Source organism: Lepisma saccharinum, chromosome 19 (assembly GCF_977018435.1).
Source record: "Lepisma saccharinum chromosome 19, izLepSacc3.1, whole genome shotgun sequence".
Classification (NCBI taxonomy): Eukaryota; Metazoa; Arthropoda; class Insecta; order Zygentoma; family Lepismatidae; genus Lepisma; species Lepisma saccharinum.
This window is the reverse complement of record NC_139247.1, coordinates 27,519,201-27,591,289: the sequence shown is the minus strand read 5'-3', so window position 1 is coordinate 27,591,289 and position 72,089 is coordinate 27,519,201. Positions and strand designations below refer to the sequence as shown.

Sequence of the window (72,089 nt, the reverse complement as noted above, 5' to 3'; positions counted from 1 at the left end):
CATAGTGGTTCGGATCCCACTTGAAACTGTAGGTCCAGTCCCGATTAACCTTACTGTGCACAAAGTGGTCTTAAAACAACTCAATCAATCAATCTTATTTCTGGCTGTGAATTTAGGCAGGGACATAATTATAACAATAATAGGACGTTATAAAAACATTAATAATAATAATAATAATAATAATAATAATGACGCTTTTAACATTTAAATTATTGTCAAATTTAAATTCTAGCACATTTAGTAGTATTCCAGCGCAAACAGCACTTTAAATTATGCGATTGATTTGTAACTCTCCTCTAGACACTAACGTGTGCAGGTTTTTTTTTTCAGAGGGGAGGGGGAGAGACAGTATAACATATTTCATAATTAACCACTTTTAAGCTTCCTTTTGAAAGTTGTTCAAAGACAGAAATTTCGGGAGAGTTATAGCCGCATCAGCTCCCCCATGTGTACACCAGTGCCTCGAGATGTAGTAGGAAAAATAGATGCGTGCCACTTTTTTGCGGCAATTTCGAAAATTGTGCACCTCTTAACTTGCACCCTGCATTCTCGCAAAACGACGTTGATGGTTTGTGCAAGTAACATGCACAAAGACACTGAAGTAGGTGTTTTCACACTTTGTTTATTTCTGTCTTGAGTTCGTGTTATCAGTAGGGAGCGGGTTTATAATAGCCACAAAGCATGCTAAATAGACAGGTAAATTGGCGCTAAAAATGACAAAATTTGACAACTTCAAAAAGCACAAAAAATAGGTAGTAAATATCAACTTGTTATTACATTTCTTTTTCAGTTTCACAGCTATTTTTTTTTTATTCTACGTATATTATATATTTTTTAAATGTTGTGCCGATTTTCTGTTACTTTTAGTTAATCGCAATGTTGACGATCATGAATGGCAATTAATGAAGGAAAACTCACAAATCGCCCTCACAATTATGATATGTAATATGCAGAATATTATTGGCGACTCAAATGTTGTGTTTCTTGTTGTTGTTGTTTTTTAACATTCTCAAGAATAAATTCATGTTTTTGCTTTATATTGCATATTTATTATAACGTCACGTTTAGCACGGCGGACCTCCTCGGTGTGGTTTACCACGTTGCCTTGTAACCAAAGAGTGCCAGGTTCAAGTCCCGATGGAGACACATTGCACAATGGGTCGCAGTCAAATTTAAATTATAAATCCAGTTCCAATTAATCTATTTGAGCATAAAATGGACTTTAAACTATTTTTGATTGCGACGACAATGGGATCAGTTATTGTAATAGTGAAAGAAAATAATATCTCCTTCAGGATTCAAACCTCGGACTCAGTTTTACAGAAATTGTAATCTCTAGACCAGTGGTTCCCAAAGTGTGCGTCGCGGCGCCCTGGGGCGCCCTGGTAGGCGTACGGGCCGCCGCGAGATGTTCCAATGTTTACACTAGAATTCAGTCATTGATATGATTGTTCCAAATACATGTTCTTATTTAGAACATTTTACATAAAAAATGTTTCTAAATTTGAAATATATGTTTATTTTTTAACTTAAGGAAAGCAACCTATACACACTAACAGAGCGTTACAAGTGTTAGATAGGGCCTCCCCGGTGGCGTAGTGTTAGAGTTGCCACCCTGTAATAAAGGGGTCACGGGTTCGTTACCCGGTGCAGTGGTTCGGATCCCACTTTAAACTGTAGGTCCAGTTCCGATTAGCCTTATTGTGCATGAAATGGACTTAAAACATCAATTCAATCAATCAATCAATCAAAGCAAGTATTACATATGCCTACATTCTGATTTGGACGCCGTGGAAAAATCTTGAAACAGTAATGGCGCGGCGAAACGAAAAAGTTTGGAAATTCCTGCTCTAGACCATAGAGATTAGCTTTGTTCCTTCGTTCGTCACTGCTATATATATTTTTTAAAACAATGCAAATATAGGTAAATATTATTTCTCCGTTGTGTGAGGTATCGGTAGACCGTTAACATCTGCTGGCAATGCCAACAATGCATTAGTGTACATTGTTATTAGATAGTCTTCCACTCTCCCCGACATCCATTCTAAACAATGGCATTACTTATTTCATTTATTCCAGTGTTCGTGGCTGAGTGGTAAGCGTAAAGGGCTACGGAATCAGAGATCCCATGTTCAAACCTCCACCAGCCATTGGTGACTCATTCTGTTTGTCTATGCTCCCATCACCTTTCCATCCGTCCATCATTCATCCATCCACATCGACTTGTAAAAATTAACCTACGAGGTAGGAAAAAAGGTAAAATAGCAAAAATGAAAACCTATTGAATTCTAGCCGCCTCAGTGGCTGAGCACGTTAGCTACCGAATTACGATTTTGTCCCAAATTGATCTAAGTTCGAGTCCGTGAGTTTTTGTATTAAGTCCTCTTCATGCACAGATAGGCCAATCGGGACTGGACGTACAGTTTAAAGTTGGATTCAAACCACTATGTGCGTCCACTAGATATCGAACCCAGGCCAGGACCTCTTAATTATATGGTGACGACATTACCGCTACGCGATGTCCTCGCCTGGAGAGGCAGGCGCTTTTTTTGTTACTGCCCATGCATTAATTTCTTGTATCACCCTTGCATATCTTTGACATTAGCCAGAAGTGTCAGTAAAGTAATGTAAAATCAGGAAACGAAAATCAAAGTACATCCAGTGTTTAAATTGAAATTTTTAATTTAACTCCTGACCAGGTAAAGAATTTTCCTCTTAAATATTCTCGATCATATTTTGCTATTGCTAAGAATTTGACGTAATCATTTCTTTCAACTTCAAGTAAATATTACATTAATATCAGCATATAAATTGTCAGTTTCTGTACTGAATTTTACATTAAAATTAATACTGTTGTTGGTTTGCAAATTACAATATGTATTTGATGAGAAAATATATCCTGATTAATTTGCCTTCCTCTAAGAAAAATAATTCTGATATGAATTAAAAGTCCACTGAGACGAGATCAGTGATTACTGAACTCTTGTACATTAATTGGAAAATTTGTGTTATTTACTTTGAACCATCAGTCCGTATGTTTTAGGTACAAATCTCAAAATTTGAAAAGGGAAGCTGATATGACTTTTCTCCTCAGCATTTTTTCAATTTGAACACTCGATATACAGACATATACATACTATTTCATTATTTAAGTTAAACTACGAACACACAGACACACACACACACACATATAATTGTTTTACAAAACTGATTGGTACTCACTTTGTAATTCGCCCACAGTTCCATGCATTTTAGATGATAGGACGTTCCTCCGTTTTCCTTAATTTTTTCACGTGGTTTCTTCCAGTTGCGAATCCCTATTTTCCTGAAACTTGATTCTGCATATCCTAAATCTGTGCCAAATTTACGGCATGGAAAACAAAAGCATGCGTCAAGTTCCACACTATATTCTAGCCACGGCGCATATGCAAACCAGTATTTTTGAAATAATCGCTTTCGCTTTCCGAACGTAGTATTTGGATAGTTTTGTAAAAGTGGTTGCCTAGGATTATCTACCCCAAGATCAGTAATTATTTTCACATTAGTACATTCACTTGTTTTGCCTAACTTTGGAACGTCAGAACTTGGATCAACATCATCTTCATTGTCGTCATGTTCCACATGTTTTGAGATAGTTTTAAAATATCCAGTTTTGATAAATTTATCCATTCAAATTGGAAATGCACAACAACGCTCGAACTCTTCCCACACACGAATAAAAACACAGTGACCGCAGCAACCCGATAGCAGACCTTGCTCGCAAGCAAGAACACAAAGCTAATCTGTGGCTCTGAAGCTGAAGCAAGGAGCAATTTTAAATCTCAGAACAATGTCAGTACTGGAGAACTCTCTCCATATGTCGCTCGACCCCCTACTGTTGACCGCTCGGCCTCGGCGGAGTCTTTGATTCCATCTGCAACGGAAGGGTCATTTGCAACAAAAGGCAAAAGGTTTTCACAAACTTAGGGTAGGGCAAGGGTAATAACCTCAAAACATTTTATGCCTTTGGTTATGAACTGGTAAGCAACGAAAGGGTGGAATTTTGCTGTCCTACATTTGCTTCCGAAGATTTTCTTCGGAACAGAGTTTCCAACTCTGCTACAAATTTACCAGAAAATAATATGTAGTATTAATTTAGGATAATTTTTAATCGATCAAAATTTTGTTTGCGGGGGCCAGAGTTACAACTGCCGGGGCCAAAGCCCCCCCAGGCCCCCTCCTAACGACGTCCCTGATTGTGTGACTGGTAAAAATTAGTATCAGAATAAAAATCCCTGATATTTGGGGTTTGTACTCTTCTGCTCAAAAAGTGGTGACGATAAGCTGCTCAGAGACTTCGTGCCGCGGAAATGGGGTAAAGCGAAGGAAGCCCCTTATATCTTTCGGTTTCGTACCATAGTCATTAAGGAAGGTATTTTTCAAAATGTAAAGAGGATACAGCATTTCCCTAGATAAAACTTGATAAAACATGAAATATTAATGATGACAGTGTAATCCAAGAAGTCACTGATCAATCAAGGGATTCCTATTTGTTTGTCAGGTGTCAACACAATTTTTTGCAAAATGGTTAAAGTAGGCAAAGATTGTCTGAAGTGATGCAAGAGTCTTTCATTTGAAGCAAATAGAATCCATGGTGGAGTAAGGGACCCATTTTAATGTTTTAGCAAGTAGGTCTAAAAAAATGTAAATGTTTACACAATTCATCAAAGTGTAGATAATATGTAACCATTATTATTTAATTAATTCTATTTTTCTTGCCTAACACAACACAATGGTGTTCTTGGATTCTCGTTAGATTCCTTTGTGCGTAAAAATCTTGCATACTGGAAACTAGAGGAAAACATTATGAAGCACGATTTATAAACGTCTTCCTTAATCAGTTCTGCAGAGAAGCCCAAAGCTGTTGGTACATATTAATCGTCTATGAACATTATTGACCTGTAAATATAACGTAGATACAGTCCCGATTAGCCTATTTATGTTAAACTTTATCTTTGTATTCTTTGGTAGTCCGAAAAGGTCATTATCGAAATATTGTTATTTGATGTTGCTCGAACTTTTTTGTTCGTTGGAGTTTCATTCAAGATATCATCCCTTTCCTGTTACTTATCACTTTTGGAGGAGGGGGAGGGGGGGCATCTTCCAATGCAACACAATATATTAAAAATTTGCCCCCTCTAGGATTGACTTCGCCCCCCTACTAAAAATTCCTGGCTACGGGCCTGCGTCACAGAGAAACTGGCTCTGGCGGGATTGTAAACACGAGAGTTGGGGGAAGAAAATGCCTGTAGGACCTTCAAAAGCGGGCCAAACCTGAATCAGATCCGCGAGCAGTTTGGGCATCGGGGTAATGGTTGCGGTCGTAAACTTGGGAACATTACGACAGTGAGTGAGTCCTAACTCAAGGTTACCCCCCGCCCTCCTCCTCGAAGCCAATGCGTCGCTATTTTTCCACAGAAGATTTGAATCTAAAACCTGCGAAGATTGACATAACAGCTATAAAAATACTGAAGGGAGCCACGAAAGCTCAATTGATCATGATAATTAGAGACAGTGGCGTAGTGGCCGCCCGGCAATACAGGGTGTGGCGAGGTGTAGAACCATCCCCGCAATATTCTTTCTCTCTCTCTGCTTGTGAAATTTTATATAGCTTAGAAATTCAACAGGAAGTGTCGCTTATGAAATAATTTAATTTACAAGACAGAAATCCGGTTTCCAGTAACATATGATACGACATCTTCGATAATAAGCAGGGGCGTTCTGGTTCGGCCAGAGGGGCCCGGCTAACTTAACATATGTGTCCCCTCCGAAATGCAGAATTAACTTCCTTGCTCGCAGGTGGACATCTATAGGAAAAATCCCATATCTCATAACTAGACCTCGGATTTTTAGATTCTAAAAATCCTGAAATAGGTCCTAAAAATCTTAAGTTAGGCTCGAAAAATCCTAAAATAGGTTCGAAAAACCCTAAAATAGGTTCTAAAAATCCTGAAATAGGTCCTAAAAATCTTAAGTTAGACTCGAAAAATCCTGAAGTAGGTTAAAAAAAACTTAAAATAGTTCAAAATTTCTGAATACTGCTGATTAGGTATAGTCACTGGCAATGAAAATGGGACACATATATCCTGAAATATGAACTATCTTGCATAACGTTATGTGTGTTGCCTAACCCTACGGCGATGGCAGAACTCAACATTGGAAATTTGCTATTAAAATCCACTCATCGCCGTATAGTTAGACACCAATCTGTTTTCATGTTAACCACAGTAAAACTCCGCAATTTTGTCTGTGAGGATCATCTTATATTCTGAAAATCTTACAACAAAAATATAGTGAGTGCTGCAAACTTCAATGCTGAAATGTTAGTTTGCAAGGCGTGAATGCCACAAAGCATGGAAGTGACGCCAAAGTGAGCAAGACCACACAGATCAGACCACTTTGTATTGCAAAGGTAACAGTGGAACCTAAAATAGGTTCTAACAAGCAAAATAGGTTTTTTTTTGTTGCGTTTTTTAACGAAACGCTGACATAACTTATTATTTCTTGCATGAATCCAGTATAGAAAGATCCAGTTACTCAACCAGTGCTCGAAGTGGATACTCCTATAGCTGGTATGCTTGGTCGAGGAGGATTGGATTGATTTGGTGTTTTAAGTCCACTTTATGCAGAGTAAGGCTAATCGGGACTGGACCTACAGTTTAAAGTGGGATCCGAACCACTTGTGACTCCACCGGGTATCGAACCCGGGACCCCTTGATTACAAGGCGACGACGCTACCATTGCGCCATCCGGGAGGCCTCTTGGTCGAGGAGGGTCTTTGTGTAGATCAGCATGGAGACAATGAAGAAGTGGGGGATGCTTATGCAAATTATCCTAACAGGAGGGGATGGTTAATGGAAATGTACATAACTGGGGGAAAAGCACCCCTCTGCACTCCTTCTCCACACCCACAACTCCAGCACTGACGATCTATTATTAATATAAAAAGGTCTTGTTTCATGAAATATATCGAAAAGAAATGCTATTGTTGAAATTATTATTAATAATGTCCACTATTATTAAAATTGAAATCCTTTTCGGAATTCAGTCTTTCCGATCGACTTTCATTGAGTGACGAATTTTCAGTGAATGAAGTCCCATCACCGCCCTATTACCCGTCTTTCAAGGCTGGAGTCCACCATATTTCCTACTACTAGATTTCAATTGAACTTGTGATGCTGGGTTAACACTGGAAATCTAGAGGTCCAGTTCAACCCCCAAAACAGAAATGAGCACATTGTTGAATACATTAGTTACTATTAGTATTAGAAGGCTAATGTGAGGGGATTACTTTATATCATACATTTTAGTCCGATGAGAAGGTCCGGAAAAATGCAGATAGATACCTCAAAAATTTTTAGATCCAATTTGTGCAATTGAAAACAATATTGATTTATTAGTGCGCAATTAATTTCCCTGGACGCCATGGCATTCTCTTTTTACAACTTTTTTTAGATCATTCGTGCCCAATGGCTGGCTCCCGCCGCCCCTCTGAACTTGATGAAAACAAGAATAGCAGATAATGCGAGCGAAACAAGCAAGAAAATTTTACAAAATGAATTTTTATTTGCATAAAATTTGAAATGAAGGGGTAATTGCTCGCATTAGCCCCTGTCCCTCCTGTAGTTGAGTCACTGTATAATGCAGACATATTTAAGCAATATATGTTTACTTTGGATACTTTAGGCTCACTGTCATTGTTAGTCAACCTTATTCTGCACAGTTGCTCGACTAACTTTGTGTTAATGCGAATACCACGCACCCTTCCCCCTTCCATCCAAACGGATTCTAAAGGCATAAGAGATAATGTTTTATTTCAACCCTATCGCCGCGATCACCCACAGGTAGGTAGAAAACCTATACATAATAACCAAAACTAAAAATCAATAACAAGTCAATCAAACGATAGTTTAAAGTGGGATCCGAACCACTATGTGCCTCCACCAGGTATCGAACCCGGGACTCTTTGATTGCAAGGCGAAAACGTATTCACGGCGCAATCAAGAAGGCAGTTATAAATATCTGATACATAAAAAATATCAAATAAATTCCCTTATATGTATTAAATACTAATGTATTTTTACATGTTTAGTAATTTACTTTTATATTTAATAACATTATAAATATTAATCATATAGGCTCTTTCTTCTCAGTTGCTTGGTAGAACATTTGAAAAGTTTCATGCACATACATAATATATATGTATAGTTTGTGTGTCTGTGTAGACCACAATCTTCTTGACCCTCCCCCCCAAAAAAAATCAATCTTCAATGATTTCGCGCCCTGGTAGGGTATGTAGCTGCCTGGCAAAGTCCTCATTCCGTAAATTCACGAACTGCATGAAATCAGAAAAATACATATATTCCCCCCTCGTTTTCAGAAAACCTGTTTCACAACCCACCCCTGTCCTTTCTGTGGTGAAGGACACTCCAGTGGGACAATGAATCTCCCCCCCCCCTATTTTCTGCGAGCAGCAAAAGAAGACGGCCGCGCCATCTACTGGCCACCGATGGAAATGCAATTTCAAAGCGCAGCGAGGTTTAAATGTAGCTTCCACTTCTATTACCTAACTTTTCTATGATAGAACCTATGCTCGGAAATCCAAAATGGCGACCGGAAGTGGGGTTATCTTGGAAACGGTAAAACTTAGGAGAAATCTGTTTGCGGATTCATCACGTACGCCTATACGTGAGAAAAAGTATGAATAGAACCTATGCTCGGAAATCCAAAATGGTACCGGAAGTGGGGTTATCTTGGAAACGGTAAGACTTAGGAGAAATCTGTTTGCGGATTCATCACGTACGCCTATATGTAAGTAAAATATGAATAGAACCTATGCTCGGAAATCCAAAATGGCGACCGGAAGTGGGGTTATCTTGGAAACGGTAAGACTTAGGAGAAATCTGTTTGCGGATTCATCACGTACACCTATACGTGATAAAAAGTATAAATAGAACCTATGTTCGGAAATCCAAAATGGCGACCGGAAGTGGGGTTATCTTGGAAACGGTAAGACTTAGGAAAAATCTGTTTGGGGATTCATCACGTACACCTATACGTGAGAAAAAGTATGAATAGAACCTATGCTCGGAAATCGAAAATGGCGACCGGAAGTGAGGTTATCTTGGAAACGGTAAGACTTAGGAGAAATCTGTTTGCGGATTCATCACGTACACCTATACGTGAGAAAAAGTATGAATAGAACCTATGTTCGGAAATCGAAAATGGCGACCGGAAGTGGGGTTATCTTGGAAACGGTAAGACTTAGGAAAAATCTGTTTGGGGGTCACCGAGCTATATTTCGGGCAATAAAGTACAACAACTCACCCTAAGACAAGTGCCTAAAACAACAGCATAGCCTTTCACAAGAGAAGAGGGGAAGAGAATATTACAACAACTCACCCCTAAGGCAAGTGCCTAAAACAAGAGCGTAGCTTTTTACGATGTAAATTTTTGAGGGGAAATCTGTTCGAACGATCGAACTAACATCAAGGTCGTGTGCGAGTTCCACGACGCGCTGCCCGATGATACCGTGTGCAGCGTCATCCTGATCGCAGAGAAGTCCTTCGCGTACGACGTGAAGAACGAGAGGGTCACAGAGCAGTTTTAAAATATTCGTGAAAAAAAAATTGCCACATACTAAAAAAAAAAAAATCTACTAAGTTTACTACCACAACTAATTATTATTCTATTATGTCATTTGCTTAGGTGAAAGGGAAAAGAATGGTCCAAAAAGGGAAATTTTGCCCCTTGGGAAGGCCCTCATAGTGTGGCAACACTGCGTCTACATCGCCGGTGGCGACATCTAGTAGCAAACACTAGAACTATTTCCTCAGGTATCGTCTTCATGTTCTCGACTGAAATATTAAAACAAACAGAGTCCCTTGTAGGTTAGTTCGGTGCGTAAATTAAAAAAATGATAGGTTAAGTTATATCACTTAGGATCGTAAAAAAATTAAAAAATCGTAAGAAAAAAAGATAGGTTAAGTTATATCACGTAAGATCGTGGCATTCGTACCAAGTACGAGGTGAGAAAAAAGGGAAATTTCACTAAAACATCGCTAAACGCTAAAACATCGACAAAAAATTGTCAAAATATGTCAAAAACTGATATTCAATTGATAAAAAAAGAGGGAAAAAAGGGCTCGTACCAAGTACGGCGTAGAAACGGCTAATATACACTACTTATTTTGGATATTTACTGTCTCTTTTCTTCATCTTTAAACTAATCGCGGCGATGCTGATAATGATGATTGCATGAAACGACAAGGGGAACCCCACAAGACTTTCTTAGTGTCATCGACATGAGTGTAAGGCAACTTTCAAACCAATGGGACAAGCGACACGGGATGTTCACACTGTCACACTAGTGACACACAATTCCAGACTGTAAAATAGCATTCATAGCACATGATGGACCAAAAAGCAAACGACACGTTCATATGACGTATTCGCGTGCTACTTGTTACTTCGGTCGGAAAGCTCCTTAAAGGAATGGTGCTGAGACTGAAGCGAAGTGCTACAGGGGGAGTTTCCAACTAAGTGACAAGCGACATGGTGCCTTCAAGCGTTGCTTGCGAACAACAGATAGGCGACACGATAAACCGCACATTACAACAACAGATCTAGGCGACACGATAAGCCACACGTGTCGCTTTGTCGCTCAAACTGGGCCATTTCCTCAATAGCTTGCAACATGTTGCCGTGGTTTGTTGTTCGCGCATACGCGATGCAATGAGTGTCTTGCTTTAGTGAGATTGCACACCAAAGCGACAAGCGGCACGCGACAATTATCGCTTGAGGATTTCACCAACCGAACGCTGGCCTGTGCTTCCCGTCATGCCGCTACGATGTGAATTGTTGCTCTTGATTGGCTCCTTTCCAAGCAACATGTGTCGTTTCGGTATGAAAGTTGCCTTGGACCGAAGAACCTGTGTCGCTTTGGTGTGAAATCCTCGTATCGTTTGTCGCGTGTCGCTTTGGTCTAAAATCGCCTTGAGGAAGCTGTGCAGTCAGAGCTTGTGTCCCTACGGTTCGAAAGGCTGCATTGATTACCGACTACTCGCTTTCAAGCGACACTTGTGGTTTGTCGCCTCGGTATGAAACATCTCTCAGGATACTATATATATTCTAATAACATAGAAAAATAAACTCTAATACACAGTCCAAACCTGACGTCCGCAATCACATTGCGATGTTTCTTCTTGTGTTGCGCACGAATGCTATTTATTTATTAATTTTATTTTACTTTTCTTTCCAAATTAATGCCATTTCGTGACTGCAAATCACTCCACAAATATAACTGTTTCCATCAATTCACGTACCGCCTTTGAAGACAAACAAATCTACACAATATTTTCCAAAAACTAACAAAGCCGCATTACTTTCATAAGAAAATTAGCACCGATTCTGATCGCACTGCCATCTATGTTTCTCATCCGTCTGGGAAACCAGTTTCTTGGGTCGTTTTCCACACTACGTTATTCAAGGCGCTGTACTTGAAACATAGAATAGTTAGTATATTCTATGCTTGAAATGCAGAAAACGTCGAGAATTAAGGACAAAGTCGGGAAGTCATTTCCCGGAGTCGTGATCGGGACAGGAAATTTTTTTTTTTTCTTATCCCGGTCCCGATTTTTCGTGACCCCGCACACCCTTAGTGCACGGCTCGGAACTTTTGCTGATAAAGTGTGAGAAAAAAAATCAGCACCGTTGGCCAAAATCAACGCCAAGTTGATAGAAGCAAAAACAAGAAGAATGAGGGGTCTACCATGCACGTATTCTGTGACGTTGTTTGGGTAATGTTATTCGTGATAATAGTACTACTACAGCGCTGTAGTACTCTACTACTGTTTTAAGTAAATTATATGTAAATGAGCGATGCCGGAAAGTAGCTAAATTAATGTTGCAGTAGTCACGTGGAATCATGGGTTATTCGAAATGCTTTTTCTGTTCTGAACGAACTAGTTCTAACGAAAGTATAAGTATTCTGAAAGCAGAAGAAAATGGAATGGATATTGTAAGGAAAATTAAGAATTGCCTCGGCGTTTGGGTAAGTACCAATCATGTACAAATTGAGGTACCAGTTAGATATAGTGAAAACATATTTAACTCGTTTATATCCGAATTATTTACATTTGTACTTACCTTATATGCATAGAGGAACATTTTCCCGTTTTTTTTCACCGAAAAAAAAGTATTTTTTCACACAAGTATTTATTGGTCGTTGCTAATTCGCTTTCGTTACACACAATATGGGGGGGGGGGGGCAAATCTTGACTCACGTTGTCTATCGTCAGCTGATATGCAGTGTTTCCAAACTTATGAACCGAAAAATGCCGCACAAAGTATTCACAAAAGGTTTTTAAGCGAAAATTGATCCGCTATATTGCCCAACCTAAAGCAACCTAACCTTACCTTATCATGAATGGTTTTTGGTGCTATTCGTGGATGGTTATACGATCCAGAATGAATTTTGGGGCTATGCGGGAATGGTTTTGGGGTATTTTTTTCACTGTATTGCCCAAACTAAAGCAACCTAACCTAACCTTACCATGATGGTGTGTGGGGCTATTCGTGGATGTTTATACGATCCAGAATGGTTTTTGGGACTATTCGTGGATGGTCATATGATCCCGAATGGTTTTTGGGGCTATGCCGGAATTTTTCGGTTAAGAAGGTTGAAACTCAACATATCGACAACGCTAGTCAAGATTTGCCTGCCATTTTGCATGTTCAGGAAGCGATAAAAGAACGAACAATAATTACTCAATATGTCGACAATAGATACTAAAAAAAGCGAAACCCCATCTTCAACAATCTTTCGCAATGCAGAATAGGTAAGTACGAATGTTAAAAATAACAGAATAAACGAGTTTGAGGTGTTTCCCGGCTTCTAAAATTTTACCGAAACTACTTACGGAAATAAGTTCCTGTAGCATTGTCTAACATCTGGAAGGTGTTTTCTGTCATGTGGGAATGTATCATAGCGGTAATTCATTATTTTTGTTGAAAATTAATTCTCCGTTGCACAATAGCCTTTGGTGCGTACACCTTCGTAGATTATCGCATGTTGTGCTTGTGTTTTGTCGACCATGCCATTGTTTTCTGAAAAGATGACGTGTCGTGGATGTGTGGTGAAATTCATACCGGGTATGAGAGATCAAGTGGATTTTGTAATTGGGAACTTGAAAAATGGGTAGCCCCACAAACCATTGACGGATAGCCCCAAAAACCATTCACGCATAGCCCCATGAATCATTTCCAGTTAGTTTAGGTTAGGCAAGCATAGTTAAAATTTTCGTAAAATAATGCGAAGAAGCTTAAAAAAAAAATTCCACTTCATGAGTATTTTTCGGGTTACGAAGGTTGGAAACACTGCATCGACAAAACACAAGCACGACATGCGATGATCTACAAAGGTGTATGCGCCGTACTGTGTGTTACGCAAACGAAACAACGCAAATAAAGAAGTACTCGTAATGTGAAAAATTGAAATTACTTTCATCAAAAAAGCATTAATGCACCTTCAAGAATGTTCCACGAAGCAGATAGGTAAGTACGAATGTTAAAAGTGACGAAACGAAGAAGTTACATGTGTTTGTGGAATATTAATTTTTTACCATTTTTTTTAAAGATCATTTTTAAAACTACAGTTTTCTCTGCCGAGTTAACATTGAAAATAAGATTCTTTGTTGCCTTGTGCCGAAACAAGTGTCCATCTTGTGAGTTACAAGAGCAGAGCAGCCTGAATTTTATAGCTGGTCTGGTCATTGTTGTGGATATCACAGTGGAAAATAAAGATTTCACCATTATGCACAAATACGAGTACCAGATGATCCAATCTGATATATTTTTTCAATGTACCCACGAATAAAAGAAAAAAACACTAATTATTTGTGTGTGATTTATGTGGCGAGTCCACATGAATGATAAGCTACAAGAACAATGCAATTGGTGTGTGAAAGCTATGTCAAAGTACAAGTTACTAAAATACTATTCTATTTGATTACATTGTAGTGCATTACTATGGGTGTAGCCAGAAATTTTTGTACGGAGGAGGGGTTTCAGGCTCTGATAAAAGTTAAAACATTAAAAATAATAATAATGGTTAAGATTGTTATTGCACAACAATAACTATTATAAACTAATAAAATAAAAGTTTTTATTTCTATAATAATTTTATTACATCCTTCCTTGTGCAGGCTGTTCTATTCGGTCCACCAGATGAGCGAATATGCATCGCAACTTTTTTCTTCTTTTTTTTTTTTTACATTTCAAATACTGTTAGTGTACTGAAATGCAAAGTACTATATTTTGTTATTTACATTCACATGCCTTGTTCAAGAAAAAAAATAAGTTAGGAGTAAATTTTGGTCATTATAGTGCGACCTCTCACATAAGAAATTAATTTTTGGAATTTTGTAAACTTGAAGCACCTATTCCTTGGATTAAATAATAAAAAATTAAAGGAAAATATAGGAACCATGTTCTACCATTTAATCCAAGAAATGAATGTTACCACAGTTGTCAATATTTAAAAGAAATATAGTTTATGGGAGCGGTTACAACATAAACCTTATAAGTATAAGGTACTAGATATTCACTCATCTGTTTATATTTATTAATAGGTCTAGGAATTAATTTGTGCGGTTGTTACGCACACATTGAAGCTGTAGTTCAAACACAAAATACATAAATACCTTAAGAAAAATATTGTCCACCACTTTCGCCCATCCGTCAGGCAAGTTACGGATTCCGTGGCGAAAGAAGTCCTCATCCTTTGAAGCAATCCAGTCAGAGACCCATTTTTCGATATCTTCTGAAGAAGTGAACCGCTGTCCAATCAAATCGTTATTCATGCAATTGAACAAGTAGTAGTCCGAAGGAGCAACGTCTGGTGAATACGGTGGGTGGGGTAAAACTTCCCATCCGACATTTTCTAAATAGGTTTTGACCGGTTTTGCGACATGTGGGCAAGCTTTATCATGTTGAAAAATAAGTTTATCATGTCTGTTCTCCCGTTCTGGTCGTTTCCTGGCCAGAGCTTGCTTCAAACGCATTAATTGTCGTCGATAACGTTCTCCATAAATAGTTTCACCCGGTTGCAGCAGCTCATAGTAGACCACACCTTTCATATCCCACCATATGCACAGCATAACCTTTGCACAGTGAATATCTCGTTTCGGTTGTGATGGACCTGGTTCACCTGGCTTCACCCAGGCCTTTTTTCGTTTCGGGTTCTCGTAATGGATCCACTTCTCATCGCCAGTAACAATGCGATGCAAAAACCCCTTTCTTTTCTGTCTTTGAAGCAGCAATTCGCAAATGGTTTTTCGTCTTTCAATTCATGTGGAACCCAATGTGACATCTTTTGAATCATTCACATGGCTTTGAGGTGTTTGGAAACTGTTGTTTGATCAACGCCTAATGCTTCTGCAAGTTCTTCCTGCGTTTGACACGAATCCTGATCGAGCAATGCTCTCAATTCTCCGTCTTCAAATTTTTTTGGCTGTCCAGGTCGCTCTTGGTCTTCCAGGCCGAAATCACCACTTCTAAACCGTGCAAACCACTTCTGACATGTTCGCTCAGCTAGCGCATGGTCACCATACACTTCCACCAAAATACGATGACTTTCGGTAGCACCTTTCTGCATGTTAAAGTAATGAAGCAGAACACCCTGCAAAAACACTTTATCTGGCACAAACTGCGCCATGTTCAGTTGACTACAAAATGGTGTTGTTGACGCGTCAATCAACTGCCCTATACTACGAACGATGCACGCTGACAGGAGTTTTCAATGCATGTGTGGCTACATGGAACTGTGGGACGATACGCTCGTTACGCCATCTCTTGTCCAGGCGCACAAATTAATTCCTAGACCAAATAGTATATAGTATTTATCATTGTAAAATAAAAATTTTATTATTATTTATTGTTATTATTTCTACTATTCAAGTTTTATCATTTCGCGAGCTCCAGCAAAAAATTCTGGCAACGCCCATGGTTGGAGTAATATCTAACTGAAATTTATTTCTGTTATTATTATTTACAATAAAAATAATATACTTTCTGATTTTTGTAACTTTAAATGAACGATGCCAACTTCTAGGAGCTGGTCAACGGACCGGTTTGAACCCCCGCTATTCCCGGCACTCATTTGCATTACATACATTTATTTTAAGCTACGCAAGAAAAAGAAAAACACGCTGGTTTATACCGTTGTGCAAAAAGACACTGACATTTTTCTCCAGGTAAACTTATTGCACTGCAGTAATACCAGCACTACTAATAATAACTGAAAATTAGGAATGATTGCTACTGAGAAAAATCTTTCAACAGAATAACATTAAATAATCTTGAATAAGCTGTCGATGCTGTAACACCATGTCAAATTTCCCTTGCAAAACTTTACTCGCTGCTTTCGCTCCTCTTATCTCTGCTCCATCCTAGTTTTGCAAAATATGGAGCTACTGTGAATGCATCTGCACATGTTAGATTGCCAGAATTGGCTTTCGCACATCTCTCGCTTGTCATAATTGAAACTTTAATTTTGAAAATCAGAGAATTCTCTTCAATATTCAGCTTTACAAACATGAGGACAAATGACCGAGTTCTCACTGCCGAACGAGAACATCATAACTGGAATATCCAATCAGATTCTGTTCGGTTTTCTTGACGTATAGCATCAATTTGGCACAACTTCTAAGGCCAATTTTTTTGCAAACTATTTTGCACAATGTTAACATAAAATGATTGACATGCAGTGATACAGATAAAATCATATTTGAGGTTAGAGTGGAAATGTCCATTGGAGCTATCTGTGAATGGTTTGTGGGGCTACGCATGCATGGTACGTGGGGATTTTTCGGTTTGTGGGGCTATCCGTGCATGGTTCGAGGGGCTATTCATGAATTGGGGCTATGCGTGGGGATTTTTCGGTTGAGAATGTTGGAAACACTGCATACCCACTGATGATCTACCACGCTAGTCAAGCTGTCTCGACGTATTGTGTCTTAGGGAAGCGAAAAAAAGAAGAACAATAATTACTCCTCCTGTCACATATTGAAATTATTTTCATGAAAAAAGCAAAATAACACCTTGAAGAATATTTTGCAATGCAGAATACGTAAGTACGAATGTTAAAAATGATGAAATAAACTAGTGAGAGGGGTTGGGACAATATCGAAGTAGTAATAATAAAAAAAGCAACTGATGGAGTTTTAGAGTGCCTATAATAACCTATTTTAGATTTATGCATCTAAATTAAACTTTTTTCATGTTTATGTATTTTTATTAAAATTCCAATCTCCGGGAAACATCTTTAACTCGTTCATTTCATAATTTTTAGAAAATAATATCTATTTTCGACATATCGAGTAATTATTGTTCGTTGTTTTTCGCTTCCGTAAGATGCGAAATGGTGACCACAGGTTTACTAGCGTTGTCGATCATCAGTGGGTATGCAGTGTTACCAATCTTCTGAACCGAAAAATACCTAGTACCACGAACCATGCACGGATAGCCCCAAAAACCATTCAATAGCCCCACGAACCATGCACGACAAGGTTAGGTAAGGCAAACATAGTTAAAATTGTTATTCAACATCAGAAAAATTCTACATATTTCATGTCAGGATAACATATATTCTGGTTTTTGCCATGCAACTTTACGATGCATCCTGCACACGTCATCTTTTCAAAGTTTGTGCTGAAAAAAGATGCACATTTACGTATGTTCTGCAATGTTTACAGAGTTACAAAACTGCGTGGTTGGAAACACTCACCGGATGTTACATCATCAAACACACGGAACATCTTATTCACATAGTGGAAGGTAATGGAGGCAAGAGCTTTTGTGCATTGGAGAGACATTAATGTCGAAAAATACATGATTTAAGGCTGAATAAATTGAACGAAGGGAGAAAACACTTCCACGATCTTTCAAAAGTCTACAGAAACTCAGTTCCGTAAGTACTTTCTCCTGTAAAATTGAAGAAATAAGTTTGCCAGAGATCAAAATTTTACTGGTAAGGTAAATTTTAAGTTGTTTCTTTCAGCATATATAATTTTTTTCAAAATCCAAACGTGCTCATTACTTTAAGGAAGGTTAAAATTTCGTGTGACAATGATTGTCAAAATTCTACGATATAATTAGTCTTCCTGCTAGGAGAATTTGAAAAAAAAAATCATAAAGCAACAGAACCTTTACAGGTATTGAAGTGAGACCACTCTTATTGTATGCAACAGGCAATCAAGCATTGACCCTACTCTAAAAATGAAACCATATGTACTTGCCTGTAGGTCATTCCATAACAAATCATCAAATCGTGATTGCATGACCATTTTAGAAAAATATGAGTTTTAGTCCATAGGGTTGCACATGTTTCTAGATATGAAAACCAATGTTAAAATTAAAGATTCCTGTCCTTACTTATCCCGGCGTGTTATTTTTCCAACATGGCTCATATCTTTTTTTCTAATCTCCAAAACCATTAGAGCTGGAGACCTGAAAGAAAATTAGTTTTGTAGCTAATGAAGTAAACCTTCTGTGATATTTTAGTATGTTTTCTCAAAATTGCGTCCTAAGTAAGAAAATGATGGTTGAAATTTAGGTATCAATAAAAAAGAGAATTTTTGACCTGATTTTTTAATTGGAGTTGATTTTAAAGAAATCTACCTGCAAGGTCGTAGAAATTTCAGCAAAAACGTAGGCTCGACCAGGACATGAACCTGGATCTATGGCATACCATGCCATTGTTCTACCACTGAGCAACCAAACCAAGGCTTTGCCTGATTTTTCGCAGCTGCTGTTTTACGTATATGTTGTCGAACCTGCATTTTTCACTGAAATTTCTGCAATGTACACCTCCTGTGTGTGCCTAATCTTTATGTACCTGCAGGGTGTCTGCAAATAACATAGCAACAGTGATTAGAAATGCAACCCTTTTTTTTTCAGCAAGGGCTAAAACATGGAATTCCGTTTCTGGAATTTTGACAGTTTTCGGGGTTAAATATCTCAGTTAACCTAAGTCACAATAAAAATCTTGACTTTTAGACACAACTTGTTTCATCAGTATGAGGTAGGATTTCTGACATTATGGAGTAAAATTAACCTACATGCATACCTAAGCTGCGCATCAAGCTAACTTTGCAGCAGCAGCAGGTTTTATGTATCAATCTGCGTGAGAACTGAGCTCAGAATCTTCTGAGGCAAAACTGGCACAAGCAAAGAAAAGCGTGATTTGTTATTGGTTATACATACAATCAGATGCATTGTCTGCTGCTATTACTCTGGTTTCAATTTATGAATCACTTCACTAAATCAGAATTCAAATCTTGGTCTGTCCATTTCTTGCTGATAATCACCCTTTCCTATCTTGGCACGGAACAGTAAATATGCACCTTCAACAAAGACTTCATTGCTGCCAGTGGGTGAAACAATAAGCCTCGCCCTTCCCCTCTCCCTTTCTCGTCGGTTTCTTCAGCCCTGGCAGTAGTTTTACATGGTGGTATTCTTCAATGTTTGATTCAATGTACGCCCCCCCTCTCCCCCCATCTAGTTAAAGCAAGTCTCGTCCAAATAATAAAGTTGTTTCTTCTCATGGTGATATCTTTTAATACCGCTGAGATTCTTTTGTCGTCAAACAACAAACAATCGTTTCCTCTTCCTAAACTTAAACTGCAAATCATTCAACACCCATGATACAGTTTGTGTGCACATTGATGGCAAATCACCTTACTTCCTGTTTTACTTTGATCATGTTAAAATAGTGGAATGTGCAACACTGGTATTACGGATTCCACGTGCTCTGCAATGTATTCAGTTTTACTTGACTCGCTCTTGGGCTTCAGTGATTCTTTAGTGCAATGGAGATCCCAGTTCGTGTGCACAGTGATTGCAACCGATCCAGTACATACTGCTAATGAATGTATTATTTTGTCTGTATTTTACAAATTAAATAACTGTTTTCTTGCAAGTACACAGTTGTGTCAGAATAGAACCCATCTTAGTGGAACTATATTCACGCTTGGCTTAGACTAATGAAGCCTTTTCTTTTACTTTTTTCAAGTTGGGTTAAAAAAGCCTCAGAAAATCTCATAGTAACACAGGATATTAATACTTGAATTGTCAGAAATTGAAATTACAAGATATGATAATTGAAGATCTGCGAAATCTCATTGCAAACGTTGGTACCTACATCTAGTTGATGTTCTCAGCTCATTTCATACTCATTCTCTTTGTCAAATCAGACAGAATTCCTAGCTCTTTCACTAAGTTCCTACTCTCTAAATGATCAGAAAACCCCTGGAGACACAATTGGGGGCGTTAAAACCTTAGCCGTACCGGATCCACCCTCTGTATTTGAAGGTAGCACCCGTTAACCAACGGGTGACGAGTCAGAGGTAAAGCAAGTAATTAATATAACACAAATTTAGTAGCTATTTGACTGAGTTTTATTTAGCACTTCAATAGAATAATAAAAGGAAGAAATTAGGGGTGTAACTGCACCATAAAGGGGCAGTTACTTATATCGGGATTGCCTGGATGCTGGAACAGTCAGCTGGTCACTGGTCCCACTAGCTGGCCTGAGATGTCTAGCCTATTGGACCCCATGGCTTTTGGGCGGCCCTATAGTCTATCCTCCGCATCCGACACTGTTGCATTCTCATGACCCGATCTCGGTCATTGGTGTTCTCGTTGGTTTCTCCTCCTGAGGCAGATTACCCCTTTTATAGTGCTCTCTGAAGTTGGGAAATGCTGAGGATAGGTTTTCCGGGTATGTCCGGTAACGTGCCACCCCTCAACGAAAATTTTTTCTGAGAAAATTTTTACAGTTTGTTGTTAGTCATGTTGTAGGGCCCTGTAGGCCATATTTATCTTGGAGATGTCAAGAAGAAGTCTAGAATTTCTATCAGTGGACACCCTATATGATGTTCTTCACTTCCTGTGTTAAGGTGGTCTTCATGATTTGGGAAGGATGAGAATGGAAATAGAACTTATAGAAGGAGTGTTATTGTAAGTTAAATGCATTTAGATGTTGTGGTTTTATTAATAACATGTTATTTTTTATCATTGTTATTTCAAGAGTGCCCCTCCGAACATGTCTTTCACTGAAGAATATCTGTTTAGAGGGTTTCTGTCGTATTTCCAGCCACCTCAGCTTGCCGGAGAATTGCTTTGTATTCCCAATGCAGGCACATTCGGTTGGTCGTGTTTGTTTATTGATAGTTACAGATAACTGGATTTACTAATAGTGGCTTAACAAGCGGTTGGTTCTGCTGTGTGAAGTGATTCCTTTTTTCCCTGACAGTGTGTTACTGGCACATGTCGGGTATGGTGATGTAATGTTAGAGTCAACATTTAATTTAAATTTTTTTAAGCTTGCAGTTGCTTCTCTCACGAAGTAGACTTTTTTTTTTCATGCTGAGTGAGTGAAGGTACTTGGAATTGTAGACTTTCATTTATTTATTTTTTTGTGTATGTTAAAAATATTATGAGCCAAATTTACTAAAGCATAATGTTCCTGTTTGTTTCTAGTTAACTGTTAGTTACTAAACTGTTCAGGAGAATAAAATGTTAAAAGGCTGTTGTAACATTCTGTCTCCTTTTCATTGTTTGTAACAAACTAAATTGTCATGTTGGTGTTAGGATTTTCTTGTAGATAGTTTCTTACAGATTTAATTTGAACAGTTGAAGCGTAGTTGCTCTCATAGTGAAATTCATGGGTGTCTAATGTTGGTAACGCTATAGATTTAACTTTGAGTTTGGAAGCCAATTATGATGTGCTCTTGTATCCTTCCTGTAGTTTATCTAGATCTTGTTCTTGTGGTATTGATAGGTGTATGATAACATTGAATGGTAGATCGAATGAAGAGAGGTGAACGGCTTCTATCAAAACTTGTTCGCCCACTTGGGAATTTAATCAAAATGTCCATCAGCTTTTCATTGATTTCAAAAAAGCATATGATTCGGTCAAAAGAGAGAAATTATATAATATATTAGTAGAGTTTGGAATACCTAAGAAGCTTGTTAGTATGATAAAAGTATGCACCAGTGAAACATAAAGTAAAATTCGTGTGGGTATTAATGTGTCTGACAAATTTACAATTCATGATGGGTTAAAACAAGGAGATGCATTATCTCCATTGCTCTTTAATTTTGCCTTAGAATATGCTGTAAGGAAGGTAAGAGAAACTAAAGAAGGAGTAAAATTAAATGGTGTGACTCAGTTGTTAGCATATGCAGATGATGTAGACTTACTGGGGGATGATGTGAATACAATTAAGAATAATGCTAAAATATTTTTCAAAACTGCTAAAGAGATAGGTTTGGAAGTTAACAAAGAGAAAACTAAATATATGCTTACAGGCCGAAACCAAGTGTTAGGTAATAATCAAAATGTAATTATTGATAACAACTCGTTTGAACCAGTTTCCAAATTCAAATACTTAGGAGTAATATTAACAAATGAAAATTATATTAAAGAGGAAATAAAAAGTAGGCTTAATTCAGGAAATGCATGTTACTTCTCTCTTCATAAACTTTTGTCTTCTCGTTTAATATCTAAGAAACTAAAAGTTAAAATATACAAAACAGAAATTTTGCCTGTAGTATATGGATGTGAAACTTGGTCCCTTACATTGAAAGAGGAACATAAATTGAGAGTATTTGAAAATAAGATCCTTAGGAAAATCTTTGGACCTAAAAGGGACGAGGAGACTGGTGAGTGGAGAAGGTTACATAATTTAGAACTACATAATTTGTATTCATGTCCAGATATTATTAGAATGATTAAATCAAGAAGACTTAGATGGGCAGGCCATGTGGCACTTATGGGAGAGGAAAGAGGAGTTTACAGGGTTCTTGTTGGGAAACCTGATGGTAAGAAACCTGTAGGAAGACCAAGACGAAGGTGGAGGGACAACGTTGAGATGGACCTGAAGGAAATCTGTAGGGATGGAAAAGAGTATATAGATCTTGCTCAAGATAGGGACAGATGGAAGTCCTGTGTTGCTGCAGCCATAAACCTTTGGGTTTAAGAAGGCTAGACAGTTGGTTAGTTAGTGTTCTCCCACTTTAAAATCTGGTTTTGAAAATTTTGGAACTTCCATCACTTTGTCTATTTGAAAGCAGTTCAAGAGTTTCCCAGTGGCCAATTTCCTTGCTACTTTGATTGCTGTTAGATGGATTGGATATTTCCAGATCTTTCATGTGCATCTCATTATCCACTTCTAGGGATGTGGTGTATCCATGAAGAAGTAGTTTGAAAGGGGAGACTTCCATTGATGAATGATCTGTTATGTTAATCGCTAAGAAGGAACTAGGCAGATACTTGTTCCAATTGTTTTGTTTGGAATTTACAAGAATTTACAAAGTGTTTTAGAATGGATTGTATGATTGTGTGGGATCATTCAACTTGTCCAATTTGGTTGTGCGCATATGTGTTTCCTAATTTAAGCTCGATTTTTAATTTCTTAGCCAATTGATTGAGCAATTTTGACTTGTGGCTTGGATGTCGATCAAACATTATACATCTTGGGAGACAATAGTGTTTTGGTAAAACTATTTAATTGTCTCTGCTGTTTGGTCTTGAATGGCGTCTGTGATGACGTAGCGGGTATACTGGTCCAACACTGTTGTGATGTATCTGTTGTAGCCCTGAGTCACGGTGTGAGGTCCGGATACGTCTAAAATTAAGCGTATCCATTGGTTGTGTGGTCATGTGTGTCAACAATTCTCCTGGCTTCGCGGTCGTTAGTTTCATATTTGCTAAACATTCCTTGCCTTTTGAAGAAAGCATTTCATGTCCAGTAAATAGTACTTATTAAGGGCGTATCTGTAGGTCTTCATAAAGCCCAGGTGGCTTAATGCTTTATCAGAACAGTGTAATTTCTGAAACCAATCCATTTTCATGCTTGATAGAATGCAAACAAGTTTCTTTGTTGCATTCGCTGCCTTTTTTTTCGTATTGGGGAATTGGGACATTTTTGTAAATTATTTTTTAATTTAATTAAAAAATAAATAAATGCTCGTTTGGCTACCCCCACCATCTACCTTCGTCCTAGCAGCCATCATAGACTAGATGCCCTTCAGCCAAGGAAATGATGAAGGATCAGACTCGAAGAAAGATCCAAACCTCCAACATCGAGAGTTGCTCACACTTCGGGACATTACTCCCGAACAGTCACCCCAGACCAGGAAGAGAAATAGTAATGAATTCTCCTATTTCTGCTGAATAATGTCGCAATACTAGGTTGCAATCATCAGGAAGATGTAGCGAGTAGCGACTGATGTAAGGCAATGTCGGCAACTTCCAGCACAAAATCAAGATCGATAAAACCCCAATTCAGGAGACGAACAACAGAGAACTGAGAGCATTTTCACCAATGCAGAAGGCTCTCATCTGGACTGACCTAAGTGCTGTTCGGCAGAGCCACAGAAGCCTGCAACCCAAAGAAGAGCACATCGGGACTCATCCGAGACTTTGGCCAGCCAGTTGGAGACCAGCTTGCTAGGCGCCTCCACAACATTATGAGCTAAAGTTCTGTCCCAGGGCTGGTTCCTACAGACACAAATGGGGGCGTTAAAACCTTAGCCGTACCGGATTTCACCCTCTGTATTTGAGGCTGGGAACAGTTGACCAACGGGTGATGAGTCAGAGGTAGAGCAAGTAATAACGTAACACAAATTTAATAGCTATTTGACTGAGTTTTATTTAGTAAGCTATAGCACTTCAATAAAATAATAAAAGGAAGAAATTAGGGGCAAAAGTATTAGCACCATAAAGAGGCATGTACTTATCTCGGGATCGCCTGGATGCTGGAACAGTAGGCTGGGTGCTTGTCCCATTGATGATTCTAACATTTTCAACATTAGATTTACGCCGAGTTCTGTGGTTAATTCAGGTATGTGGAAACTTTGTAGTGAAAAGTGCAACGATTAATGGAATTTTCTCTTTGTGACTTATGCGTTGTTGCAAGATTAACTTGTTTGATTAAACAATAACCTTTCGCACAAGATATACAAGTGTTATAAAACGCATTGCTCATGCGTAGACAAGTATATAATTATTAGTTTCCCATAAACTATATGTGCTATGTCCAGCGCCAAGTTAAAATCAGATTTTTAATTGAAATGAACATGCATTCCCATTAAGTACTTACAACTATTCGAACATATGCTCAAACGTTTAGCAATGTAAATGACAAACATTATTGCCAATAAAAGGTTGCGATTTCAATTGTTTCTTCTTGTGTTTTTGGCCAAGTTAAAATGGAGTGAAACCTCGACCTTGAATGATATGTGTAAAGTTGATTGAATTTTGTCAAAATCGTGGACAGCAACCGCGACGAAAGCAAAAAGCGACGTACTCAGTACTTCCCTTCTTGTAGTTCCCCTTGACCTAGTAGCATTAATAATATTTCACAAAAATAAGCATTAGAAAAGAATGTAACGAATTGATGTTAAAAATATCTCAAGATGTGCTTACATATTTTCTTTAATGCTGAGAATGGGGATGCATAAACCTGGTATTTAATACACAAGTTCTAGTCAAAATAATAACTTACTTAAGAATAGATATCATGTACTTTTATGGTGTGTTTGGATGCTGTATATAAATTTGTCATTCATTCTGAACAATGAACAGTATGTAAGGATAATATTACGAACGTTGTGCTCTTGTTAATGTGAAGTATAATATTGAAATCGTCAGTTGTTTGTTGGACGATGCTTGTATTTGTTATTAATGAGCCGTTGTACATTGCAAGGTACGCTTTAATAAAAGTGGTGTTAAATGATTAATTTCTTGTTGACATTTTTGAACTAAAACAAAAGGAAAATTCCTAGTATTTTGGTGATGGTTGTAGTTTGTTAGGATTAGTAGTTAAGTACTTACTACTCAGTGTCAATAATAAGAAAGGAAAGTACGCCCCTTTTTTGGCACATTTTGATAATCACCTCAGTTTATGACACTTGCGTCCCATCTGTATTTCTTGCTTTATGAGAGTGATTAACACTTGCCAATATTATCATAGTTGTTTGAACGTGCACAAACATCAATCACATATGTTCCGTAAGTCTTATGCAAAGGAGAAGAAAACATTAACTGCCTATTTGCGATTTTTGTGGTCTTTGCTAGAAGAGCTGAACAGTCTCCGAATATTCTGCATTAAGGTCATCTATAACGCAACAGGGAATATAGCATACATAAGTTTTGTGTATTCTCTGTTTGCGTGCAAAATTGTTATCCATTTATGCACTTGACTCGTATTGAGTTTGATGGGAATAAAGGAAAGAAGCATGATTTGTGACTGTCTGATTGGGTTTGGGTATCGATTAACATCTTTTGGTCCCTATGTTCGCTTCCTCTAATCTATCTCCCTGGGACATGATACTAAACTAAGTTGGACGTTACAAGTTCTCCTGTTAAATGTTCCACAGTACGTATTACAAATAACTACCTCTCAGCACATTAGGCAAAGGGAGAATGACAGCACAGGCTGTTCATGCACATATCAACTTTAGACATGCCTCAAATCCTATCAAAACATGTCTGAATCTTGTGTTGTGAATCATATCTAATTCTACAAATATCTTTCTTGGAAAAAAATAAGTGGAAAGTACAAGAAATATAAAAACATATCTTCTACCAGCTTTGACCCATCAAAATAAATAGTGTTCCTTTAAGCTGTATACACTGTTGCATGCAAAAAAAAATGCTGACACTTGGGTTCCATAATAATAAATAAAAAAAATGTTGAGTAAGCTCACAGTTTTGGGGCTGAGAACACCAACTGGATGTGGGTACCAAATGTTTGCAATGAAATTTTAATGGTCTTCAGTTGTCATATCATGTAACTTCACTTTCTGGTAAGTTAGCATTAAAATACTATGTTACTGTAGTTTCTGAGACTTTTTTAACCCAACTTGAAAAAATTAAAAGAAAGGGCTTCATTATTCTATGTACGCACATAGCTTAACTTTACTCCATAACATCAAAAATTAGTTCACATATGCTACCGCATACTGACCAAACAAGTTGAGTCTAAATATCAATATTTTTTCTGAGTTAGGTTCATGCAGGGTTTTCTTTGTACAAAATTTCAGAATTTTTTATGAGAACCCATCTGAGATATTTAACCCTGAAAACTGTCAGAATTCTATAACCCATGCTGAAAAGAAAAGAAGAGTTGCATTTCTAAGCAATTATATTTTATTTGCAGACATCATTCAGGTAGGTCTACACATTAAAAATATCAAGCCTTATACTCAGGCTGAATAAATATAATTTTTATTTTTTAAGAAATCATCTTTGATGATTTTGTTTGATTTAAATATTTTTTTTGTTTTAAATCATTTTTCTGATTAAAAAACAAACTTAAAATTGCTTGTAGCTATGGTTCTTGCCACCATATGTATGGATACATATTTCTAGTAAATGACCCTGTAAAATATTTGAACAGTTTGATTAAAGCAAATAAAAAAATATATCTAAATATACATTTTCTGTTTCTGGTAATGTATATACTAAGGATATATTTGTTCAGGGTGTTACTATAATACTCATAACTTATGGTTGTGCGAATTACTCACTATTAATGAATAATATGTATTCTTAAATAATATTTAAAAATACAAAAACTTGTTATACTTACGATTAGTGAGTATATATTATTTCCGAACAACGTTTCGGAAACCACTGTTTCCTTCATCAGGTTCTATTTTGACTATCGAAAACACTCCATAGCCACGTCAAGTCGATTCAAAAGCCAGGAAAAAGGTTATAGGTTTGACTCTGGTAAAGGAAGAATTTAAAAAAAACTTGCCAAAACCTGTTACAACTTCCATTGCCACACTGATGTTTAAAACCACAAAAGTTAAAAGAAGCATTTCAACTTAAAAAGGCGCATGCCATTTCACTTCCCTGTGGTGACTTCAGAATGCTTCCTCACCGAATTTATCTAGTTACTATAAAAATTTCAGTAGCTTTTACTCTGAATGTACTACATAGTTGTAACTTAAAATATGTTTCGTAGATGAATTTTGGCAATTTTTTAAGAGATTATTTGCACAATATCAGCTACCATAATTATTTACAGTTTAGTGAAAATGACACTATTTAAGGTCTAACATGATTGCTATTTTTGTGTATAAAAAATATTTAATTTGAAATGAAGGTATTTTTAAGTGTGTTTGCAGTTTACATGTTACCCCATCAGTACATATATTTTGTTTCTTTTTTCTTCTCTTTTTTCTTAGAGCCTAATAAACACCATTAACTGATTACAATATTAATGTACTTTTCACCAAAAGTGATTCTGATATCTACAAATCCATATGTACATTATTCTATAGAGCAATTCCAGAAAATTGTCAACCTGGAATGTGAAATTCAAATTGTAACCAAGTAGCATGTATTATACCTTGTTGGAATGAAAACTTCATGTTGATTAAGGGCATGCAATACAATTTCCACGGGAGTCTTCCCAAGCCCTTCCGTCCATGGCAGTGTGCCAACTTAGCTCTCTTGGAGCCAGATTTGGCTCTTTCGTGCACTCTAGCCGGACCCTGTGGCTGAGTGATTAGCACATCGTGCTGCGATGCCAAGGGTCCCGGGTTCGAATCCCGCTCGGGCTTGGTTCTTTAGCGAATGTCCATTCATCAATTTCATTACTCATTCCCATCTTCACAAGTTAGCCAAGAGGCACAAAACGCGAAGTAAAATAAACTAAATCAATCAATCAATCATTCGTGCACTCGTTCGGCTGTGAACTGAGACGCCCACCCCCCGTGCCCCACTATGATGCCATCTCTGGTTCCGACCCACATAGACCACCTTTCGTCATAATTATACATTTTGCACGTGACATGATATTGTTATATTGGCTGCGTCGCCCCAGTCTCTCTTATCTCCCCAGCTACTTCTTTATAGCGCAATGTTAGACGTGTCTATTGACATAATATTGTCGTCAGGGAATTCTTTACTTTCGATTTCATACCACCATCGGTGGATTATTGAGATGGGTGATGCCGCCGGATCTAGATGTTGAAAACTAAGAATAAATTGTCATCAATTTAGAGTTAACGATAATAGCAGTGCCCCACCCCTTTGACAACTAACATTACCCAAGAAGGCACTTTATCCAGCCATCGTAAATCTAGCTCCATGAGAGTCAGTTTTAACTCCATTTAAGGTTAAATTTAGTTCCTTTATGTCCATCAGGTTTGGCAACACTGCCAGGAGGCAAGGAAAAAAGCATTGATCATATGGGAGTATGATTTGATTCATTCTCTTGTGAATATAAAACTTCCGATGGAATAGAAAGAGATGTCAACGGGAAGAGGGCAGTTTGAAGATGAATTTCACCAGCGGAAAAGTCGAAACTTTCATTTGATTAACCGTAACTTGATGTTGAAGTTGATTCCCCATAAGGAATACATTGGATTCCGAAAATTATTATTCATCATATTTTTCAAACATCGTGTCCAGCTTAATAATCAGCATAACAAAATGTTTGCACTTGCAACATGGAGAGAAATTCATACTCTTGGATACACCCAGGGTTTGTTTTAGTAGCAGTGCCCATTCGGGCGATACTGAAATAAATGCACAATTGGTGCGTAATTGTATCTCCTCGCCTTAATGTAGTATAATTATCTCCTAATATAACTGATTTTTGCAGCTGCAGTATAATAAAATATGATGGTACTGCTAATCAGAGCTCGCATTGTATAAATAATGGTTTTATTTCAACACCTATAAAATAATTCAGAAACTATCTACCTGAAAGTTAATTATATTACTAGAATGTGCATAAAAATAACATTATTTTGCACAGAAACTCTATGCTAAAAATATCATGTATGAAGAAGTAATTCATGCTAAACTTCGTTAAGCTGTTGTGTCAGTCTGTTACTAAAATATTAGAAAAAGTTTTTTTTATAAGATAATCCAAAGTGACAATTTCACAAAACGTTATATCCTTTGTTAGGTTTACCCAGACTACTCAGACAAAAAAATTCACAGTTATATCTTAAGGCATTAGGGTATTATGGGTAGGTAACGGACTGACATTATAAGGAGATGTTATATAAAATATTAAAAAACTTTCATACAGCTATCTGTCAGTCCTGCTTTAACTTTTATTAATCAAAATGATTTTTATAAAGTTATAAAATAATGTTAGTTATATTATAAAAAAAAAATTATTGTAAAAATCATACTTAAATCGAGATGCCAAGATTAAGAAATGCTGAGAAGCAGCGGAATTATAGACAGTGTATGAAAAAAGGCTTGTTATGAAGAAGTAAAGAGAAAAAGACACTGAAAGACAGCAAATAAAAAGAAGTGCACTTAGTGAGAGAGGTAAACGGCAGCTTAAGAAGAAAAACCGTGAATACGAACGGAAGGAAAGACAGAGGAAAAGAGAAACTACTGGTGGTCAGAATAATGCTAGTGACACTGTTCCTCCTAACTCAATTTATTAACTATGTTATTTAATCTTGTATTGTTTTCTTTTTATTTTCAGTCTTATGTATCTGCAATTATCAATAAAATAGTAGTGCACAACGATAACGGGGGAACCGTAATTCGAGCAAAAGACGTCCCAGTTTATTTCAGAGGCACTGGGACAAGCGTATGCCCTCGAATGCATACGGGTGGAGGTTTGGTTGTATTCGGGGGTTCCCCCCTTATTGTTCCTCCTGAAACACCAACAACATCTGTCATTGAAACACCGACAAAAGTGTATTCATCACGTCAATCATTTGGGAATGCAAGAAAACTGGCATCATCTGTCTTACCTGCATCTCCCAGAAAGAGACGAGCACTTATAGTTGATTTTGCAAGGAATGAAGGTCTAAAGATTGGTAATACCTCTACAGCTCCCTCAAGTGCCCAAACAGAATCAGAAACTAGAAATGTTATAAAAGAATTTTACTCCACGGATGAAATCTCTTGGCAAGCTCCTGGAGCAAGATACTGTGTAACTGTGCGTGAAGGTGGAGTGAAAAGAAAATATCAGAAACGGTACTTACTTACAACCCTACAGGAAGCATATGCAATATTTTGCTTGAAGCATGCAGAGATAAAAATAAGTTTTTCCACTTTTGCTGATTGCAGACCCAAGTTTGTGTTTCTTTTACGAAATATACCTCAAAATGTTTGTGTTTGCATGGCACATGAAACATTAAACTGTGGCCTCGGTTGCAATAGCCATTTACTTACTTCAATTGGGGATTTGTTATTAGTTTTAGATGCATTGGAAGATGGTAACAGAACCAATCTTAGCAAATTGAACACATTAAACTCTCTCGTTCGTTACAAAAATTCACTACATCAATGTAGTGGATTATTTCCTACTAAAATTGTGTGTTAGTATTTCGAAATAATTAATGTTTTAGGTGTGCAGTGAAGAGCATACACAATACTTATCTTAAATTCCATTACTTGATTGATGATTTGGTTTAATTTACTTTGCCTTTGTGACAATATTGGTTAATCGCGAAGATGAGAATGGGAGATGGTATGATGAAATTTATGAAGGAACACTTAAAAAAAACACCCATGATTGACCAGAATTCGAACTCAGGATTAAATACCATTACCTACAGCATCCTGAATGCATATATATGATATGTAAATTAAGAGCACTATACTCACATACGTAAGTACAATTTTTAACTTTCCTTTTCTATAATATGTAAATTAGTCATGAGGTGTGTTAACTCAGCTTATGAAGAATAACTAAAATACAAAAAGTTTTAATCTTAAATCCTGTCAAGCAACTGAATAAGCATTAACCTTCTTAGGGAAAAAATGTGCAGAAGAGACATCCCTCGAAGTGTGTATCGGATATTTTTACAGTGTTGAAATATCAGCTGTCTCTGTTCAGCTGCTAAAAAAAAAAAAATAATAATAAAAAGGTGGGATTTGAACCTGCGACCTTTCAAGCATGTTGAAAAATAAGAATACCAGCATCTAACCAACTGCTCTACATTAACTTACTGACAACCATCACCTTAAAAACACGTTGACGTTTATGATAAAATCGACCTTCCTGTGTGCCAGCACGTTTTCTCCACAAGTCGTGAAAGAAATGATTTTTTGAGAACTGTTCGATATTGTGCAGGGTATTGTAAATAAAATGTCACATAAACTCCTCAGAAATTTGCCTGTTTCTACTCAAACTTGATGGCGATTTTCTCCATCAAACCTATCTAATTTCAAGTTGAGCACGCAAAATTGTTACAATTCCGCAAGGTTCTTATTCTTATTTCCTCTTTCTGTTTGATTGTGTATTATATTAGTGATTTATAGTTTATAAATTCATGGAATGTGCGAAATTGGAAACCTTTCACCACAGCGTTTTTCATCTAGTTGAAAGACCGACTGAAAGTTGGATACTCTCAGCTGGCACTGAAGTGCAATGTTGCTAAGTTTACGAATTCAGGACTTAGAATTATTTTGGGGCGGTCAATTAACATGTTGCGAAGAGTACAAACCTGTGAACTAATGGTTTTTTTTTTTCTAAAATTGTGATGTTTACAATTATTTTAAAATTGGTTGATTTGACATGGAATGACCCATATCTGACACACATATAATTTCATTTCACAGTTTATTGTGTGAATTTTTACAAGATCGATGCAGGAGCATGATAACTTCAATTGAAGGAGAATTTCTTTTTGAGAGAGCAACACTAGGGGCGAAGGGATATGTGTTCCTCCCTCCAAGGAAAAATACCTTGCTGGCCTCTCCCTGCAACAAATTCTCTGTTCATCCATGTATATCAATGACCATCATTTTTTTTTTTTTGAATGATTGGTTTATTTCACTTTTCTTTTCTTCCACTTTTGGCTAATTGCAATGACATGGACTAATAGTGATTACACAAAACCGATGAAACAACAATCAGAAATATAAGTTGACAAGACAACAAAATCTCTATGAAGGATTTTACTGGATATGGGCCAGGTGCCAGTCTCTCACGGATTTATTAATTTGATATATTTTTCTTTCTTTTAGGCAACAACTCCACTTGATTTATCAGATATTGTTTGCATCCAATGTGTGCAAGAGATAGATGACTTTAATGATTTCCTTCAAAAATGTGTTAATGCTGATATGATGATGAAAGATAAGGCATCCATAAAGATGGAGAAATTCACTCAGAAAGAGCCAGAACAGGTAATTAATTTTACTTTACAACAACCACATGAGAATGTTGTCAGTTTCTGTAAAAAAACAACAAAAAAACATAGAACTTTTCATACTTAACCTGTCACAGTGGTAGCTTGTCACCTTGTAATCACAGGGTCCCAGGTTCTATGCCCGGTGGAGGCACACAGTGGTTCGGATCCCACTTTAAACTGTAGGTCCAGTAATGTTTAGCCTTACTGTGCATAAAGTGAACATAAAACACCAAATCAATCAATCAGTCATACTTAACCTGCCCATGGTTACAGTTTTTCAAGTAGGCCCCAATGATGATTACCATGATATTACTTTTTTCACATTGTTGTCTTTGTTGTTAAGAATGTTATCTCAACACCTACTTGGCCAAATTGCACCAGATTTTTAAAAATGTTGAAAAATATTTATTTTCCATGCTCATATTAGGAATATACTTCCAGAAATGTAGATAAATAATAAAATATATTTAAAAAATAAATAACTTATGTTTCAAACAGCTTTTGTACAAAAAGTGATAGCATATGTGAAAATACTATTCATCTCTTTTTAAAATGTCATTAAGAGCATGCTAATGATATTTGGTTAGAAAATTTCAGAGGTTGTAGCATTTAATGAATGCAATGTCAGCTTGTAGGTTTGAAACAATGGCAACTAGCCTATGATTTTAGATTATTCCCTTCAAAAAATAGTGTAAAACTCAAAATTGGTAGAGAATTGGTTTAGATGTTCCTAAATAACAGTGAAAGTTTCCCCTGCTGTCTTACATATGGGTACATCATGTATTATTATGCCTAAGGGAATTGGAAGAAAAATATTCAGATAATATAACAATATCAAATATTTGATCTTTCTTTACAATTCTCATTGTTGACACATATACAGGGTTAGTCAAAAGTATCGGGACAGGCCAGTAATAACGAGACGCGTGGACGGAGGAATATCACTTGTTGCAAGCGGGTATTGGTGCAGAAACTGTATTGAATGGGGGTGTGGCCATCAAGGCAGCCATCTTGGATTCCGCCATATTGGATATCACATAATATTTTCAAATGGAAAGGGGTATGGATGACACATCAGTTTAGGCTAGAATCGTCCCACAAATGACAATCCGAACCCATTTTGGGCCTATCGCCATTTGTGGCAGAGATAGGGTGTGCTACGTTTGACTGCAAAAAATGAGATTTGTCTGAAAGAGACGCGTACACGGAGGACAATCACATGTTGCAAATGGGTGTTGGTACGGAAACTGCAATGAATGGGGGTGTGGTCATCATGGCAGCCATCTTGGATTCCTCCATATTGGTTATCACACAATATTTTCAAATGGAAAGGGGTATGTATGACACATCAATTTAGGCTAGAATCGTCCCACAAATGACAATCCAAACTCATTTTGGACCTATCGGCATTTTTGGAAGAGATAGGGTGTGCTACGTTTGACTGCGAAAAATGAGATTTGTCTGAAATAATTTTTACTGTATTCCTGTGGGTAACTGTACACTGCAAATTACAGAGAGCATGAACAAGAAAACCTGACATTAACTTACAGAATGCCTCAAAGCAAGTGCTCAAACTGCTTCCCGTCGACTGTCTGACAATATGCCAACCGATCTTAAAACTGCAAAGTGCACGTTGTAGCATATCCTGAGAACGTCCACTTGTTTCCTCCACAATACTATTCCGTAGATCATTCAAGGAGTGTGGTTTGGTGCGATACACTTTGTCCTTCATGTGCCCCCATAGAAAATAATCCAGGGATGTTAGATCGGGCAATTTTTCAGTCCATTCGATCATACCTCGACTTCCAATCCATCGTTGTGGAAAGGTTTCATGTAAGTATTGTCGAACATCCCGTCCATAGTGTGGCGGCGCTCCATCCTGTTGGAACCAAACACGATTAAAGTTATGTGTGGACACTTGGATGGCAGGGACAATCTCTTCATGAAGCATTGTCAAATACTTCTCACCTGTCAGATTACCGTCAATGAAGAAAGGGCCAAGGATGATGCCTCCCATCATTCCTACCCAAACATTCAGTTTCTGTGGATATTGGGTATGATATTCCATCATCCAATGCAGGTTTTCATCGCTCTTATAGTGACATTTATGTCGGTTCACCTGCCCGTTTAACATACTGTAAATGTAGCTTCATCAGAGAACACAATGTCATTATCGATATCGATATTTCACATTATTACTTCACAAAGTTCAATACGGCGATCAAATTCATCTTCCGTCAGTTCGTGCACTAACTTCACTTTGAGGGGTTTAAACTTACTGCGCACTAAAATTCGTTGCACTGAACTCTGGGAAATGTCCAGCGTGTTGGCAACGCTGGTTGTCCATGTATGCGGATTTTCCACAGAAGATTGTAACACATCCAAAGAAACTGCTTCGTTGCTACACGGTTTCGACCTTCCTGATCGCACATGGTCTTTAACACTTCCACTTGCTGCAAAACGTTGAATGGTTCTTTTGACGGTTGACTTCGATATTGGGTTACGTTCAGGGAATGTAGCATTAAATAACTGTCACACCTCGGTATACGATCGCTTGCGATCTCCATAGACACGCATCATTAATAACTTAATACGTTCTCGTTCACTGAGCTCCATTTTGACCACTGACACGGACACAAATCTTCTTCCTTTGGCACAACACTCACCAACATGAGCGACATGCCGAACTTACGTAAGGAGGATAACAAATGCAACTGACCTTCGAGGAATTTGACTACAATCTACAAGAGATGTGTGCAGGTAGAGTCCATATACAGAGAAACTTTGTTATTGCTGTCCGTGGAAGGAAAAGTAAAATAAATACATACATGATGCTCTTAATTCATCGAATAGGATTGTTAGCTACAAAACAGTATGTTACTCTGTTGTAAGGAAGGATTGTTTAGACTGGCATTCTTTATTTTGGTAATTTGTGATATTATATTGTTTTCAACATACTATCAAAACAACCCGGGGAAGGGACTAGAGGCAGGAAGGGAAGAAACGAAGAGAAGTAGAAGTCAGGGCCTCGAATTAAGGTACCATTCCGTATTTCGCCTAGGGGTACTGAGGAAAACCGATCTCCCGATCTATCACCACAGGATTACTTTATGGGGCACATGAAAGACACCTTGTTCCTAACACTCCAGCAATTATTTCTATGTGTATTTTGACAATGTCCTGTACTTTTTTGTGTGTTTGGGGGGGGGGGGGGCGTAAACCCCATTTTTTTTAAAAAAAACTTGAATTTTCTGGTTCCTTCCCTCCCTTCATATAATTTATATGCCGAATGTGCATGAATTTTATATAGTTCGAATCTATGGTTCATTCCACGTATAACAATATATCATTTGTCTGCCTACGGCAATTAGGCTCCGATCTACAGTAATTTTTATAAAACTGTATTTTGCTCAAAATTGTTCCGTGCACCCGGGTCTTACCTGGTGAAATGGGCTTTGGTTTCAAAAGGTTAAGATACAGTAATCCACACTATCACTTTTTGAAAATTACATTCTTGAGATGGAGTCATTCTTGTAATCTGCCATTGAGGTCCCTCATTGATCGCTGCAACATGTCAGGTGGGATGGCATGAATTTAGCCTTTAATTCGTTACTTCAATTCAACCCTTGTTCTTGGCTGAGACGTGTACACCTGACTGACTCTTAAGGTGACCCCACAAGAAAAAAATCACATACGGACAAATCTGGGTATCTTGGGTGGCCAGGGAATGCCACCAAATCGAGAGATAACACAATTACCAAACAATTCTCACACAGTTGTAATGGACTGTCTTGCAGTGTGCTTTCTTGCACCATTCTGTTGAAACCAGCGTTCGTGAAGCTGTGGAAACCTGTTAAATGCAGCTGCTTGCTTCCGAAATGAACGCCGTGGGCTCTGTGAGACTGCATCATGCACAGCCTCGGTATTCTGTGTAGTCCTGTTGGTTTCTTTTTCATAGTTTTTTATCCGCGTTTTTATCGCATGATTCGAGGGAACACTACCATGATGCCGTACACTGAAAAAAAGTCTGAACTCCCTCTGCATAACTTGCAAACTATCATTGTTTTTTGTAAAAAATTTGTTTGGCGAAAGCACGATGTTGACTGTTTTACTGATCCATGATTACTAAATGGCAAGGTTGTCCGTTTCTCAAGATATCGTTAATGCAGTTCTGCCAACTACACAGTGTTGCCAGCTACGCTTTTCAAAAGATCCCATTTTTCTGTGTCACCTTGTATCGTATGTGTGCTAGTTCCCTATACATGCTTTGTTCTGATGTTCCATCCAGCTTGTGGGTGATGAATATCCAGTAAAAAACGGAAAGTATGATATTTGTGTGCTGGACTTTCCTGCATTAGTAAGGAGACTTCCTTTACCATGCACCCAGTTGATAAATTATAGTCCATAGCAATTTTCTTTGGAGCTGTAGTAAATGCATCATGCTGGCAATTCTACATGAAGTAGTTTTCTATGGCAGGTTAGAGCGTAGATCCTATTGCTACTCCATTGTTTGTTCAAAGTATCCTCTTCCTGTAGCATGAGTAGGTGGATGTTGGTGTGTTTGAAAGTCTGATGATGTCAGTGACCAAATGATGTTTTAATATATTCTATGAATATTGAAGTGAAACCTGAAAGAAGTCTGCCCATAAGAGATCTCCCAGTCACAACTATCAAAGACCACACCAAGAAACTCTCAAGAGCACCATTCCTCTAAAACACACAACAGCAGCAGAAAAAGCTTCACTTCAGCAACTGTGAAAACACCAGGACATTTTCATCCTTCCAGCAGATGAAGGAAATGCTTCTGTTATAGTTTGTCCACAGCTTATTACAGGGCTTCCTCAATGGTGTATAGTCACATATTGACCTTGTAATCAAGGAGTCCCAGGTTTATATACAATTGTGTCAGATTGTTGTTGGGATCCAACGTTAAACTGCAGTTCCAATCCCAAGCCTCATTGTGTATAATGTGGACTTGAAAGTAAAAATTCAGACAATGATGTAATCTAGCTGACAACATGTCCCAAGCACTTCTGTCAGTCCCTGTTGCTGCAACAGAGAGAAAGATGTTGCTAGAAGAAACCTTAGGACAGATTAACATAGAATGGTACAGTACCGCTGTGACTGTACAGATTTCCCAAAATACACAAAACTGCCGAAACATGAGCACAATTCCATGTCCAATGTACAAATTTGCAACTTCACAGCCACAATCTCTATTGGACAACTGCGATCACCATATCAAAAACTCTGCAGAATTCACATTGTGCATCAAAACATCTCCCTGTACCCTTCTGGTCGGTGAACTTTTCATACAGAACTTACAACATAAAGTGCTTTTTAGCTTTACAGAAACCGGCTTCTTTTTATAGATATGTGGATATACTTTTTTCATCTGCTTGCTAGGTGAAACTTGCCAAATAACATTTGTGGACCATTTGAACAACCAGTATACATTGTTGCCTTGTAATCAAGGGTCCTTATTCGATACCTGGTAGAGGCACATAGTGGTTCTGATCTCACTTTAAACTGTAGGTCCCATCCCAGTTAGCTTTTCTGTGCATAACATCGACTTTCTCCATTGGTGATACAGAGTATCTTCCATGTGAAATCATTTTCCTGTGCACAGCTTTTAGGCAGAATGAAAACTCAGTTGGTTGACATCATCACCATAACACAAGAGATGAGATCCATAACATAAACAACAAACAAACATTCCTAGACACTCAAGAACCAAGATACAGCAAGCAAACCCAGGAAACCTAAATGCCTCAAGCAACACACACACACACCAGACAAAATGATGGGCGACATAAATGCATGACACCACATATCACTAAAGAGTTTATTTCTTTAGCAAATTTAAATACAATACTTTATCCATAGATCATTTCACAATTTGTCTTTCATTTTATAAAAATGCGTAGGCTCAAAAATTTATTTTTTACATTTAATTTATTTGTTTTGGCATCTTATGATAGATAACCATAGCTGAAAGCACAGGAAATTAGCAAACCTAAAATAATAATGTTCTTTAATTATTGTTCTTGTATTTCTCTCCATCCATTTGATTGTGTACTGTAACATCTCCAGTAACATCGTTGCCTTGTAATCAAGGGTTTGATAACTGGTGGAAGTATATAGTGGTTCGGATCTCGCTTTAAATTGTAGGTTGAGTTCCTATTATTAACCTCTGTGTGCATAAAATGGACTTAAGACAACAATCCATTCAGATCATTTCAGTTAAATTTCTTAAACAATTTAATAAGTGTTATATAGCTGCAATTTCTAATTCCAATGTCAGTTGTAATTTATTTATGTATAATGTTATTAATTTACTTTATTTCTCAGGTCAATTTAGTGAGTGAAACTTTGAACAGTGACGGTGATCCCGATCAGCCTCTAACAAATGTCTCTAAACTTGTTGATTCTAACCTCAGCATTGGAAATACCTTAGAGTCCCAAGAAGAGACATCAAGGTATGTAAGAGATTCCAGATAGCATGTTATGAGTAGGGCAGGGAGTTTGAAGTACTAAAGCATGTGGTTCCTGGTTCCACATATTGGAATCATTAAAAAGGGAAAATTAACTTCCTTTAGCAAATATTTAATAATTAAAGATAATTGTAAACATTATAGTAGAATTCACTTAGGTGTTCACTTGGTCATTGCATGTCAATCATCCAGTGAAGTACCCAAATGTTACCCACTGACATGGATTTCAAAAAAAAATTGAACACTTATATATTTGACCTAGATATGAAAAGTATAATTTTTTCTTCTCTGGACCCTATACATTTGGACGAGCCAAATTTATTCAGGATTTGCTAATATATGTCACTTGTGGCTCTTCATTGCAGGAGTGTAGTACATTAATAAAATAATTGTATTCTGGCATGCAATCTTCGTAGCTCCATGATTTTTTCCTGTAAGCTAATCAAGGTATGAACATTCTGATAATTAGAAGTTCAGGCATTTATTTTCGTTAAAATAGGCAGGCAAAAAGGCATTTATAATGTGGAAAATAGGCACTAAAAATGAAAGAAAAGGCAAAATAAACCGAAAAAAGGCACATTTGGAAGTCGCTTACTTTTATCTATAATTTCTGGCAACATGTTAAAATCTACATTGGGAAGAGCATTTCTCCATCATGATTGCACATAACTACAAGGTGTTTTTTAAAGTTCTCAACATTCATTGATAGTAGTCTGTCAGAGAGAATGTTTTTCATAATAGAAAATGATCTTTCTACTTCGACAGAAGTTATTGGAGCATACGTAAAACAAGCTAATGTAGCTGGACTCATTTTGGTAACAGCATTTTCACCTTTTAGAATATCACAAATTGTTTAAATTGTTTCAAGTCCTCATTTGCACTCACTACCCGTTTGCACTTTTCCACAACAGCTGACCCCTTTTCTCCTAGCACTTCCATCATCTGCTGCATAGCTTCCTCGTAGATTTTCATGGACGCTATAATTGTAATTGTCTCTGGCAATGCACCATAATGTGCAAAAATAAACTTGAATAGCACAGGAGTTTTTTCACTTCACGAATTGAAGCCGCTTCATTTTCTGGAAGAGCATCTGTCACTCACTGATTTTTTCAAGGTTGTTAGCATAATATATAGCTGCTGATATCCAGGCTCCCCATCTGGTCTAGACTGGTTGTGGAGGTAAACTAAGCTCAGATGCAACTTCCTTAAATTTTCGGGTTCGAGAGGGAGATTTCAGAAATATCTTCTTTGTGTTCGAAATCAACCTGTCCACTTCAGCAGTCAATCATGCACAATGAAATGTTAACCGAAAGGCAATATCCTAACTGAGCATGAAATACTTTTTTCTCACACTTTTCTCCTTCAGCAATGTTGAAACATGCATGAGTTCAATAATAAGGCGAAAATTATTCACATAATAAACGGAAGAAAAATAAATGCCAACAACGTTTTTTGGGAGAAAAATAATTTATATAGGCTACACATTTTTTTTAAAACAAATGGTCAAATTTCGTTGAAAAAGGCAAAAAATGGCATTATAATTAAAAATAGGCAGTGGGGTCCCAAATAGGCAAAATAGGCAAATTGAAAAGGCTTCTAAAACATTCGAAACAACATAAAAAACGTATATCCGGAAAAATTTTTATCAATATATCCAGTAGATAAAAAGAGGCATTTTGCCAAACTTCCGGGCTCTACTGATAATAAATGCCTGAAAACTTACATGTTTTTCTCATTGTTACAAAAAAATATTTTGCATAAACAAAACATGTTTCTTACTGTAAAAAACAGCAAATACCATTAATTAATATTTTGGTCAAAGGCTGTTTTTGTGTTTCACTAATTCTCTCTGTATGATCTAACATATTTTTTAAAAAAAAGTTTGTAATTGAATGTATTTTTCAATCTTATATTTGTTTGTTGAGAGTGTGACAAATTTTTTTGGTACAATATTTTTAACACAATTGAAATGCAGAAACTGCGCTTCCTTGTTCCACAATGCCAGAAACACTCGCAGGTCATTTTTAGACTTCTTGTTTATTAACACAATTAGTTCTTCATCTGAGGAAGACCCTGACAGAGAGTAGAAACGTTACATGTAAAGTGTTTTTAATATTTAATAAACTTCCTTGGTTAGCAACTTTAGTTGATTCTTCATTACTGTTTCTATATCATTCATCAGTGTTTGTGAGATGTAAACCACTGTGTATCCAAACAGAGGTCACACTCGATGTGTTGAAATCAATTTTAAAAGAGAATCAAATAATTACCCCCCTCCAAAAGAAAATATCTGCAAGCTGCTACATATTTTGGATTTAATTTATAAATTTCAATGGGTGCAGCATCATCATCCTTTGCTGTTTCCTGCCTCTGTCTGGGTTGGCCTAGAAGTCAAGCCTCTCCATTTTTTCCTGGTTTTCCACTACTCCTCTCTTTCCATGGTGTTCCAATCTTACCCTCTTCTCCTAACACACTCCATTATCTGATCTCTCCACCGACATCTTGGTCACCCCTTTGGCCTTACTCCCACTCCATTTTCATTGTAAGCCCTTACTGGTAGTCTTTCCTCATCCTAGTTTTACTGTGCATAAAGTGGACTTAAAACACCAAATCAATCAATCAATCAATCTGTCCTCATCCATCCTCTTCTTGTTTCCGAACCATTTCATCTGTGCCCTGATCTATCCTATCACCACACCCACTGTCTGTCGGATCTCCTCATTCCTTATTCTGTCCCTTCTTGTCTTCCCCAATATACTCAATTAAAAATTCATCTCCACTGCCTTCATCCTTTTGTCTCTCTCTCTGTCATTGTCCAAGTCTCTGCTCCATACGTAATTATTGGCACATAGTATGTGTTATATATTACATTCTTACATTTCATAGGTACATCCCTGTTCCATATTAATCTTCGAACGTTTTGATATAGTTCACCACCTATTTGTCCTCTTCTATTTATCTCCTCATCTATTCTTCCACTTCTCTCAATTACGCTTCCTAGATGTTTGAAACTCTCTATTACCCTTAACTCTTCTGTGTTCACCTTTATTGTTGCTTCATTTCTGGCTCTGTTGCTTGTTGTTATTAGAAACTCGCTCTTTTTTCTGCACTGAATTTCATTCCTGCTCTTCTGATTTTTTATTGAATTATGGTTTTAAGTCCACTTTATGCACAGAAAGGTTAATGGGGAGTGGACCTACAGTTTAAAGTGGAATCCGAACCACTGTGCCATGTGCCTCCACCGGGTAAGATATCTGATTGATAACTAAAGTAATTTGACAATATGATCATAATTATTGGGTAGGTTGTTTAAGTTGAGGTTATAGTGTATTATTTTATAAATCTTAGTCTTGTTGGTATTTCCTATAGAATTTCTATATGCAACGAAAATTTATGTGAATGCTGTGCACTTAAATGTAAGCAAAAAACAGCATTTTCTACGACACTATAAATCTGCTAGAAAATGAAAAATTGTGTATGGTTTATGAAGATTATGTTATTTATCAACTTTTTCTGTTGTGTTTATATTGTGGAGATCCGTTATGGTGAAATAATGTACCTCTGTTACCTTAGCTTGAAAGTTAGATGCATGTGATTGTGGAACCCAGTACATTTGATGCCGGTTGTAATTTTACATTTTATTCTTGGAATTTTCATGTGTTTTTGTGCAAGTGAATATTCATAATAATGAACGTATATATTTAATTGAAAAACGTAAGGTTCAAAAGCAAAAATCATGATGATAAACATGTCTGGAAAAAAATAATTTTGGACTGGAAAACCTGGAAAAGTAAGAGAATTTCATAATCGAAAAGTTGTAGCTACCTTGATTAACCATTTACCTACTTCAGAACCTACATGCTGGAAAGTACATTTAGAACATTTGGAAGTTTCATATTTTATCCTAACTTAGTGCTGCAGGAGGGGAGGGTGCAGATCAGGAACCACTAGCATTGATGAACACCATATTTGTAAGAGAATATCACACTACACATTGTCCCCATGCATTAGCTCAACCTTAACAAAGTCGTCTTTTAAAATATGATTGTGTTAACAATTTGATGCTTCAGGATTATCTGTCGAGACCTAAGCCTCGCGTCAGGTTAAGTTTGCAGCAGGTTTTATGTATTCATCCGCACAAGAACGAAGCTCAGAATCATCCGTGACGTCTTGTCTGAACCTCCGAGCTCTTCGTATCGCAGACCATGAGAGAATCGGCAATATTGCCAACACCTTAACACATTAAAACCCGTACATGCATGTCGAGCAGAATGAATTTTTGCTTCTTTTTGTCTCCTGAACCATACAATTTTTAAAGTACTTTCTGCGCATAGAATATGCAATAAATGTGTCCTTACTTAATATAAATCACTAAATACCTTCGAAACATAAGGGCATGGGTGTATACGAGTATGTCGAGCATGCAGAAAAGAAACAAAAAAGAAAACAATGGTAAAAGTAAACGACAGACCCCTCTTGAGTTTAATAACGAGTTATTGTTTCTCGTTTAGAAAGAAATAAATTTATGAAAATTTGGTTGCTTCATTCGCAATACATACGTTACTATAAGATACATGCCTTTCAAGTTTATACTACCAAAAAAGCATGATTTGTTATTGGTGATATGTACAATGTAGTGAATAGTCTGTTACTATTACACTGTTTGGTTTCAATTTATGAATCACTGCACTAAACCAGGAGCCAAATGTTGGTCTCTCTATATGTTGGTGATAATCACCCTTTCTTTGCATGGAACAGTAAATATGCATCTCCAACAAAGCCTTCATTGCCGCCAGTGGGTGAAACAATAAACCTCCCCCTCCCCTCTCGGTTGCTTCAGTCTTGGCGATGGTTTTGCACAGTCCCACGCTTGAATCAATCATAAGTTGACGCATGCCTCGTCAAAGTATTTAACATGTTTCTGTTCATGGCGATATATTTTAATACCGCTGAGATTCTTTTGTCGTCAAACAACAAACAATAGTTTCCTACTCCTAAACTCAACTGCAAATCATTCAACACCTGAGACACAGTCCGTGCACACATTGTCGGCAAATCACCTCAAGCCCTGTTTTATTTTGGTCTTGTTGCCCTAAGGAGGAAAATGTATGTATTTAAAAAAGAACTTGTTTGACTTTGAAGAGCTTTTTCCTTCTGGCAAAGCTGGGCACTGAACAGGGGACCTCAATTCAGACATTCTTGCTGCTGTATAGAACAATTAGCAATGAATCACTATAAAAATAGGGTTAAAATAGTGGGATGTGTAACACTGGTACCACTGATTCCACGTGCTTTGCAACGTATTCAGTCTCACTCAACTCACTCTTGAGCTTCAGTGTTTCTTCAGCGCAACCGTTTGCCCAGTTGTCAAATCTGCGGATCCAAGTTCGTCTACACGGTGATTGCAACCTATCAAGTCCATACCTGCTAATGAATGTATCATTTTGTCGGTATATTATAAAATAAATAACTGTTTTCTTCAAAGTGTGCAGTTGTGTCGGAATGGAACCCGTCTCAACGGAACTATATTCTGCATGCACGTTTGGATCTACGTATGCAAAAACCTGCTGCAAACTAACCTGACGCGAGGCTTATTTTCACAAACACATACAATCATAAAAGAAGAAGAAAACAGTGTTCTAGAGCATTGTTTTGTATGCATAATGGTACATTGTGATCATGTTTTTCTTCTTCTTTCTCTACCCCTTATGCCATTACAGCATCAGGATGCCTCAACCCACTGTTTCCATTCTTCTCTCTTCTTCCCTCTTTTCGTTCCTAATTTTTCCACCATATCCTCATATGTCTTCTTCGGTCTGCACCTTGGCCTTCTTGCTTCTGGTCTTGCTTCCAATAACTGGTTGGGTTTTCTTTCCACTTCCATCCTGATTACGTGGCCAAATCATTTCATCTGTCTTTTGATGAAATGGTTTCCATTTGATATTTGTTCCAGCTCTTCCTTTATCCTTTCATTTCTCACTCTCTCCCTTCTTGTTTTTCCTACAATTTTTGGTAGCACTTCATTTCTATGGTTGTTATCTTACAAAGTTCCTTTCCTTTCGTTGGCCAGCTCACTTCCATGCAGTAGTATTGGTTCTATCACTGATTTATATATTTGTAGTTTGACTCATTCCTATTTCTCGTTTTCCAAAAATTGTCTGGTTCAATTGATATAGTTGAACCACGAGCAAAACAACCTGCGCAGACCCGCGAGTAGGGGAGGGGGAGAGTTGACCATGCTTCCTTATGGCCCGAGGTGGAGGGAAGAAGGGAAAGTTGCGCGGGGACTTCTCGTCCCAAGGTTTTTTTCCTTGCATTATTTGCTTTTCAGACACGATTTGAAATTTCTGACTATTTTCCCATTTTGATAAGTATTATTCCAAGGTATTCATAACTTGGAACCTACTTGAACTGATTTCCATAGGAGTTTATGATTACGTTCCCTACTTGATCTTCTGTTCTGCACATCTTCATTACTTTACTCTTGCTTTCATTAACCACCATTCCTTCTTCCTTTAATGTTTCTTCCCATTCTACTACCGCTCTTTGTAACTTACCCTCTGTATTTGCAACGAGTGCTATATCGTCTGCATACACCAAAATTTGACAATACTGTTATGTTAGGTCGTTCGCCAGCCTAACAGCTTGGTTACGAGAGTGATTTAAATGTGAGAAGGGGGAATAATTAATGCTCCTTTGTCTTTCTTTCACTTATTTATTATGCAGAGGCTGAACAGGTAAGTGGGTGCTGAGCCGGATTGGAACTACTATACACTGATACTTAAATAACTAGTAAGTGTCTTCACTGTACCTGATCTGGTCCGTCGGCTTGGTCGCATCTGCGCCGTGTGGTTCCGTTGAGGGTGTGTACTTTGGGCACTGCCCAACCGTTGCACGGACACACTCCACGAGTCGCACCGCTTAGGGTACTAGCTTCTGACTCTCAGCCACTAACTTCTGACTCTCCCGGCGACCTCTCGTCACCGGTGACTTGACTGTTGTTTTCTGATTTAGCATTTAATGGCAGCTCGTGACAATACACTGGCCTCATTCTCCACATGCTTCATTTTGAGACGTTAAGCTGATGGTGGGTTCACCCTGCTAACCACCTGCTTCACAAAGACAACCAACTCTAACGCCAAACCCCTTTCCCCCTACCATCCTTCAATTTCCACTAAAACTTTCACTGTCTTTGTGTGTCTCGCTTACAGTGCTAGATGTGTGTCTGACTTACAGCGCTAGAAGCAGGATTGACGGCTCACTGGTTTGATAACAGAAATAAAATCTTTACTATCATGTTCTATAAAAACACCACCCACATATATGATTACAATTGAAGTATTGTGTTATCTACGTTTGCTTACTTTTTGACCAACCCTTGTGTACGTCTTGACATTTTCCCAATTTATTCACCCAGATTTATTTGAATTAACTCGATACTAGCCTCTGATCGTTGAGTTATATATCAAAGTCCACTATCTAACAATGACCAATAATTTGACTTTCAATTGAGTATTCACTTAATGAACGCTCCCCAACGCTGAACAGCTGACCGTTGTATGATACCCTGAAAGTCAAGATAAATACTGGTTAATGTCAATTCAAATGAACAAGTTCAAACAAACTATTTGGTTAATTACACACCTACTTACATACTTATTGACAGGACATCACCACATAAGATCAATTCTTCCGAATTGAGTGTATGTGGTCTTGTCTCTGTCTCTCTGGCTTGAATGCTGCTTGTTCCTTTACAAAGTCTGGTTCTAGGCAAACATGCAATCTTCTTTCCAATATACTTGAGTATATTTTCATTACTACCGAAGAGAGGCATACAGCTCTATAGTTTCCACAATTTGGAGTATTTCCTTTAATATAAATGGGTATTATAATGTTCTTCTCTTAATCCTTTGGTATTTTCCCCTCTGTCCACATTTTTTGAAACAAAGTAGTATAGTATGCTTTGTCAGTGGCCATTTATTTTGTATTTATTCATTTTACCCCGTTTTCAGCTAATTTTCTAAAGGGGGAAAGAAAAAAAAATGCTAATTTTACCATTTTTATAGTATAAAAAATAATTGTTTTTTATCAAAGCTCAATTCATAGGGGCAAAATTTACTTTTTGAGCCTATATCAGTATATTTTAAGCATATATTTACAATTATTATATTTTTTATAAGAAATAGATATATTAATAGTGATTTTGAGTTATTTTACAGTGCAGTACAGTGCTGTGTAGTGCAGTGCATATAATTATTTCTCAAATGTGTGTATTCTGATTAAGTTTACATCTGAAATGTACATGTGTGTATTTTTTAGAACAGAAAGCTATATATAAAAATATATACATATCTTGGTATGTAGAATACTAATAACATATAAATTTATAATTAATATTTATTAAGTATAAATTGTTCTAACATATTTTTGAAAAAAAATTGAATATATAAAACCTAAGATTTTTAAAAATAAAAATTAAATGTATAAAACCTAAGAAATTTTATTTTTAAAATTTTTAATATATAAAACCCAACATTTTTTTAAAAAATATATAATTATATATATACACAAATTATATAAAAGAATAACAAAAAAATGAATAACAAAAGAATTAAATTATACTACAAACAAAAAATTTTGTGTACAAAAAAATATACCACATCAGACATAAATGATGAAGACTCAGATATTCCAAATTATAAAAGCAATTCAAAATAAACTTGAAATGACTTCTCTCAAAATATATTTTAATTTATCATCTATGTATATAAATTCTCATAGAGAAAAACAACGATACTTTTATCGTAGTAAACACTTATGAAAAAAATAATTCAGAACTATATTTTTATTGAGGTGAAGATGCAGACCAAAAATTTACTCAAAAACTTCGAGAGTGGGGTGAAAAATATGGTTTAATCTTATATAATGAAATACTGATGAAGCCTCTTCCACCAGAACAACAACAGGAACATGATAATACTTTAAGTTGCAGATACTGTAATAGATATTTTAATTCTGATTATCCAAAAGTTAGACACCACAACCATTTTAATGGAGAATATATTCATACAATTTGTAATTCATGTAACTTGCAAATACAAAAACCTAACTTCATTCCAGTATTCATTCACTAGTTGCAAAACTTTGATGGACATTTATTTATCAAAAATTTGGGGTATGATACAGACAATATCAATATTATAGCACACAGTAAAGATAAATATATTGCAATAGAGATTGTTCTTAGATTCCTGGATTCATATCAGTTTCTTCCCAGCAGTTCGGCTACTCTGGTGAGTCAATTAACCGATAATGAATTTGTTCACACAAAAGAACATTTTGGTGAGGATAGGATAGAATTGCTGAAAAGAAAAGTTGTCTTCCCATATGATTACATGGATAATTTCGAAAAATTTAATGAGACACATTTACCATCGATAGATAAATTTTATAATGAACTTGAAGATAAAGAATATAGTGAGGAAGATTATCAACATGCACATAGAGTCTGGAAAACACTAGGTTGAAAAACAATGGGGGATTACCATGACAACTACTTGATTCTAGATACTCTACAGTTGGCAGATGTGTTCGAAAATTTTTGAGAATGTAGTATTAAATTTTATGAAGTAGATCCTGTATTCATGTACACAACACCTGGTTTATCCTGGCAGCAATGCTTTTAAATACAAAAGCTGAATTTGGTCTTATTAATGATATTGACCTGCACATGTTTGTTGAATCTGCTAAATGTGGTGGTATAGTCCAGTGTCATTTAAGATATGCAAAAGCAAACAATAAATATTTACCTAACTATGATCCTAGCAAACCATCTAAATATATATTTTATGTTGATATGAACAATTTATATGGTTATGTCATGACTCAATCATTGCCAATCGGTGATTACAAATGGATGAGTGAAGAAGAACTTGAAGACATGGATTTCCTAAATTGGCCTGAAGATCATCCAGAGGGTTGTTACTTGAATGTTGATATGGAATATCCATCAGATCTCCATGACAAACATCGTGGATTAGCTATGGCACCAGTTTCTCAGAAAGTCCCAGGTACAGAGGAAAGTCTTTTGAAAATAAAAAAAAAATATCATGTTCACTATCGATTGTTGCAATATTATTTGGAGCAAGGTATGAAACTTACCGAAGCCCATAAGGGGTTAAAATTTAAACAAGAAAAATGGTTAAAATCTTATATGGATAAAAATACAAAGAATAGAATACAAGCAAATTCTAGACTTGAGCAAAATTATTTTAAATTAAAGAATAATTCAAATTTGAAAATTAATGCAAGACAATAAAAAAATCATGTAATATGTAATTTGGCATCTGATCCAAAAATAATTAAAAAAACTTGTTGCTGATCCTAGATTTAAGAGTTTTACAGAAATTGATGATAGCAATCTAACTCTTATTGATAGAAGAAATACTAATGTAAACATCAATATGCCAATAGCTGCAGATGTTACCGTCCTAGAATTAGCTAAATTAGAAATGTATAGATTTCATTATGATGTTATGAAACCCAGGTACAAAGATAAAATTGAAGTAGCCTATATGGATACTGATAGTTTTGTGTATTTGCCTAATTTGTATGGCAAAGAAGAAATTAAAAGAGCCAAGGGTGTAAGTCGACCATGTACAAGAGAACTTACAATGGAAGATTTTAAAGAATGTTTATTTGAAAAGAAAACTAGAAACATGTCTTCATATCATCTGACTAGCAAATTAGATGGTGTACATACAATAAAAAGAAATAAAATAGCCCTCAATGGGGATGATAATAAATTGCAAATATTAGATTGCAATGTCCATACTAGGGAATATGGACACTATAGCACAAGCAAACATTGTGATAAATGTAAGTTGAGCTTGAAGAAGAGAACTTACAATGTAAGATTTTAAAGAATGTTTATTTACTAGCAAATTACCTATGTTTATATTACAAAAAATAAAGTAGCTCTTGATAGCAATAATAATAAATTGCAAATATTAGATTGCAATGTCCATACTAGAGAATATGGACATTATAATACAAGTAAACAATGTAATAAATGTATTAAAATATTACATTAGTATTAAATATTTAACATTAAAATAGTATTAAAAATTATTCTATTATCTATTAAAATGTGATAAATGTTTATGAATTAAAAAATTGATACAAATATTAATATTATTTTTTAAAAATATTTTTCTTATATATTGTAATATCTATTTGAGTTAGGGGGGTGTAGAGTAGCCTAAGGCTAAATTTTTGCTCTAAAATAAAAATATATTGTATTCTATTTCATTATATATATTAGTATTAAATAGTATAAAAATTAAAATTGTTCTATCACTCTTTCATTCTTTACATCATATATGTATGATTTCTCTACAATTAAAATTGCATTGCATATGGTATTTTCAGGTAAAGTTTCATGAAACTCTCATACTAACTTAATATTTCTTCGATCATTAATAACTACCAATTTTCTTTTTGATGCATTTATTAAAAACATTGGTCTGTGAATTATAAACTCATCTGGATTATAATACATATCAATATTTCCTTAAGTTACCCTCTTAAAAGCACAATAGGCTTCATATAACTTCAAATAATCTTGATCTGCAATGTTTAAATTGTAATTTTCACGTGGGAATACCTCATTTCGACCATTCTTCAGATATATGTTTTTAATTTTACAATTATCAAACTGGCTGCTATCTTTTTCCTGATTGTCATCTCTCCCTGTCTGAAACAATACAGCTATGAACTCTGGCATATCGTATTGTAGAGATTGAAACTGATTAGTAATATCGAATTCAAAGAATTTACCCTCCACTGGCCTCTGCAGTGATATGTATAAAATTGTATCGTAATTTGAGGATTTTTCAAAATGTTAGCTTTGTATTTGAGAGCATAATTCGATTCATATTCAACTATAGGCATGTGTAACTCCATAGACTGAATCACACATTTTGCAGCTTCAGGTAAACTAGCATTGTTGGCTGTTCCATCTTAATTCAAAGTTTTGTATCTCATTATTGAATTATGATCATTGGGTGATCTGCGAAATATGATACTCAAACCACCTTTCCACATAATTACTTTATAATCAGAGAAAAGCCACCAAATAGCAATCTAATGGGAAACAGTACTGTGTGACTTTTTGCTTGAATTTTTGTTCCAGCTTCAAACCCACCAACTTTGTAATATACACTCTGATTTGGATAGTTTCAATGCCCCCACTGTAGTGGATGTAATCCCAGGAAAATCAATTCTGTCAATTGACTGTACCATGCTTTCTGATTTCAACTTGTGAGAATAATAATGGAACAAAATTATCTATAAGTTTTACATTAGCCCCAGATGGGGGATATTCTGCACTATTACTTTTCTTGATGATGTCAAATTTTATATACAGATCCCATCTATGTGGATGAATAAAACCATCCCCTATTGTTATGTCAAATTGAATATCCTTATTCGGTTCATTGAGGTTAGCAAATATCCTCCTGTTTGGAGGGAATGACTGCAACCTCTCGATATTTTCCATTGGTATTTATATTTAAATATTAATTTCTATTATCGCAGTGGTATTAGCACTGGCAAAATTGATGATCTCATTTTTCTCATTTGTAATTGTTATCTCTATGTAATTAACTTTATCGAGAGAGACAGGGAAATAGACGGATGGGATTGGGGAATATATGATAGGTTCCATAAATTCTGAATTTGACTTAAATGTAGCAATGATACCTGTCTCCTTGTGGCTACCAACTGAATTTTCTTCAGCTTTAATAATCATTCCTTTAGCAATGTTGCAGTGAATATTCAATGTTTCTATAGCTAAGAATTTTGGTATAAATGTACCTGTGTGCCTAATACCTGCTTCTAATTTGCTTTTGTTGGTGAAACCTAGAAGTTCGCCCATGGTAGATAGGTCTACTGTTTCTTTGGTAGATACAATCTCCACTCTGTGTGTTACAGAGTTTTGAGATAGCAATACAGTGTTAGGAATTTCTGATTGTAAAGTAGATAAATTATATTGTCCAGGAGGAATAATAATTTTTTCATTACCTACAAATATAGAATTGTTGTAGGTAGTTACATTTGGAATCAGATATAAGCTGTAGAAGTCTCTCAGAGCTATGGATTTTGGATTGATAATATCATCGTGGAGATGTAGTTTCAAGATCGAAGTCTCGCTGGAGAGATGAAAAATTCCCATATTTAATACTCCACACTGCTTTTTAAAAATCTTGTAATTTGATGGTATGTATTTTATTTAATATTCTAAGCATCGTAATGCAAACATGACCACATATAATTTGATCGAAATCTTGAATCCGTTCGTCGTTGTAATAAACCTTAACATGTTTTAAATAATGAATTAATTCTGTAGGCAGTACCCCTCCGAAAGAATCGAAAATAAAGGCATTGTTATTTTGTTCATAATAGCATATCCAGTGAGTACCGATATTTTCACCACTCCACATTCTCGTGAGAAAGGGGGACTATCTTTAGGGCGAGAATCAGACATGAAAACTCCCCTGAAATGTCGAATTTTAAATATTTTAACTAAAGATTCAATGTCTTGGTTCGTGAGTGCTTCTTCTTTTTTTTAATTTTCTGAGTGCTCTGGACTTCACACCACTGCCTAATTTTTTTCTCCATGCCAAGATTATGATGCTTCTGCTCTTCTAGTTCTGCCTTATTCTTTTTTGAATCAATTATAGTTTTGGCAATAGCTGCACTACTCCCCGCTAAGCTCCCCACTGCCCCCAAAGGCAGATAGCTGGAATGCTGAACATGAATCCTCCAATATGTAATTTTTTCATGCATTTTGCAAACGTTTTAATTGTGGTGTACTAAGTAATAATTTCATTCCATTTCCTTTGGCTATACATTGTCTCTTCTTTTCCTGTTGTTTTTTAGTTAAAATTGAATTAATTTTTAAATTTTTAAGATCATGATATGGAATTTGGTACACAATTCCTTTAGGTTTCATGTTGTTTTTTATTATTATTATTATTATTTTTTCTGGGTATATATATATATAAAGACTCCATCCTAATTTTTGTTTTGTATTCGTAGCAATGGTTGTACCCAATGCTGTTATTCGTTCACCTAATGAAGCATCTTTGCTGGTTACTTCCATATGCAGTCTCTTCCAATTTTTGATCAGACACATGACGAGCATCCAGATCTTTGTATGTGTTGTATGCAATGTCATGTTCTTTACAAGCTGCATCGAGAGGATTGATTCCCCTGTCCCCTCTTTTTAATTGTTTCTCAAGTTTTGTCCCAAGACCACAGTATTGGTAACCAGGTACGTGTAACTCAAATGGGAGCTTATTAATAATATCATTTACCAAACCTCGACCGTCTGATACATTCCAGAATTTAGGGGGTAGAGTATTGATAATTTTAATTAATTATCCTATACCTTTGGGATCATTTACAATAAAATGAGCTAGTTTATTGCTAATCATGTCTACAATACCCATTTTCTCGTTGTAAAAGTTGTTGTTTCCAGCATTTTCCTCCCCTCCTATAACCAGCAATCTATGAGTTTTCTCACATCATCTACCCACACAAATTCTTTAGGTAAAGTATTGTATTGTTTGATACCACTACCAGTTTTGAGTTGGTTCCAGATAGGTTTAATAAGATTCTTGTATTTGTCCCCACTGATCGATTTAACACGATTTTGAGTGGCATCGTTATTTTGATATAAGGCATCACATAGTATCAAAATATCTGAGTCACTCTGATAATCTTCTGTAAAATTCTTTGGTTGTTTCTTAGTGATGAGCTCCCATAATCCAGGAGTGCCAGGATATCTGGACCAGCTATTTTTCCCACCCAAATTGATTTTTATGTTATCCCCTTCGAATGTTCCTCTAGATTTCCCAATTTTCCAAACCACACCCTCATTTGTCTCTATGGTCGGATGCAATCCAAACACTTCATCTTTTTCAAATTTACCAGTACTCACGTATGTGCCAAGGGACCCAACTCAATTTTTTCAGGTTCTTCTATGGCTGCTTTAGGTGGTTGTTGGAGGGTCAGAGGTGTGTGAATACTGGATAATGGTGTAGGAGCAAAATCTGCATAGTTTTTAGCAGTAAGAGGTACCAATTCATTTATGAGATTTTTATTTTGTTCTGTGACACTGTTCATAGAAGCCACGATTCTCAGATTTCCAACCTTTGAATCGTTTGGTCAGGTAATCACGTAATTTTAAATTAACTTCCATTTTATGTTTTGACATATTTATTTTATGTTTTGACATATTTATTTTTTGATTAGAGGTTATTTTGTATCGTTTCTACATTCAAAAAGTCGTTGATTTTATTTCTAAATTTTCCATTGTTAGGTTTTCGAGTCATGTCGATCGTAACAAATCCAAAATCATCGCTGTTCCAACAAGATGAACAGAATTTTGAAAATTGGTTGCAATTTAAGTCACCCCCCCCACGTAATCATCACATACAAGTTTCAAATTAGTGTGATCTTGACGAAACAAACTAATTAGGTTTGTATTATCTCGTAGTAATTGTTTGGGAATTTTGGAATAAGTTTGAGCTAAATAGAAGTAGTCTATTTCTTTGTGACAACCCTGTGTAAAGAAATTTAGGATTTCGTTTTGATTTTCTAGATTGACATCATCAAAAACTACAACAGAATTTTTTAAACAATCATTGAGGGGTTTTATTTTTGATGCAAATGTAGCTATGTTAAGTCCCTCGTACAGCTTCATGAGTTGCTGGTATTTTGGTTGTTCTAAACTTTTAGAGAATACATACAGGTGTCTATTTTCCAATCTAGCCAATTAGGGGCGAGCAGGAAATTATCTACCAGCAGAGAGGTTTTTAGACAGCCCCCAGAGAGGGGACCTACAATGAGGCACCTTATATTATCAGGTAACAACTCCCCATTTTTTTTTACTAGTTTCCACTAAATCTGGTAAACGCTGTACTACATTCCGTGTTGGTGTCAAAGAATCACCTGGTTTGCTTGTATCCAACTTCTTTCTGGCAGTCCCAGCCATTTAACATACAATTTATTATTTTTCTTACGAAGTATTTTCTCAATTAAGTACCTATCTCGATATTTTGTTTTACTGAGTTCCTCTTCATAAAATCTCCCCTTCAATATTTTATTATAATTATCTTGTATGATATATGTATTTCTATTCCCTGGTAAAACTTGAACTACAGTGAATAACTCTGTACTCCAATTTTGGCGAATGCCTTCTCAAATAAATGTTTAAATTTACTGACTCTTATCTGTTCTATTTTGTATTTTGGTTTCTTGGTACTGTATTTATATTTTTGACAATAAACAGTAGAGATCAACCTAGACTCATCAGACTTGGTTACCTCAGCAGGTTTCATGTGAATAGTTCTGTGTACTGAATTATTATAATTATGAACTAGCTCGGGTAAAATTTGTACCCATTTATAGTTACCCTGTAGAGTAAATTGCCTCCACATGCGATTTTTTAATGTTCTGTTGAATCGTTCCACTATACTTGCTTTCAAATCACTGTATGTAGAATAATGTTTAATATTCTATTGCTGTATCAACTTGGTAAATGTGGAATTAAAATTCTTTTCTTCTGTCTGTCTGTAAATATTTTGGTATCCTACCCTCACTAAATATGGACTTTAAAGCCTCGGTAACACAAGTACCTGTCTTGGATTTTAGAGGAACAGCCCACCCATATTTACTGAATGTATCAATAACTGTAAGCATATATTTGTAATCATGATTTATCTTATGTAAATTTTTTAAAGTTCCTGTGCTCCTTTCTATCAGATCAGCTTGGAACAAATCGTCTACAACTTTGGTTTCCACACTCAATCGTTTGTAGTTACGACGAGCTAGTCTGTGTAATTCATTAACTATATCTTGTCTTGACATCGGGTACTATAAGAAAATATCACATAAAATGGATTATTTTCGGGGTATAATTGTTTCACTTCAAATAATAATTTGTCACCAGCATACACACGAAAACCAGATAATTGTTCATCCTCATGTATTTTATATTTGTTTACAGATTCATCCCAAATGCAATAGGTATCTGAAGTGCTCTGTACACTCCATCTTATCTCTGTATGGTGAAATTTGGCACTACTATATGTTTTCCCTTCTTTACTTAGCCAAATTTTAAAAATCTAATATTACCATCAAGAAAAAATTGATGAGACTGAGTGTAGGGATACAATTTGTAAACATTACCTGCATTAACATAAGTCCAGTGCCCTCGCACATTTGCTACACTCTCAAGTCTAACTATCTCAACAGTGAAAAATTGACGTAATTCAAGATCATCTAATCTGATTAATACTGATTCTTGATATTCGTTTATAGTGCGTACCACTTCATCGTAGCTCTGATTGATTTTCACATCGACATACAATTGTTTAAATTGTTCTTTGAGTTCATGAAGTTGTGAGGCAATACTTGATAAAGCAGATTCTTGACTTGTTTCGAGGGTACTAATTTGTAGCTTAATGTAGAAATAATCTCCTGCTAACTTTCTACAAGTTTCAATTTGGTACTCTGGCTTGCAAGATCATGTACCTGACTTCTGATTTCTTCAAACAATGCATGAAGTTAGTTGACTATCTGGTTGGTAGGCAAAGTAGTGATGGTGTCTTGAATTACAGCAATTTCCGCTTGAATGTTCTTGATGTCCTTTGACTTCAGTATTCGATTTACTGCTCTTTTTACATATCTTAACTCCTGGGAAGTGGTAAATTAGCTATAGTATTTTGAAGTGTGGTCAAAGCTTGTCTGACAACATCCAACTCAGTAGCATCTGCAACATTGCTCAAAGCATCTTTAAGTTGTTGTATGTCATCTTGTGTAGGCGTAGATTGCTGTAATATTTCTAAATTGTTCTGTATGTCATCAATCAGATGATGAAAATGGGATAGTTCGGATTCGGTATTGAGGTTTTCCAGCTTGGTAATTTGTTCTTGGATTATGTTTAATTATGCTTGGCAACTTGAATTCCAGAGTTTCTTGTACATTTGTCAATTCATTTCTCATGGTTGTCAAAGTGTCTTCAATATGAGCTATGGTACCCTGTATCTTCCCAAAATTTTCATAAGTCTCCAACTGTAATTTGATACTGCCAACACTGCATGCGATGGCATTTAATTTGGAAGATGAAGTTAAATTATTGATAAAATCTTCCAACGTTTGCAGTTTGGCTTGAACTTCTGTTATGGCTCTGTGTAACTGATCTGTTTGCTGTTCAGTTTTAATATTTTCTAGTGTAGGAATTTCGAAAGATAGAAATTGCTCTCGTAATTCGAGAATACTGGCATTAAACTGTTCATACTGCTCTTGTGTTTTGATATTTTGAATAACAGAAAGCAGTTTGGTACGAATAGTATCTGCTTGATTGTTTAATTCTTGTTTGAATTGTTCTGAAGTGGTTGTTTGGAGTTGTCGAAATTTATGAAGTTCATTTTTCAACTTGGCTATAGTCTCTTCTAAGTTTTGAACATTTTCTATTGAGGCTAAATTGGTATATTTTTGGAGTAGGTATTTAAGTTCGCCATCAATTTTGACTATGGGATTAATTAATTCAATTTTGGAGATTTGTAATCTCAGCTTGTATATTTAAGTGTAGTGAATTTTCTAAAATTAATAAATCGGATTTAAGTTTCTTAAGAATCTCGTCTAATCTGGCAATGTCACTGGAATTATCTGGTATCTCTTGTTGTCTTCTATTTCCAAATATATCCATTGTTTTGTTTATTTATTTTTATTTTTAATTTGTTTTTATTTTTGTTTTGGTATTTTTATATATTCATGAGAGGATAAATTATTCTTATTTCGATAAAGAGAAGAATTAACTTATCATACTCCCAATTATTTCAGCATAGAGGAAATTGCCTGCTTCTACCTCGTATGTTGTGTTGGGATCTGTTGCATTGTGTTTAATCCTGTACAAATTTCGACCTATGTGTACAACTGCTGAATTGGGTGGGGAGGTACTTATTTGAACTTTCCCTGTAACAGGAATTTTATAAGATGTTTGGTTATTGTTAAATACATGTAATTGTTTACCCGTATCCTCATCCACTTGATACCAGATACTATTTAGATGGATGATAACCAGATCTCTTAGTTTAGGATGAAAATCCCTAAAATTATCCATGTTTACAGGGATTCTTTGTATTGGAATGTGTTTCTTGAAACCGAAAACATTGATAGGCATTATTTCTTTTGGGTTATTTTATTATCGAGTTTGATTTCAAATTAAAGAGAACGTCAAAACAAAACAAATGCAAAAAACTGCACCTTTCTATGTTGCTTGCTTCTCGAGATAAAGGCATTTTAATAATTTGCAAACATTCAGAAAGTAAGAATCAAAAGGGGAAGAGAGGAGGGGGAGAGGGGAATCCATTCATATACTAGTTTCTCATGCTATGAATGAGAAAGAGCTATAATAATCCTTTTCATGTCTACACATTGCCCCATGCTCGAGGTCATCTTTTGATATCTTTGCACGTCACACGGACAATGCTCTATTTCCTGTGACGAGCATGGATTAGGAATATGTGAGTTACTGGCGGGTGCCACAAAATTGGTTGACCTTCTCAGTAAAGGAATGTATTGACGTTAGAAGCTTGCACAACTTTGTGCAATACAAAAGACGTATGTTTTCAATGTTTCTTCATGATGTCATCGCTAACCAATGGGTAAACTTTTTAAACGGGAAAATCCATTTTTTTATTGCATTCGTAAAGTATAAAAGTGATCGCGTATGAGTACTCGGGTTTTTCATTTTAGTAGGCACTAGTGAGCAGATACGCTTGCTATAACTAGAAAATACATATTACACAGTTCAGAGCTTTAACAACTTGTTCCTTCAGAGCAAGTTAAAGTATCTAAGTTTCCTTTAGAGGCAATTGAGTTTGCATTAGAGCTTTTTGTCAGCATAAAGCTGAAAATTAAAGTTTTTCACTTGTAAAATTTTCTCTTTTTAATTGTAGTTTGTTTGTGTGATTGAAAATATTATATTACTAACAAGATTTTACAATATTTTTCTTAATCTTTCAATGTTTAAAACCCTCTTCAAGGTAATTTTGATATATACTGACACTTACATTTGATATTTTTAAAGAAGAAACCATTTTTGATGCACTAACACTAATTAGCTTTTGCAATTTGCTTATTATTCAATATATATATATATATATATATATAACATTAACTTCATTACTACACACAATTTTGAATGCTTTACATCCGAGGTACATATATATTTTTATATATAGCTTTTTCTTCTAAAAATACACACATGTACATTTCAGATGCAAAATTAATCAGAATACATACGTTTGAGAAATAATTATTTACACTGCACTGTACTGCACTGCTAATAACTTAAATTAGTATCTAAACATTTCAAATGTAAAAATTAATCAGAATATACACATTTGAGAAATAATTATGTGCACTGCACTACACAACACTGTACTGCACTGTAAAATAACTCAAAATCACTATCAATATATCTATTTCTTTTAAAAATATATAATAATTGTAAATGCAGTATATGCTTAAAATATACTGATATAGGCTCAAAAAATAAATTTTGCCCCTATGAATTGAGCTTTGATAAAAAAAACATAATTATTTTTTATACTATAAAAATGGTAAAATTAGCATTTTTTGGATCTTTTCCCCTTGGAAAATTAGCTGAAATCAGGGTAAAATGAATAAATACAAAATAAATGGCCACGACGAAGCATACTATACTACTAAACAATATGTTTAATTCCACTTTTAGCACATTGCCTCCACATTTTATAATTCTTAAGTATATTTCATCCTATTCTTTTGCTTTTCCATTTCTCATTCTTTTAATCAAATATTTTACTTCTGTTTCTTTTTATTTCCTTCCATCCCATCTTTCCCTACACACACTCCATTATCTTGGTTGGATTCTCCTCTCTTCTTTCCTAAACTTTTCTGTATAATACTGTCTCCAAACCTCTAGGACTTTTCCCATTTCAGTTTCATCCTTCAAGAAGTTTAAACAGGACGAAGTGCATGTATCTGCCGATATACAATCAGTTAATAACAACAACTGACTTGAACATGAGTTTTTCCCCTTGCTGGAAAGAAACTTCACATTAATACATTTATATTTGACACTAAATATATTAGAGACCTTGGTTTCAGGTGAAATCGTATCATGTTGATAGTTTATAAGATGTAAAATTTATTCAAAACAACAGAAAAGGTAATAATTCAATCGTACAAATAACATCATGTTATATCAGTTCTGTTCTCAAACAACAATTATCAAATATCAATTAACGAACAGAATTTTCACTGCCAATATTTATCTCTTGTCATAAGCAAGAACTGCTCAAAAAGTTTCAAAATTTATAGGTGAATGATCTTCTATTTCTGGTACGACCTTTTTAAGAGATTTTCAATAACAGAAGTACCAAGAAACTGATTACAGCAGTTTATTTGTTTACATCCTTTCACCAACAACATTTCGTGGCTCTCATATGCTCAAACAGAAAATTAGAGGGATTTCACATACAAAATATTTCCCTGAGAAACTATTCAATTGATTTTTTTACATGATTTTGACATGCCCTGAGTAAACGAGTTTTAAATGCCATTCGTGCACGCCTTATGATAAGTGTTTTACTTTCTTATTTATTTTGGTCACGTGACACCTACTAATAACCCTATAACTTATTACTCACTTATACGTTGTGATCGTACGATCTTTTTATTATTTCAGTCAATCGATATAGCAATTTAAAGTTGAATTTTGCAAGGTTTCCGTACAGTTGCAACCTTTTCTCAATATAGCATTGTGCTATTCTTTGTTATGTGCACGATGTCAGTAGATCAGACACAGCTTTTTGTCAATCCACACTGCACATGCAAAGCTAGCTATGAACGGGGTATCGTAATCAGAAGTACCGTTGAATTTTGATACAAAAGGTCTCTCTGGAGCACTAAAGAAGAAAGGCTCAAGATCACTTACGATCTTGAGGTGGGGCTAAATTCAAGGTCAATTCAGACAAGGATAAAATTCACCACTTTCCACTCTACGACGAAGCATCTCCAAAGAAAATAACAGCAGAATCCTTTCACTGCTAACTGTATTCCTTATACAGAGTAGCCATGCATTCCTACTCTCCGAAATATTATCCAAAAAAACCTTTCTCTTGCACCGATCAGCTGCTGAAACCATCTCCTTTCTCGTCCATGTTGCGAGCTTCACCCGCTTTTCCGCACAAATTCACATTCCTGCATCACGCGTTCAACAATTCACCTCTTTCAAAGACTGCAGGTTCCATTAACTTTGTAAGAAGTTGCACATGCAATAAACATTACAAATTTATACATGCAGAGTGTGACAAGGATCTTATATAGATATAAGTAACATAGATCTATGTTTGGTGTCTATAGAATGATCTCCCCACATCCGTAGTTATTCATTAAAGATTAAGCAAATTTTAACATTCCTAACATGTGTGCTTTCTCATATGAAATCTTGAACTCACGCTGCACGCGAAACAAAATCTCCCTTAGCCTTGAACCAGAGCGTTAACGAAAAGCATTAAAAATATGCTAATAAGGCTTTATTTAACACGAGGAATGTACTGATTTACAACACACTTATTAACAAACGTAAATATGGAGTTAGACAATCAAATAAGTCGATTAAAATTTAGTAATCGAGGAAATTATATAACTGAAATTTGGAAAATAATTAAAGAGAGAGCTAGCGATGACATTCTTGTATTTAGGGTGGAGATCGCACCAAACAGTAGTCACCAGCCACCTAGCGTGAATTCTTGCAATTAAATGAACCAATCACTTCCATCCCCTAAGTATATATCATGTAATAATTTTATAATGACTTACTCAAAAATGACAAACATTACTTCACCCGTTACTGTCATAAAGAGTAATGGGCTCAAACTGTCCCCTTGTTTTACTCCTCTATTCATCTTAAAAGTTTGTGATGTTATCTGTTCCACACACTTCTGCTGATTTTAGTATAATTTGTTTCAGATGTGACCAATTTTGATCTATATCATCATCTAACTCTTCCATTCAAAGCGTGTTTATTTTTAACCCTAATACTATTTGTATTTCTTGCTTTTAATTCTGGTATATGCTTTTGTTGTTTTTCTTTTTCCAGCTTTGAAGTTTGTATCTGTGACTAATAGTCAGTAGTCTGTTGTTAACTGCCCGCCATATAACTTTTACATCCCAAATATACAGGGGGTGGACAAAAATATGGAAACACCTCGTGAAATGCACATCTGTATTCACATGTTCATTATTTCAATGCTTGTAGGTGGCGCTGCCATATTCGCCTAATACCACTACCTGTCCAACCTTCACACTACATTGCAAGCTTCATTTAATGTGAAGACAGTGTTCTGTGCAGTTGGCAGTAGACAAATTGTTGAAGCCCGTATGGTGGGTGCTTCCGTAACCAAAGTAGCCAAAATGTTTGGTGTTTCGCGAGGCACTGTATCCAAGATTATGACCGCATACAGGACGACTGGAAAAACTGCATCCAATAAACACCAGCGTGGACGGAAATGTGTGTTGAGTGATAGAGACGCCAGAACATTGCATAGGATTGTGATGAAAAATAAGACGACTACAGGTGCAAAAGTAACTGCTGGACTGAATGTCATGCTCACAAACCCTGTCAGTCAAAACAGTACAAAGGGAGCTCCACAAGCAGGGTGTTTCTGGACGAGCATCAATTCCTAAGCCTCTCGCCAGTTATCCAAATGCCACTAAGAGGAGACAGTGATGCCAAAGTCATAACCTGGACTATGGGGCAGTGGAAGAATGTCATTTGGTCAGATGAGTCCTGCTTCACACTTTTTCCGACTTGTGGCCGAGTTTATGTCTGGAGAATGCCGGCCCAAGCTTATGATTCCGATTGTTTGCTGCCAAGAGTGAAATATGGCGGGGGTTCGATCATGGCATGGTGAGCCATATCGTGGTATTCTGTGGAGTATTCTGCCAAGGACTATGTGACGATTTTGAGCGACCAGGTCCATCCCATGGTGCAAACTTTGTTCCCCAATGGTGATGCTATTTACCAAGGCTACAAAGCTCCTATTCACTCAGCTCACATCATCCAGGACTGATTTTCTGAGCACGACGATGAAGTGTCACATCTACTATGCCCACCACAATCACCAGATCTCAATATTATTGAGCCTTTGTGATCTGTGTTGGAGATAAATCTGCATGTGCGATATCCACCTCCATCATCGTTAACGGAACTTGCCAATGTTTTGCAGGAAGAATGGTACAACATTCCCTTGAAAACCATACAGGATCTCTATTTGTCCATTCCGAGAAGGCTGCATGCCAAATGTTCTCCTACACCATATTAGTCACGGAAACTTTTTTTTTGTTGTATGTTTCCATATTTTTGTCCACCCCTGTATCTTCTCATGCTATCTTGGAATATAATATAGTCATTTATGCTTTTTGCTTCTCTTCCATTGCCTTCAAAGGTAATTAGTTTGATTTTCTTGTGTTTAAAGTATGAGTTCCCTATCTTCATCTTATTTACCACACAGAAGTTTAGCACCCTTTGTCCATTTCTATTTTTGATCTCTTCTCCTCCATATGACCCAAGCACTCCCTGCCCATTTCTTCGATCATTACCCACTCTTCCATTTAAATCTCCCATGATGACATCTATTTCTTTTTGCTCAATCTTTTCTACTGTTATCTAAAGTTGATCCTAGAAAACTCCATGTCTGCTACATTTGCATCCTCTGTTGGGGGATATACCTGTGTTATTGTTATTGGCTTCTCTAGTGCAATGTGTATGGTCATAATTCTTGAGCTGATTGCTTCCCAGCAGGTCACTTTCTGATGTATTTCTCCAGCTACCACTACTTTGGAGAGAGAGAGAGAGAGAGAGAGAGAGACAGACAGACAGACAGACAGACAGACAGACAGACAGACAGACAGACAGACAGAGAGAGAGACTGACTGACTGACTGACTGACTGACTGACTGACTGACTGACTGACTGACTGACTGACTGACTGACTGACTGACTGACTGACTGACTGACTGACTGACTGACTGACTGACTGACTGACTGACTGACTGACTGACTGACTGACTGACTGACTGACTGACTGACTGACTGACTGACTGACTGACTGACTGACTGACTGACTGACTGACTGACTGACTGACTGACTGACTGACTGACTGACTGACTGACTGACTGACTGACTGACTGACTGACTGACTGACTGACTGACTGACTGACTGACTGACTGACTGACTGACTGACTGACTGACTGACTGACTGACTGACTGACTGACTGACTGACTGACTGACTGACTGACTGACTGACTGACTGACTGACTGACTGACTGACTGACTGACTGACTGACTGACTGACTGACTGACTGACTGACTGACTGACTGACTGACTGACTGACTGACTGACTGACTGACTGACTGACTGACTGACTGACTGACTGACTGACTGACTGACTGACTGACTGACTGACTGACTGACTGACTGACTGACTGACTGACTGACTGACTGACTGACTGACTGACTGACTGACTGACTGACTGACTGACTGACTGACTGACTGACTGACTGACTGACTGACTGACTGACTGACTGACTGACTGACTGACTGACTGACTGACTGACTGACTGACTGACTGACTGACTGACTGACTGACTGACTGACTGACTGACTGACTGACTGACTGACTGACTGACTGACTGACTGACTGACTGACTGACTGACTGACTGACTGACTGACTGACTGACTGACTGACTGACTGACTGACTGACTGACTGACTGACTGACTGACTGACTGACTGACTGACTGACTGACTGACTGACTGACTGACTGACTGACTGACTGACTGACTGACGTACTTACTTACTTACTTACTTACTTACTTACTTACTTCTTCCTTTGCTCTATTTCCTATTGGGATCTCAAGAGTAACTATACGGCATATGCTTTTAGAAGGAACATGAGTTCAGCCAATACGCTGCCAGCACTCTTGCTCTGTTGTCAAACCAAGTGTTAGCGGAAGGGGAACACAGAGAATTCGTTGTGTCCAATATTCAACTTTTTTATATATAATGAATGCACATGATATTTGAGTACAATGAAATATATAGTGAAGAATTCTACACAGGATTATATCATATCACTGCGGCATATAAGATAAACTCGTACCTGAAAGAAGTTTGAAGGAATTTATTATAGAGGATCTGCAAGGTCATCATCATCATCACTCGTTTCTGTTTTCTGGCATGTTTCCCAGGAGATTTGAATAGGGGATCACCGATTTCTGTGGTAGATACTTTACCCTGTTTTATATTACGCAACACAGTAAAAACAAATACACCACACATTATTGCCATAAGTTCTCGACTCTGAGAAAACACTGTTTCAGCACGAACTTCTTCCAACGCCAATTCATTGAAGTAAGAATATACTTTAAAAGTAAGATTTCTGTCTTGTGAATGTAATATATTACCCTCGGTGCCTGTACTACTGGTACTACGTTTCGAGAGCAACTTTATTAATTTGATTTGATTTGTTTTACTTTGCCTTTCTGTCACTTTTAGCTAATTGCGAAGATGGGAATGAGTGATGATATAATGAAATTGATGAATGGACATTCATAAACATACATGTCCAGGCCGGGATTCGAACCCGGAACCCCTGGTGTCGTATCGTGATATGCTAACCACTGCACCATAGGGGCCGGCGTGACATTATTTAATAACACTCACGGAACACAAACTATTGCACAACTATCGAACATAAAGGCTGTATTACACTACGCGCTACGATGCCAGGGTTCTCGGGTTCGAATCCCGGCCCGGACATAGGTGTTTGTAAGTTTCCCTTCATCAATTTCATCATAACACCACCCATCCACATCTTCGCGATTAACCAAAAGTGGCAGAAAAGCGAAGTAAAATCAATTGAATCAATCAATCAATAAGGGCTGTATTCAATCCTCTCACAATTGTTCTTCGTGGTGTAGGAGTATAATTATCTTACACCGCCCTTGTTACGAAAATGCTGAACTCAAACTGACTTAACTGACTCACAATGATCGTGAACACCAACAACAATGAACGGTTATTGTGTATATTCAGCCGAATTTGACACCCATAGCTTTACCAAGACACAACAACTCAGCGGGGTCAACACGGTGAGAACGAAAAAACAAACAAACTGAACACGGATGGAAAACGAAAGGTGTCATTGTGTGTGTGTGTGGAGAGACGTGTTGTTTCCCATGTTTCTTCGAGAAGCGATAACTCCGGCTGTAGGCGACGGAAATTCATGGGACTTGGACGGTCATGTTCAAAATGTTGTTCCTCATCTTATGGTTAACCTTAAAGTGGCGAGTTTTATGCAAACTTTTTGTGCGCAAGAAAAAATACAGAACATGGCGTTTAACTTGCACGCTGCAGTCTCCTAACTGTACAACGTTGCACTCCTGCCATTGGCTGGTCGCCAAGGACATGCTTTCTGTAGCTCCGCCCGATATCGCTTCTAAAAATGTGCATCGTATAAGTACATAGTTCTTATCCATTTTCCTTTCTCAGTTTCTTTTCTTTTTCACTTCACTCAATCCTAGTATTTTGATATTATATTTCCCCATCACCCCTATTACTTCCATCTCCTTCCCATTTATTGATCTTATATTCCAAGTTCCTTGTCCTTGCGCAATCTTAGTCTTAGGTTCCATCTGGCACTTACGAGGCATGTTGTATTTCTCTGAATCTGTTGACGACCATGTGCGGGTATGTCCGGTGGGAGAACCTCACAGCCTCTGGAGCCAAGGCTGGATTTTCTGTTGGGGTTATCTCTCTTAGCCTCTGAAGATCTCTCTTCACTGTACCCAAGAGAGTGGGTTGTGTCTTCCGCTATCTGCACCGTACCGAAGGACTCGTTCTCCGCCACATCTGACATTGAGAACTTCACCGTAACCCTGGTAAGGGGCCCTTACATGGTACTATCAGCTGGAGCCAGCTGAACTATGTTTTTTAAAGAGGTATTATTCTTTACTGTGTTTGTCCGCCTCCTTTGTCGTTGAGATGACCATCTGTCTTCTTCCACCATTGAAGTTATTGACCAGTATGTTGCTTCTTAGTCTGGCTCCTCCTCACTAGCCTGTCCAGTATAATGGAGACCCTACCAGCCATGCTAGTGCTGGCATAGGCTAGCAAGTCATTAAAGCATGCAAAACCCACCACCAACTACAAGGTCATGCAACCACAAGGTGGGGAACATGTTTTTTCATGTCTTATGATATTAACAAAAATTTGACATCAAATATGATTACTCTATTATTTTGCAAATTTCAATTAATTTAATATTACAGCCCTCAATAATTCAGTGCTTAGCCTTGTATCTTGACCAATGAGAATTCCTCCCTGCACTACTCCTAATCATCCATGACATTTTTATTTTACATTATTTGGAATGTCTAAATTGATAAATTGTAGTTCTCTTGAACGGATCAAGCTGAAAGTTAATGTGCGAAAAATCTTTCAAATCCAGAGTTTTGTAGAGTATGTGAACCATACAGGGGTGGGATGATATTGCTGAGGACCCCAGTACAAATACTAAGCCCGTAGTACGTTGGATGAGCTCCACAAGTAGAAGTTACACCCAGGATGAATCTATTTGTGTTTGAATGACTTTCACCAAGGTCCACCAAGGCACTGGTGCCAAGCCACCAGTAAGTTTTCATTAATATCTATGCCAGCTTTGTACAGTCATGGACAATTCTGAGTTGTAACTATACCATTAGCTTTCAATGAGTTTTTACAAGCCAGATGTGTCTGAGACTGTACTGGACATCCTAATTTAGGGCACATGTTCCACCTGCCCATCTGAGCAGCCACATATGTTTGCAGTCCTTTCAAAGCATTTTGCTTGAAAGCTTGTAACTCAATCATGTAAGTAAATTTTGATAAATTTCACTAGTCATTGACCATCTTCTGGGTAGTGTCACTTATTTGTCATTTCCATAGATGACACTATTGCTAGCACTCATCTTTGAACCAATATATCACTCTGCTGGGTTCTCCAACCCTACATTCCTTATCACCAACTGTTCAGTAATGCATCACCTACTTCCTCTTTCCTCTGTCCATGCTTATGTTTTTACTGAATCACCCTGTGTATGCATCAAAGCACAAGACCCACAGACAATTATAATAGCACCAGAGCCTCTTTAGTGTCCAAATTTAGTCCAGCATGTACTACGAGTGATTGACCCCTAAACTCGATTCAGCACCAGAAATATTCAAATATTGTGTACATATTGAACTAATCTTTGTTGTTGCTGAAAATTTTAAATATAGCATTATGCTATTTCTGAATAACAACATTTAACTCACCAGTACAGATGAACCTCTTTTACAGCTCTGTAAACTAGTTAGTTCTTTGCCTGAATACTAGGACTATTTTCGTTGTGTGTATACACAATGATGATAAAAAATGTTCTATCCATCTTATGTTTGAAAAAAACAATTCCTTACTTTTTCTTTCTTTTTCTAGGGGCTTAGTGAAAGCAGTGTACATGGAGAAATCTACGTCCACAATTAATCACTTTCGTGGTGGTACCAGTGATGAATTGAACACCTACAGAATTTGTAATAAGACAATATATACTGAAAGTACTTGGAAGAGGCACAAATGCATTAAGACAGATGAGAAATTCTTTTCATGTGAAATTTGCAAAAAGTTCCCAAGTAAATGTTCTTCGAAAGATCATTTACCAACACACTTGAATACAAAACCACACTTTTCCTCTTTCTGTGAAAGAAAGGGTAAATATAATGTCTCCATGTGGAGACCCACTGGTGTGGAGAATTACAGCTGTGACATTTGTAAGAGATCATTTAAGAAGCACTCTTTTTTGCAACATTCCCCTTGTGCAGAGGAGAAATATGACTGCAACATTTGTGGTAAGAAATATAGAAGAAAGGGTTCACTGGCTACACATTCAATTGTCCATATGATTGAAAAACCATACCAATGTGACATATGTAAAAAGTTTTTCAATCATAGACCAAGCCTAAATGACCACATGCTGTGCCATACTGGTGAAAGACCATTCCAGTGTGACATGTGTAAGAAGTCTTTCAGAGTGAAATCACACCTTAGGGATCATATGCGTTGTCATACTGGTGAAAAACCATTCCAGTGTGACACATGTAAAAAGTCTTTCAAAATGAATTTACATCTTAAGATACATGTGCGTTGTCATACAGGTGAAAAACCATTCCAATGTGACATGTGTAAAAAGTATTTCAGACAAAGACCAGGGTTGACGACCCACATGCGGTGTCATACAGGTGAAAAACCATTTCAGTGTGACATATGCAAGAAGTTTTTCAGACAGAGACCAGGGTTGACGACCCACATACTGTGTCATATGGGTGAAAAACAATTCCAGTGTGACCGATGTAAGAAGTATTTCACACAGCGATCAACACTAAATACCCACATGCTGTGTCATACAGATGAAAAACAATTCCACTGTGACATATGTGGAAAGACTTTCAAGCTGAAACCATACCTTATCTTGCATATGCGGTGTCATTCCAGTATGACATATGGATAATTTCTTTTAACAGGTAAATCCCAGCTTAAGGACTACATGATGTATGATATGTAGTGAAATACCACTTTACTCTGACATATATAGAAAGTCTTTCATATACAAATCAGTTTTTAATCCATTAATGCTGAAATAGAATTTCAAGTATTTTTTCAAATTCTGTTTTTGAAATGTCATAGTTAAGGCACAAATAGGGTAAAAAAAATAATTGTTAAAACATTCTATTTGCCTTCATTGCAGTCTGGCAGATTTTCCTGTCACCAGGCATTCCAGATATCCATTTCAACTACTTTTTAACTTTCTTTCTGATTATTTTGTTTTTATTGAGCTACGTAACAATTTTAATACATTGTTATCTATAGCATAACCTATTTACAGGAAATATATACAAACACAAAAACATAACAATAGTTTGAAATATATGTTCTAAATAAGTTTTTTAAAAAGTTACATGTTTCAGCACATACATCAACAGGAAATAGAGTGCTCAGTGGTAGTGTCGTTGCCTTGTAACCAAGGGGTCCAGGGTTTGATGTCTGGTGGAGGCACATAGTGGTTCAGATCCCACTTTAAACTGTAGGTTTAGTCCCGATTAGCTTTACTGTGCATAAAGTGGACTTAAAATACCAACTCAATCAATCAATCAAAAAAGAGGAAGCAGAATTATCAATCTCCCTCTTGATCATCAGTTAAAATCTGCTCTACAATGTGTGCCAAGTCTTGAAGTATTCAGAATGGATGCAGATACACATTTATCACAGTTTTGTGTAGTACATCCAGAACATAACTTACATCTAGAATTAGGTTTATTGCTCTTCACAATCCAATGTCCAGCATTATCATATTGGAGTGCATGCTGTATCTTTTTTCTCAAAAATAGTGGCCTGGTAATCTCTGTTGGTACTCCAAACTGCATCATGAGTAGGTCTGACTTTAGTAGCGATCATTGTCATTTTCATGTTATCAGCAAAATGTAGGTAGCACAAATTATGTGATCAAATGTATCCCTTTTTATGGCACCAGATATTATTTCATTGTGTATATCTAATGCATCACTCCAATACATACTGTGATTTGGTAACCTTCAATACCGAGAAACAAGAAGTATTCTAATGAAGGTTATATTTTTTGTAGATTTTTCTGAATTGTGTTATGTTTAGTTTGTTCTACAATCATATCAACAAAATGTGCTGATAACATCAATTTGAAGAAATCCAGAGGTTCGCCAAGTGTACTTCCATAATCCACAGCAGTTGGAGAGAACAATAGATGAAAATCTGGTACTTTACTTCCAACATGCCTCTCGGACAATGCCCATTGTCTTTCTTCGTTACATTTCCACTTTGGCAGTTGTGAATCCCTATTATTCGGATTCTTAAAACTTCCTGCATATCTCTGGAACTTTGCTTCTACTTCTGTTTGGAGATTTTCCTTGGCATGTGTTCCAGTAGTTCTTTTGTTTGATCATCTGTTATCCTAGTTTCGGGGTCTTCAACTGGCGGCAGATTAGCAGTACTACAGTCGTTCCAGTGCCGAAAGTGGGGGGGGTTAGATTTAGTTTACCTTTTTACCAGTCAGTCCTCATTTTGCCATCATTTCCTGATTTTCATGTCTTTTTTTAGAAATACTGGGCCAAAGGGGGTTATG

General features: G+C 36.6%; 1 protein-coding gene across 3 annotated transcripts; it reads left to right on the top strand.

The window, feature by feature from the left end:
* The first annotated feature begins 11,859 nt into the window (after nucleotides 1-11,859).
* On the top strand, nucleotides 11,860-70,938 carry LOC146002815 (uncharacterized). Of its 3 annotated transcripts, none has more exons than XM_083140775.1 (4): nucleotides 11,862-12,091; nucleotides 33,071-33,232; nucleotides 39,589-39,716; nucleotides 69,377-70,938. In XM_083140775.1, exons 1-4 carry the CDS (start codon nucleotides 11,966-11,968, stop codon nucleotides 70,443-70,445), a joined length of 1,485 nt encoding a protein of 494 aa, XP_082996901.1. In that variant the 5' UTR covers nucleotides 11,862-11,965; the 3' UTR covers nucleotides 70,446-70,938. The 3 variants fall into 3 exon arrangements, with proteins under 3 accessions (XP_082996902.1, XP_082996901.1, XP_082996903.1); XM_083140777.1 differs by lacking the exon at nucleotides 69,377-70,938 and adding an exon at nucleotides 53,832-53,888; XM_083140776.1 differs by lacking the exon at nucleotides 33,071-33,232 and having other exon boundaries at nucleotides 11,860-12,091.
* Nucleotides 70,939-72,089: the final 1,151 nt, after the last annotated feature.

What these genes read in the sequence shown, in the direction of transcription:
- LOC146002815 (XM_083140775.1), top strand. Translation starts at nt 11,966, where the DNA reads ATGGGTTATTCGAAATGCTTTTTCTGTTCTGAACGAACTAGTTCTAAC. An exon ending in CTCAGAAAGAGCCAGAACAG is followed by an intron (nt 33,233 to 39,588) that starts GTAATTAATTTT and finishes TTTATTTCTCAG; the next exon opens with GTCAATTTAGTGAGTGAAAC. An exon ending in TCCCAAGAAGAGACATCAAG is followed by an intron (nt 39,717 to 69,376) that starts GTATGTAAGAGA and finishes TTCTTTTTCTAG; the next exon opens with GGGCTTAGTGAAAGCAGTGT.